This window comes from Miscanthus floridulus, chromosome 6 (assembly GCF_019320115.1).
Source record: "Miscanthus floridulus cultivar M001 chromosome 6, ASM1932011v1, whole genome shotgun sequence".
Classification (NCBI taxonomy): domain Eukaryota; kingdom Viridiplantae; phylum Streptophyta; class Magnoliopsida; order Poales; family Poaceae; genus Miscanthus; species Miscanthus floridulus.
In genome coordinates, this window is record NC_089585.1 from 12,900,913 (window position 1) to 12,969,342 (window position 68,430).

Sequence of the window (68,430 nt, forward strand, 5' to 3'; positions counted from 1 at the left end):
CAAGCTTTATGCTAAATTCAGCAAGTGTGAATTTTGGTTAGATCAAGTGCAGTTTTTGGGGTATGTGTTGACACCTGACGGTGTTTTAGTAGATCCTAGCAAGGTGTAAGATGTGTTGGATTGGAAGTCTCCTAGATCTGTGCACCAAATTCGTTAGTTCCTTGGTCTAGCTGGGTACTATCGGTGTTTCATTCCAGATTTTTCCAAGATAGCTAGCCAATGATCAAGTTGCTCCAAAAAGAAGCTAAGTTTGATTGGAGCCCTACCTGCGAGGAAGCTTTCCAAACTCTAAAGACATTTATGACCACTGCTCCTATGTTGGCCCAACCAGATATTGATAGGCCCTTTGATGTATACTGTGATGCCTCAAAGATAGGGTTGGGGTGTGTGCTTATGCAAGATGGACGTGTGATAGCTTATGCTTCATGCCAACTGAAAAAAACACGAGGTGAATTACCCCACCCATGACTTAGAGCTGGCTGTTATGGTCCACGCTCTGAAGATTTGGAGGCACTATCTGTTGGGCAACAAAGTGCATATCTTTACAGATCACAAGAGCCTCAAGTATATTTTCACTCAGTCTGAGCTGAACATGAGGCAGAGGAGATGGTTAGAATTGATAAAGGATTATAACTTGGAAGTCCATTATCTCCTAGGAAAGGCCAATGTAGTGGCTGATGCTTTGAGCCGAAAGTCACATCAGGTTGAAGAAACAACTTTGTCTCTCAACCATGCAGAAGTGCTGGCTCACATTGCCTTGACCTTAGAGTTGCTTGAGCAGATTATTCTAGAGCAAAGGCAAGACCCCGAAGAAATTCCCCACATCAGAAAATTGATAACCAAAGGGCATGGCCCTCACTTTAGTGTTGATGATCATGGAGTAGTGAGATACAAGGATAGACTGGTGGTTCCATCCAATGAGGAGCTGAAAAGGAAGATTTGTAATGAAGCCCATCATTCAAAACTTTCTATCCATCCTAGAAGCAACAAGATGTATCGTGATCTACACCACTTGTACTGGTGGTCCAACATGAAGCAGGACATCACCCAGCACGTCACGGAGTGCGACACTTGTGGTAGAGTTAAGGCAGATCATATGTGTACTCTAGGATATTTGTAGTCCCTACCTATTCTTGTATGGAAGTGGGAAGATATCTCCATAGACTTTGTGGTGGGTTTGCCCCGAACATCCAAAGGCTATGATTCTATTTGGGTCATTATGGACCGTCTCACCAAGTCTGCTCACTTTATTTCGATGGACACCAAATATACAGCTAGGAAGTATGCTGAGATATACTTTGATCGGATTGTGACCCTACATAGAGTTCCCATCACTATCATCTCTGATAGGGGATCAGTTTTTGTCTCTCGCTTCTAGGAGCAACTCCTGAAGTGTCTTAGGACTAGTCTCCTTCGCAGTTCATTCTATCACCCCTAGACTGATGGCCAAACCGAGAGGGTGAACCAGGTGCTCGAGGATATGTTGAGAGCTTGTGCCATTTCTTTTTCTGAGAAGTGGGGTGTCTGCTTGAAGCTAGCAGAATTTTTGTACAATAATAGCTACCAGGAGAGCATTTGCATGGCACCGTTTGAAGCTCTATATGGCAAGAAGTGTAGAACACCACTTAACTAGGTTGAAGTGGGCGATCATGGTTACTTTGGTTCAGACTTCATCAAAGTAGCTCGAGAGCAAGTAGGCATTATTCGAAGTCACTTGAAGGCAGCTCAGGGCAGACAGAAGTCTTATGCGGACAAATGAAGGAGGCTTTTGCAGTTTGGAGTGGGAGATTATGTGTATCTCAAGGTGTCTCCTATGAGAGGGGTGCATCGGTTTGGTATCCATGGCAAGTTAGCTCCACGATATGTGGGTCCCTACAAGATTTTGGCATAGTATGGTCCAATGGCGTATCGACTCTAGCTCCCCGATATCTTGTCTGCGGTACATGATGTGTTTCACGTCTTCCAGTTGAAGAAATGTCTACGGGTGCCAGATGAAGCTGTGGAAATTGAAGGGCTTCCCCTCCAACTAGATTTGACTTACGTTGAGCACCCTATAAAAATCCTAGATGAGAAAGAAAGAGTGACGAGAAACAGTGTGGTAAAGTTCTACAAAGTGCAATGGCAAAACCACTCAGAGGATGAGGCCATGTGAGAACAAGAGAGTTACCTATTAAAGCATTACCCCCACCTCCTTTCTGGTTCTGATAGTTAGTTGCTGTGTCGAAATGTATTTCCTACCTTCTTCTCACACTAGGCACATGGAATCTCAGGTTGAGGTTTTGTTTAGGGGGTAGATTTGTAACACCGTTGGTGTTACCTTGTACAGTTTTTGCTAAAACCATGTCATAAGCATTATGTTTATGTATTATTGCATGCGGTAAAATGAAAAATTAAATTTTATTGCACTAATTCTCAATTTGAGCTCTAATTTATTTCTTGTCCAAATACTCTCCAACACAGCTCAACTCACTATTGTCATCCTGATCCAACTCTAGCTCTTATTATTCTTCTCCTCCTTAATTTCCCATGCACGCACTCGGCACTCGCAAGCCCGCGAAGCACGTTTCAGTACATTCTTTGGCAAAGACGCAACGCTTTTACTTTGTCGCGTCAAGCAAGTCAAGTTGGCAGCGCATGACTCGCACACGCTACACATTAATCTCAATCACAAGCTCTGCCCGCTGCGCACGCTGCTTGCTCGCTGCTCAGTTGCTTTGTGAACACAACTCAGACACCTTTCCTTGCGTCAGCACTATAGCAACACAGAATTATGGTAGCACGAAGTAAACACGGTTCACTGCGTCTTACACGACTTGCACTATTCATTGCAGAAAATACTATTCACTATAGAAAAACATTGTTCATTCGAGCAGCGCGTCGTGCACAAGCAGCGCTTTATTACTTTAAGCAAGCTAGTTTTGCCACGACCTGCAGTACAAGTACCAGCAGATGGAACCAGCCTGCCGTGCCGTGTGCGGTGGTGTGCCTAGACTGGCAGAGTGAGGACTAGAAGACTATAGATGCTTTAACAGCCGAGCGAGGGAGAGTGCATGCCTTGTCTAAGAATAGAATGCTAGGGGACCGCATGCATGCTCGCCAGGCACAATGCCATCACATGTGCTCTGTTTTGTGGTTGTATGCGCGTATGCAAGAGCTGATCCATTTAATTTGTTGTCGCTCCTGTAGCTTGCATGATGAGAGAGAGCGAGAGCATGCAGCTGCTTTTGACCAACAGGTAAATGCACAACGTCTGGCCGCCTCCTGTCGCTTGCATGCGTTTCTGCTGGCCATTGCTTTGCACATTAAGCGAGGGCGCTGCTGAGCTGTACTCCGCACTAGGCAACCGTCTAGGCGTGTGCGTGCCGCACCTAGTGACCACGCTAGCACAGAGAGGCATGTCCGCTGCGGGGCAAACGGTCGCCATTTTGAATTTGGGTACAGAAGTAGACTTGACCGATGACCCCGTTTGAGACTTGATGAGTGGTTGGCGAGAAACTTCATTTGTCCAGCCAGAGCTAACATGGTAAGGCAAAGCTTTAGTAGCTAGTACATACCCAGCCTAGGTCCATGGTCTATTGTACATCACATTTGTCTATCAACATTGAAGTCTCAAGTACAACGACACACTGCTACACGCTTCTCCTAGTTCATTCACAGTAGCCATGCCTAACCTTCTCGCCGTCCTCCTTATCCTCCTCTTGCTTAATTCCATCCCTGCATCTCCTGTCTTGAAAAGGACATGTCGAGCCGTCCTACTCCGCCACTCACCATCTTACTCGAGAAGGCTGCGCTCCGTCGATCTCCCTTCCTGAGCTGCAATCGACTAAGGTAGCTAGACTGCAAGAATTCCCTCATTCTCTATTATCTCCTTGACCTGTGGTCTCCTCCATTAATTCCTTGACCTGCATGAATGAACCAGCACCTTTCCCTCTCATAATCATGGAAAGTCTAGTTCACTACCCGTCCAGCACGTTATGTGATCAGCACCAACACTCCCTTCATCACATCAATTTAATTTTTGGATCAATTAACAGCCCACCTTGTAAAAGCCATATCTCCCTCATACGACCTCCGATTCACTCGATTATTCTTCCTAAAATCATCTAAAATCAAGACCTATCCATCCTTATCATCTTCTTCTTTCCTAGAGCCCATTTAAATTTATTTATTTATTATGAAATAATTTTTTTTAGATTCCTAAATTTCTGATCTATTTGTTGGTGTATTTTGTTCGTATGGTTCTTTGATATTTTATGGTTACTTATTAATTCTAGGTTGCTTGTTATTATTATGGTTATTTAGGGAATGACTTTTTGTTATGCTTTGGTCGAAATGCTAGCCCTGAAATTTTTTACAGTGGACTCATGATAACATTAGATGCTCTCTGTAATTTTTGTAGCATCTGAATAGCTAATTTATTAAGGTAGCTAACATACCCTAATTTAAAGCATATGAAATCAATTAAGAAATTAGTTGGTATGAGATCAGTAGAGCTAGCTTGTTAGCATGATAAGCGTGTTCTTATTTTAAGAGTTGTGGTTGCCTAAATATTAATTATTGCATCATCATCGCTGCATGCATATAGAGAACGAGCCACTGGAGATCGTGACCTTCGGCGAGCAGGAGTATGACGAAGTCGTCGAAGAGTACGAGGAGGAGATCCTCGTGTAGGAGGACGTCCCGAAGCCATCAGTTGCTTACTTTGCTGACACCCCGCCTACCCAAGGCAAGCCCCGGTGTATAACCCTTATTTTAAATAATAACTGGATATATATGTGTTGTGCATTTACGTTACATGCAATTTATGAAACCTACATGCATAAATATATCCACCCATGAGTCCTACTAGTATAGGTTGAGTAGCTGTTATGCTCAGGATGTCGGTAGCGTGGGTAACGTGTCGTTGCTCACAAATAGGCGATAAATATGATCACTCCTGATAAAATGGTGGAAATGAAAATGGTGACCAGGGAGGGATATGGTTGGGTTCTGGTGGGTGTAAAGGGTTGTGTCCTGTGGCCAGCAGGGCATAGCTCGGTTATACCTTTTCCCTGTCTGTGTCAACTAAGGACCGATCGTTGCCTAAGTCTCGAGGCAAGTTACAGATCTATTATCCCGAGCGCATACTTGTGTATGGGCGCAGGGAAGACTCGTTGCTCTCCTGTCGTGGATCCGGCTCTTTCTGGACCGACTGATTGGAGGCGAAGATAGTGGAGGTCCTTGCACCGCACTGAGTTCGAGACTCAGGAGTGGGGGCTTGGAGTCCAAGTTTGGACGGAGACCTGGACACCTAGGACAGGAGGGTGATGGGTTAGTCCTGCATGTGCCTAGGGTACAAGTGGGGCGTGTGTTTTCGGGGTACCTAGCTGGGGGCATTGATTCGCGAATCGCCAGGCGATCCGATACGGCTTGTTTTTTGGTCTAGCACCGTAGTAAGAACTGAAAGATGGAATGAGAAGAAATGGAATTGATTGCTCAACTCTTGCTTGAAAGTAGAACAAGTGCTTATATAGACTGGATAGATAATAACTTAGTACGGTTAATAATAATAACATAAATAAGGACTCACTATTAGTATTGCTTTCTGCTAAAATAAACCAGCAAACCATAAAGCTTCTTATAGTCGGGAAATTATTCCCACTGGTAGGATGAGTCTTGCGAGTACATTGTGTACTCAGGGTTTATTTACCCCTGTTGCAGGTGATGTATGAGAAGTACCTTTGTGTGGAGGATTCTTCTGGTGGGCTTTGAAGGATCCTCATTCTTATCGCTAGATGTTTATTTTAAATTTCGCTGTTTATCATTCCGCACTCTGATATTTGGTATTGTAATAATGTACTGTTAAGAAACTCTGATGTATGAAATGGACAAGTATTGTAACTCGTTCTCATTATTGGATCCTTGAGAAAAATATGGATCTTTCGGTTTCTCCCTTGGGGTGTGCCCGACGGATACCGCCCGATGTAGCTTGCTTTCGGGGTGCTTAGTGTCTGGTGGAAGACGAGCACCTCCGTAAGCGTGTTATTTCGGGCGGTTCTGTCACATATTAAATATAGACTAATTACGAAACTAATTACACAACTTGCGACTAATTTGCGATACGAATCTTTTAAGTCTAATTAGTCCATGACTTGTACAACGTTGTGCTACAGTAAACATGTGCTAATGATCGATTAATTAGGCTTAAAAATCGTCTCGCAAATTAGCCTCCATCTATGTAATTGGTTTTGCAGTTAATATTTATTTAATGCTCTTTATTAATATCTAAACATTCGATGTGACATGAATTTTAGGAGCGACTAAAGAACCCAATACCCCCTCAGTCCTATTTTTACCCAATTACCCATGCTGTCTTAAGAGAAACACACATTCTCTCTTCAAGCAATCAACTTTTTAAGTTTTACTAGATTTATAATGTAACCTTAATATGTTTGTTATAAAAAAATACATTTTATTATTAATCTAATAGAATTTACGTACTAAACTTATTAATATCAGTATATCATAGGAGTATATAATAAAAAATTGGACTTCGAGGGATACTAGTTCTTTTTACGGAGGGTACCCAGTTTAGTGGAGCTACTCCCTCCGTTCTAGTGACAGAAGTCAAATCTTTTTAACTTTGAATATATAAAAAAATATTAATATTTATAATGTATAATTAATATTATTAAATAAATCATGAAATATATTTTTATAATAAATTAATTTAGAGATACAAATATTGTTATTATTTTTTTATAAAACTAGTCAAATTGAAAAAACTTTGACCAACACGTATTTAATAATATTATTTTTTTGGGACGACCGGAGCACGCATTCCGTAACATTATTCTTTTTTTTTTTTTACGGAGTGAGTATAGCTGAAGAGTAGCTGCAGATCTATCGTGAACTGTCCAACTCCAACATGCGCAGGGCTCGACGAGACGACGACCACCTGAAACTGAAATGTCGCCATCTTGTTCTCGTCCGTCGTCTTGCACCGTTGGCGTCGCGACACGATCTGACCCCCGGTGCCAGAGGTTCTGGTTTTGACATGGAGAGCACGCAGTTGCATGATTGCGTCCGGTCCGGGCCTCTGAACTGACGCTGCAGTGAGCACGGCCAAACCTCAACAGTCACCACGGCACCACCACGGTATTCAGCATACGTCTGAATCTCAGCTTCACAGGCAACACTTCACCGTCGGTGCCTCCGGTGTCCCGTCCTGTCCAGTTTGGGTTTGGAGTTCAGCGAAATGTAACAAAAGGGTAAAGTACATTTTTCAATCTCAAACTCACGTTGAAGTTCGATTTTCAACCTTCAACTATGAAACCGGGTAACAGACACTCTCCAACTGTCAAAACCGGACAAATTTGGTCATCGGCCAGTTTCAATAACAGTTTTCTATTTTCTAATAATAATAAAAATCAGGTTCGATCTCTAGAAGTTCGTAATTTTTTTTTTTTTGAAATTATAGAAATATAAAACTAGTTCATGTTTTCTTCTAAAAATGTTATATATATGTTGATGCTATATTTAAAATTGTTTAGACCTTACTTGTTTTAAATAAATAACAAGCGTGACAACGAGCAATAAAGCAATAGGAACATAAATAAACCAATTCCAAATACCTATATATAGACCATAAACAAGTAGAGAACATTTTTAGAAAAAAAGTACTAGTTTCATATTTTTCTGATCTAAAATAAATGCCAGCGGGAGATAGCAATGCTACTGTATACATTAATACAGGGATTGGCGCTCGCAGCAGGCTTCTCGAGTTGTTTTTGGCCAAAAGCAAGGTGGTGCACGCGGAGACGAAGGCAGCGAACTGTCATGTAAAAGAATAGAAAGCGAACAATTTAATTCCGTGCGAAATCAAATTCCGTGCGAAATTTAATTCCATGCGAAATTAAAAACAATTTTAAATATAGCATCAACATATATATAACATCTTTAGAAGAAAACATGAACTAATTTCATATTTTTATAATTTAAATAAATTAATTAGGAACTTCTAGAGATCAAACCGGATTTTTATTATTAGAAAATAGAAAACCACTTTTGAAACCAGACGAGGACCAAATTTGTCCGGTTTTGATAGTTGGTGGGTGTCTATTATCCGGTTTCATAGTTGAAGGTTGAAAATCGAACTTCAATGCGAGTTGGAGGTTGAAAAATGTCTTACCCAAAAAAAATACTTGTCCATGAGTTCTATTGGAATTTATGTGCTGAACAGATGCAGGCAAAGCATAGCTGGTAAATGGGATCTAGAATTCCAAATAGGACAGACTCACAGACATGCATGTGATCAAGTAATACTAAAAATCCTTTTTTATTCTCAACATTATCTCTTTCACTTAACATGCAAGTAAATGAAGGTTATTTTTAGCTATCCCATAACAAATTGCTGCCTTGAACAATATTTGGTGACCTGACAGATGAGATCTAATCTGTACATACACCACATACAGTGGCCTGCATTTAGGTCCCAGACGCTCATGATAGTGCAATTGTAGTGAAGATGGTGCTCCAGCCTTCCAGGTAGCAGATCTGTGTCTTGGGAACTTTAAAATCTGTGGAAGACAACTGTTAGATGGTGTTAAAAATAATTTATAGTGTCAATATTGATTTGAACCCTATAGAGCACAATGCACAAACTTAGAAAACAAACAAAATTTGTTTCACCTTAATTTGAGGTGAAATGCATTTTTTTCTGAATATCACTTTTTTATCATTTTCCAAAGTTATATATGGCGAAAGTTTCCTATGCCACTCCCAATCCAAACCCATGGACCAATGCGCAATCTCTGCACACAAAAGGCAGCTGCCTAAAGCTGTAACTTTACAGGCAAAATGCAATTGTCAACTATATATATACATTGTCTAAACCATCCAAACAATGCTATAATAAGGGCATTTGCTGCCTGAACTTTAGCTCGAGAGTCATTCCATATCAGAAGAGAAAACATACATTGTCTAAACCATCCAAACAATGCTATAATAAGGGCATTTGCTGCCTGAACTTTAGCTCCAGAGTCATTCCATATCAGAAGAGAAAACTTATTGAACAATAACCGTCTTCTTCTATTAATTTTAACCTTTAAGCCCGTCAGTTCCCCTCCAGCATCTAATTATATGGTCAGCTATCAGGGGAACACACATTCTTTACTTTGATGACTCTCCTCACCAGCATCATAAAAGTTTCAGCAGAGGGGACAAGCTTCTCATTCTCGGTCACCATCATATCATACAACCAAAGTGCCCTCTTAGCATTGCGCTTCTCACAGTAACCGCTGATAAGCATATCATACAAGTCACTAGTCGGAGCCACTGTTTTCTTCTTCATCACAGCAAATAACTTCTCAGCTTCCTTCAAATTTCCACACTGGCAAAGGCCCTTGATCAAGGCGGTAAAAACCTCAACACCAGGATCAAGCCTTCTGTGCTCCATCTCATGGTAGATGTTGACAATACCTTGAGCATCGCCAGCCTTGCCATATCCATTAATAAGGTTCAAGTATGTATCCGGATCAGGAAGAAGTCCTTTGTCCATCATTGCCGTCAGCAGGTCATTCGCCCTGCGAGCCTCTCCTGCATTGCAGAGTCCCTCTAACATCTCATTGCAGCTGCCAATGTCCAGCACAAAACCTTCCTCGTGCATGTTGTCAAAATAGGCCAAGCCTTCCTTTATCATCCCTTGTCTGAAACAACCAGCAATGAGATGGTTGTACGTAGCATCATACGGCTTTGCTCCCATGGATAACATTTCTTGAAGCAACTGGGCAGCCATGTCCATACTGCCTTCGCAGCAATGCGCTCTGATGAGGCAAGTGTACATGAATCCATTCAGGCGACGACCACGACGAACCATGTCATCACATTGCTCGAGTGCCGACTTGAGATCACCAATGTGGCAGTAGGCATGCACGATCAGTGAGTAAGCAATATCATCGAGGAGAATGTTCCTCTGCAGCATCCTCTTCAGCAACAATATCACCTGCTCCACCCTCTCTTCCTCGATCATCCTCAACGTGAGTGCAACGTGGGCCACAATGCCAGGCGCACACTTCTTACCGTGGATCCTCTCCACTAACGCCACGGTCCGCGCGAGCTTGCCTTCCCGGCTCAGGACGCCGATGACAAGCTCGACGGTGCTCTGGTTGGCATACAGCCGCTTCAGCGTCATAAGCTCGAACACCTCCCATGAGACACCGAACGACCCAGCGCGCTGCGCCGCGTGCAGCGCGGCGTTGAAGGCGGAGAGTGAGGGCAGCACGCCGCGCCGCGCGAGGTAGCGGCAGGCCTCGAGGGCCTCCCCCGGGAAGGCGCAGCCGCGCGTAGGCGTGCACCAGGAGGTGTAGGCCCCGGGTCGTGGCGGCCGTGCCGCTGTCCTCGTAGGCGGCGAAGAAGGCGTCGAGGAAGCACGAGGCGGGGGACGAAGACGACAAGTACCTGGAGATGGCTGACTCGAGGAGGACGGAGGCGTCGCGGAAGAGCGCGGCGCGGGAGAGGAGGTGGACGAGGAGGCAGTAGGACCGGAGCGAGTGAGAGGACGACGGCGGCGGGGAAGAGGAGGAAGCGGCTGCTGCTGCGGCGGCGGACCAGTGGAAGAAGGTGAGGGCGTTCTTGGCAACGGGCTCGGGGGAGGCGTGGGGGTGCCTGGCAAGGGAGAGGAGAACGGCATCGACGTGGCCGTGGGACACCGCGTCGGCAGGGAAGGCAGCGGAGAGCGCCTCCCATGTCGCCCGCGGCTGGTGCGCCAGGTAGTGGGAGATGTGTTGAGGCGTCGTAGGTGCGGTGGCCGTGGACAGCGCTGAAGCGGGCGTGCGACCGAGGAGACCGCCGCCGCGCCGCGCGACCACGCGGCCGCCGGCGTTCACGGCCATGTAAATGAGAAGCGTTGCAAGCTGCGCGACCCGCGCTGATCAGCCGCCGGGCTGACCCACGCCGCGAGCCCACGTTGTGGCAACCTCACCCTGTCCCCCAGCATCGTTGCGGCAGTTCAGACCTCTGAAGTCTTTTTTTTTTCCGTGCAACTAAAACATTCATAACTATTTTATCCACAGGCGTGACACCAAAGCCGCTCGCTCCTATGTATCTCTAGAGCGATCCCGCAGCTTCCTCGCTCCTCCCCTCCCCCGCACCCGACGCACACCGTCAATTACGGACCCGTGCGATCCCTGTCCACCGTCGCGCGACTCCGTCTCTCCCCCGCACGCGCGACTCCTCTCCCACGACGTGCGCCAGGACGTGAGGCCGCCAGGGCTCCGACCGCCGGCCATCCGCAGCAGCAGGAGGCGCATCCGGTGCCGCAGTCGTCCAAGGCCTCGGTCTCCGAGGAGATCGCATCCGGCCGGGCCTCGGTCTAGCAACGGCCGCGTGCACAAGACGATGTCGAGGGCGCGCTGACGCGAGCGCGGGAGGGGAGCCTCCTGGTAGCGGCAGCACAGCATCATTGATGCCAGAGCAGGTACTAATCACGAATATATGCCTCTGTTCGGGATTTAGGGTTCCCAATTTGAGGAAAAAAGTTTTGATGAGCAAATTAGGGTTTCAGGGGTCCTGCTCACCGCCCCGGCCTAGGCTTTGCGGCGGGGACCCTCATCAGGTCGCGCGGAGCCACGCTAGCTGGCCCGTCCCATGCCGCGCATTGGCGCCCTCGCCGGATCTCTGTACTCCTCGTCGCCACCTGCAGGTTCTTCCTTCTCCTTTCCCTGAGCCAGTCGATGATAATCTATACCTTGCGACCTTCTGGGAAGTGTTGAATCTTGTATTCCTGCAGGTGCTTAAAGCTATGGTTAAAATGGGCGTCCTTTTTCCTACTGGCGAAGTTTGAAAAGAAAAATCAGAAACTTGCTGCAATCGGTAACGTTGTGTGACCTACCAATTTGAAAAGAAGAAGTTCATGGTTTATTCTATCAATTTTATTATGTTAACTCGAATTAATTTTGCAGGAGAGGATCTTTTGGCGATTGCCGCTGACCAACCATTTGTGGTCAGAGCATTCTCAAGTTTCATCGTCTAATAGTTTACATGTTTATTATAAGAAAAATTGTTATTATGCTGTCAGTTTACTCATGCTTTTTTCCTTTTATACAGCTCGAGATTGTATTGTTCAAGGCCTTGATCCTAGTTTTGAATTTTGTACAGAGATTGCTAAGCCGTGAGTACGTCCAACATTACTAGCATCTCAATACTTATTAGCCCTCTAATTATTTTGGCACTGATTTGGAAAATGGTTGGTTTTTATCCATCATTTAATTGTTGGAGGTGTTTTGCTGCCTCTCTGCTTGCAAATATATGCTTTTGTGCTCAAAAATCATTTCTGAATGTTCTATTGCTAAGTTGATTTTTTACTATTAGGATGTGAGCATTAACTGGACCTGATTAATACAATTATGTTGTTACCAAGCGCAGTTGGCGTCACTTCCAACAAGCATTTTATAGGACGAAGGAAGCTGTTAGTTTCATGTGATACAACTGATGCTGAAAATTTAGAACCTCAGGTGGCCCCTAGCATCCCCTGATCTGTAGGTAGAGTTCTTGGCTAAATTTGGACTGAATAAGTAATGTGAGCACTCCTTTCCCCCTCTGTCCTGTGACATTGTGCTGCAGTTTGTGCTGGTGCTAACAGAAACCGAAAATTTTGCATCTTTAGGTTACTGCAGCTGCAGCTGAGGCGGCTGGAGTGGCGACGCGATGGGCATCTCGGCGAAGTGGCTCAGGTCATTAGTTGGGTTGAGGAAGGTGGAGCGGCAGCAGCGGTATCGTAAGGAGGATGCAGATGTTGGAGTTGGACCTAGACGAATGGTATGCACATGGTTTCTTCTAATCATTATGAAATTCTTGCATATCTTGTTCTTAAATTCATGGTTGGTGCATTCATTTTGCTTATTGCCTAGACCTATGTGGATTATGCAAGAATCATTTTTCTTATGATCGTTCTATCGGGAATTAGTAGAGTTTCTTTTTAGGGGCTTGGGCTTTCCTTTATCAGGTTGATGAGCAGTAGTATTGTTCTTTTGTTGCTGGTTCAACATTTGGTAAGATGCCTGCAGCATAATGGCCAGAGCTTTTTCTTTTTCTCCGTGCCGCGAGTGTTTGTTTTCAGATATCACTATTGATCTATGCAAAAGGAACAAAAAAAAGTTTAGCATGTACTTTTTGGCCGAGTTCTAGACCATCTATGTAAATACTGAGTTGCTGAAAAAAAGATTAAAAACTTAAATACTGAGTTTCTGAACAATATACAATAGTTCTAGACCATCTATGTAAATGGTTGGTGTTAACTAACAACCATGCTTTACCTTTCTATGTGTCGGTGTTTTGGACCGGTGGGCCCTCAACCAACTAGTGAAAATATACTGCGTGCCCCTAATCTCGGATGGTGATGCAAAGAGACATAAGGCTTATACTGGTTCAGGCAATAGGTGCCCTACGTCCAGTCTGAGAGATCGATCTTGCATTCCTTGCACCGAAGTGCTTGTGGTAGGGGGTTACAAGCAGGGCGAGAGAGGGAGCTAGTCCCAAGTCTCTACGTGGAGCGGTGTGGGTTGCTTGAGATGTTGATCTCATGCAGCGGGGAAGCGTGCGTGTTACAGAGTGTCGAGCGTGTGTTCGTCCGAGCATTTTTTTTGTCTACCTTCCGTCTGTGCCTGTCCCTAGAAATGGCCCCGGTCTCTCCCTTTTATAGTTGAAGGGGGACAGGGGTGATACATGCGTTCGCTATGCGGCGTCCTATGAGCGGAGGTGGCGTTTTCGAGCCCTATAGCTTGTCATTGTGGCGGCATGGTCGATGGAGCGGTCCTTGTCCTTGATGCACTAGGGCGACGCGCCGGTCACACCTGATCCTGTGCGACATGGGAGCTTCAGTGACAGCTTGACGCAGGGCATGGCGGGCGATGTGTCGATCGCTGTGTGTTGACTGCGTAAAAAGCCGAGGCTCAGTTGGTGCCGAGGCCGAGCCATCGTGCGGGCTCGGCGGGCGTGAATCCCGAGGCTGCCGAGACCCTAAAGTGGATTGCTGAGGCTTGGAGGGAGCAGTTGGTCCTGTACACTGATTTCAAGGATATAGTGGCCCGAACTTGACTCCCCACGCCACGTTGTTCCTAGAGCAGGGGTTAGGTAGCACAGTGCAGTGCGAGGCATTGGTCATGGGCACAGTACCGAGCACAGTGGTCGGTAACCCCTGCCCTATCCTGTCCTAGATGGCATGATGTTGATGCGACTTCCCATCTCGTCGATCGCTCTGCTGCGTCTAGCCGTCGTCCGGCTGATGTCGTGGGAGTGGTTGGTCGCATTAATTGGGCGTGACGTTCTGTTAGGGAGATCGGTCGAGGTGGAGGCGACGAGGTTGTTGCCGAGCCAGCCTCGAGCGAGGCGGAGAATCGGCACCTCATCCGAGGCTTTACGCGTGGGGTCTTGAGCGAGACGGAGAATCGGTTCTCCATCCGAGGCCTTACGTGCGAGGCCTCGAGCGATACGGAGGATCGGTAGCCTATTCGAGGCCTTTCGTGCGAGGCCTCGAGCGAGACGGAGAATCGGTAGGTCGTTTGAGGCCTTTTGTGCGAGGCGTCGGGCGAGGCAGAGAGCCGGTAGCCTCGGACAAGGCCGGGGGTAGCCAATAGTTGTCTCTTGGCTTTGATTTTGACAGGGCCTAAGCGATTTTTTTAGTTTTTGCTTAGGGGACCCCTTTTTCTGGTACCCGACAGTAGCCCTCGAGCCTCAGGGAGAGTGTGAGTGCTCTCCCTGAGGTTTTGACTAGACTCGGCTCGCGGTAGCTCCTAGTGGGATGGTGTTTTGTACTCGAGGCCTCGGTGGGTGCGCGTGAGCGCACCCACTGAGTGTAGCTCCCGAGGCCCTGGAGGAGTGGATTTATTCCTCTAGGGGTTTTATTGCATTTGCTGAGCCTATGAGTGCGAGTTCGGGTCACTGGGTCTTCGGCTTGGTTGCAGGAAGGGGCCCCGAGCCTCTGCGCGGAGCAAGAGGGTGATTAGGAGCTTCCCTGTCTTTTTTGTGCGACCCTCACGCATTCTTTTTGTTCGAAAGGAGAGGTGGAGGATGCCAGGCTACCCTCGATGGGCGCGAGCAGTGACACCTCTGATGAGCTATTATTGGGTAAGTCCGAGTGGAGGCCCGTGCCCCATTCAATAGGGGTCGGCTAGCGGTCCAAAGATGCACTCCAAAAGTACCAGAGGGCTTCTCTAGTGGGTCCTAGGGCCGTTCGATTGGCCCCGGGGGCTCGATGCCTCCCTATGGTGGGATCCCATTCAGAGACCTCCCTGCCGGTCTCGGACACGACTTAGGGCGTCTCGAGCGATCGCTTGCTCGGGCCTCAGCCATGTATGGGCTCGCCCATAGTTGTCCCTGACTCTATTGCCCTAGGGCAGCTGTTGAAACCCTCGGGGGCCTAGCCTTCGAACCCCTGGACCGTAATAGGCTCAGTGCCTTTTATCATGTTTTTCCCTATGAGTTTGGGTTGCTTGTCTTCGACCTGGGTGCAGGAAGAGCCCCTGAGCCTCCGCACGGAGCGAGGGGGCGGTCAGGAGTTCTCCTGGCTTTTTGTGCGACCCTCGCGCATCCTTTTCATTCAGAAGGAGGGGTTGTTTGCCGAGCCCTCGGATGTGAGGCTGGGTCGCTGGGTCTCGGCAAGGTTGCAGGAAGAGCCCCCAAGCCTCTACATAGAGCGAGAGGGTGATCAAGAGTTCCCCTGGCTTTTTGTGCGACCCTCGCGCATCCTTTTTGTTCGGAAGGAGGGGGTTATTTGCTGAGCCCTTGGGTGCGAGCCTGGGTCGCTGGGTCTCGGCAAAATTTGTAGGAAGAGCCCCTGAGTCTCTGCACGGAGCGAGAGGGCGATCAAGAGTTCCCCTAGCTTTTTGTGTGACCCTTGTGCATCCTTTTCGTTCGAAAGGAGAGGTTGTTTGCCGAGCCCTCGGGTGCGAGCCTAGGTCGCTAGGTCTCGGCAAGATTACAGGAAGAGCCCCCGAGCCTCTACATGGAGTGAGAGGGTGGTCAGGAGTTCCCCTAGCTTTTTGTGCAACCCTCGTGCATCCTTTTCGTTCAGAAGGAGGGGTGGAATATGCCAGGCTACCCTCGATGGGCGCGAGCGGTGACACTTCCGGTGAGCTGTTATCGGGTAAGTCCGAGTGGAGGCCCATGCCCCATTCGATAAAGGTCGACTAGTGGTCCAGAGATGCACTCTAAAAGTACTAGAGGGCTTCTCTATGGGTCCTAGGGCCGTTCAATGGGCCCTGGGGGCTCGGCGCCTCCCTGCGGTGGGATCCCATTCGAAGACCTCCCTGCTGGTCTCAGACACGACTTCGGGCATCCCGAGCATTCGCTTGCTTAGGCCTCAGCCTTGTACGGGCTCACCCATAGTTGTCCCTAACTCTGTTGTCCTAGGGTGGCCGTCGAGACCCTCGGGGGCCTAGCCTTCAAACCCCTAGACCGTAACGGGCTTGGTGCCCGGTTCCTTCATCTGAAAGGAATCGGGTGGGGGATATTCCCCTCCCATTGGCTGACAATGGCAGGTGCGCCTTTTGAGGCGGTTTTCTCGGATGCAACGCGGTGTCAGCGGATGGGACATAACTGTGCGAGCGATTAATAAGGAAAAGGTGGGCGCGTGGGCGGTAAAATCGGATCTGGATTAACTATATCAGATTTGAGGGAAACTTCCCCGATTTCGTCGCCCGTCCATTTCGTCCCCTTCCTGCATAAATACACAATGAGACTCGCCCCTCCCCTCCTTACCTTACCTGCATTTGCCTTTGCTGCCCTCGGGCCATTGCTAGGAATAGAGAGCGCCGGGGAGAAGAAGGGAGAAGGGCGAGGGAGAGAGGGAGAGAGGGAGAGGCAGAGCGAGGTTTACCGCCATAGCCGCATTCTCCACTACGTAATGGCCAGCGGCCCTGTTATCCTCCCGGTGGATCCTTGGGGTCCGTCTGACGTGTCCGTGGAGACGCTACAGTCGCTCGTCGATGATAGCCTTCTCCGCCCAGTTACCGACCCCAACAGGCCAGAGTGGATTGCTCCGTTGGGCGAGCCGAAGTCGAGGCCACGCGATGGGTACATCATGAGCTTCGTGTCTTTCCACAAGCGTGGTCTCGGCCTACCGGCAGACCAATTTATGCGGGTGCTCCCACATTACTACGGTGTGGAGCTTCACAACTTCAACCCCAACTCCATCGCGCAGGCGACCATCTTTGTCGCCGTCTACGAAGGGTACTTGGGCATTGCCCCCCATTGGGAGCTGTGGCTCCATCTCTTCCGGGCGGGGCATACCATCGAGCTGATAGGCACGACGGGCACGAGGAAGGCGATGAGGGCTGGTGGTTGCACTCTCCAAGTGCGCCAAGCCTGGCAGCACCTTTACATCCTAGCCTAGCTCGCGTCATCCAATCGCCGCTGGTACACCAGCTGGTTCTACCTCTGCAACAAGGACGGTGGACTTCCCCCCTACACCGGGCAGATCATGGAGAGCCAGCTGGAGAAGTGGAGGTACGCTGTCCCGCTGGTCGACCAGCCCAAGCTGTAGCCGCTCCTAGAGGGGCTGGAGAGGCTATGTAGCCGTGGCCTTACGACAGCTGTGGTCGTGGCAGCCTTCCACCACCGGACGGTGCTGCCGCTAATGGCTTGGCGGCGGCTCCTGTTCGACATGAGACCAGATGAGCCAATTGAGGGCATCCGGATGTCCGCCACCGCCCTCTTCGATGAGGAGATTCTTCGTCGGGTGAGAGAGACGGTGGAGGGGCGGCTAAGGATCAGTGGTCTGACCCCATTCGTGATACGCCCATCATGGGGGTACCTCTCTCTAGTAAGGCACGCTCTGCTACGGCCCCCGAGGCCTCCTTGTTCCTCATCGTTCCCTATTCCCTTATTTGTGTTCGCCGTTCCTGCAGGGGATGAGGGACGTGCGAGCCTCCCCACTGCCCGTTCCCAAGGATGTAGAGCGGCGGGCGGTGAACCGGGCGCACGTCGAGGCGCAGAAGAAGTGGAAGGACGCCAAGGAGGCAAAGCGTAAGAGGAAGATCCTTGAGCGCGAGGAGCTGGAGAAGCGCCACTGGTAGCAGAGGCAGGATGGTCTCCCGGTGGAGGCGTCTCTGTCGCTGTCACTATCGAAAAACTCTTCGGGCGAAGGTGACGAGAGCGAGGTGGAGTGAGGTCCCCTGGACCATCTCCCTGACGTTGGGGGGATAGCGCTCGGGGCATCGGCGAGCAGCCCAACGCTTCTAGGAGGAGGAGGAGAGGATGCCTCAGGGAGCCCCTCTTCTTGGCATCGTCGTCAAGGAGCCCAAGCCTAGCATAGTAACGTCAGAGCATGGTGCACTCCTCGAGGGTGTGCTTCACCGGGCCCTGGTGGTAAGGGTAGGGTTTCTTAAGCATATTGTCAAAGAGCCCAGGGCCTCTGGGGCCTTGGGGATTCTTGCACTCTAGGGCCATGACTAGGCTAGCCTCGAGGACTTCTTGCTTCCCCTAGTGACCTTTCTTCTTTTTCTTGGGGAGGCGGGGAGCCGAGGCCTCGGGGGCCTCGTCCCTCCACTTCCCCTTGGCGTCGTTGTCAGGGAAGATGGCCCCGATGGCCTCTTCGCCCGAGGCAAAGTTGGTGGCAATGTCAAGGAGCGCGGCCGCTGAGGTCAGCACGTTTTGGCCTAACTCTTGAACCAGGTCTCGGCAGGTGGTGCCAGAGAGGAAAGCCTGGACAATTTCCGAGTCGCCGACGCTTGGCAACTTGGTGCATTTTTGGAGAAGCGCCGGATGAAGTCTCAGAGAGACTCGTCTAGCCCCTAGCGACAACTCTTGAGGTCCCAGGAGTTCCCGAGGCGCACGTATGTGCCTTGAAAATTCCCAACGAAGACCCTTACCAAGTCACGCTAGTGGTGGATTTGGAAGGGAGGGAGGTGTTTGAGCTAGGCTCGCACCGAGTCTGACAGGAACAACGGGAGATTGCGTATGATGAGTAGGTCATCGTCCATGCCACCTAGCTCACAAGCCAGGCGGTAATCGACCAGCCAAAGTTTAGGATTGTTCTCACCACTATACTTCGTGAGGTTGGCCGGTTACCGAAACTGAGCTGAGAAATGAGCAGCGCGGATAGCTCTGCTAAAAACTCAAGGGCCAAGCGGCTCAGGAGAAGGACTGTAGTCCTCCCCACTGTCGTAGCGGCCACCGAAACTAAGCCTGCTCGTTGTGGTGGTGCCATCGCCTGCTGACCACATCGTGGTCGCCTTACGCCTCGCGTCGGTCGCCGAGGCAGTCGTGCACCGAGGGGACCCTATTGGCCGTTGGTGCCCGAGCAGGCTTGGGATGAACCGAGGCCTCCCTAGCCTACCGAGGCAATGCCGTGGGAAGTTCCGAGGCGCCTCCACGCCGTCGAGAGGCAGAACTTTCGGCCTGCTGCACCACGACAGTCTCAAGGAGGTCTCGGAGCTCAACGTGAGCCCGTCGCCCCTTCGTGGTAGAGGGCTCAGGCATTGTTCAGAGCAGCATCGTTGCCGCCACGACGTTCTGGCTAGCACGATGGAAGATAGGGGGTTGATCATCCCCTTCGTCGTTGTTGATGCAGCGATGGACGTCGTGGGCCCTCTGCCGAGCTGCTCCACCATCACCGCGACCCCGCTGCTCCTGCTCGAGAGTGTCTCGGAGCTACTGCAGTAGGAGTCGGTCCTATTCGACCTTGGCCTGAAGCTCATGGAGCTGCTCTAGGTCTAGGCGTTGAAGTTGCTCGGGGGCAAGGTTCTCGTTCTGCGCTGCTCGAGGCTCGATGCGTGGACGTGCGGCGCTGCCTACCCCCTCGGGGGGCAGGCAGTGAGAACCTGCCCCTTCGTCCTCATCGCCCATGCTCGGCATCCCAAGCTCGACGTGGAAGCACTCACGAGTGGGGTCATAAGTGCCTTCGTCATCAGAGTCGGAGTAGCCGAAGCAGTAGTCGCTCGTGGCCAGGAAGCGGCACATGGCTTCAGGGTCACGGAGCCCAGAGAAGTCTGCTTCGGCCCATGCCTTGTCCTCCTCCGAGGAGTCAGCATGGGTGTAGGTCGAGGTCATGGCGTTAAGGTCGAGAGCGAAGCATTGGTGGCACCCTGAGGGTTCTGAGTGAGCGGAAGCATAGGCGGAAGCATAGGTGGTGGCAACATTCCTTAGCCCAAAGGGGTACGGGGATGGTGCCATCGTCGGGCTTTGCTCCGCCAGAGTCAACCCCTCAGGATGTGGCGGGGCAGAGCTTAATGACAGGGCGTCGCTGCACGCCACCAGCGCCTTTCCCGTGTCCAGGCTTAGGCTAGACAGATCCTCAACCAGGGACCTTGTGCCAACAGCTGGGCATGGGATACCGATAGAGCGTGGTGCGTCGCCCTGAGCTTGCATGGGGTCGGAGTGGTCCCACCCGTGCCATGCCTGGCGAGCGCAATGAGAGCGGTGGCCTGGGCGCCGCCTGCGCCTAGGCTGCTGGGGCGTGACGTCGTCGATGGTCGGTGGGGCTCTGGATGAGAGGAGTACCATATCGTACTCATGTCCCAGGGACATGAACCCTAGGCTCCCGAACCAGATTATCGTGCTGAGACACAGTGGTCGCACGAGGTCTGCCATCCGGAACTTGTCGGGATGATGAAGATGGCACGCAGTAGTTCCCCTACCTGGCGCGCCAACTGTTGGTGTTTTAGACTAGCGGGCCCTCAACCAACTAGTGAAAATATACTACGTGCCCCTAATCCCAGATGATGATGCAAAGAGGCACAAGGTTTATACTGGTTCAGGCAATAGGTGCCCTACGTCCAGTCTAAGAGATCAATCTTGCATTCCTTGCACCGAAGTGCTTGTAGTAGGGGGTTACAAGCAGGGCAAGAGAGGGAGCTAGTCCCAAGTCTCTACATGGAGCGGTGTGGGTTGCTTGAGATGTTGATCTCAGGCAGCGGGGAAGCATGCGTGTTACAGAGTGTCGAGCGTGTGTTCGTCCGAGCGTTTTTTGTCTACTTTCCGTCTGTGTCTGTCCCTAGAAATGGCCCTCGTCCCTCCCTTTTATAGTTGAAGGGGGGACAGGGGTGATACATGCGTTCGCTACGTGGCGTCCTATGAGCGGAGGTGGCAGTTTCCGAGCCCTGTAGCTTATCACTGTGGCGGCATGGTCGACGGACCGATCCTTGTCCTTGATGCACTAGGGCGACATGCCAGTCACACCCGATCCTGTGCGACATGGGAGCTCCAGTGATAGCTTGACGTAGGGCATGGCGGGCGACGTGTCGGTCGCTGTGTGTTGACCACGTAAAAAGCCGAGGCTCAGTTGGTGCCGAGGCCGAGCCGTCGTGGGGGCTCGGCGGGCACGAATCCCGAGGCTTGCCGAGACCCTAAGTGGATTGTCGAGGCTTAGAGGGAGCAGTTGGTCCTTGTACACTGATTCCGAGGCTATAGTGGCCCGGACTTGACTCCCCACGCCGCGTTATTCCTAGAGCAGGAGTTAGGTAGCATAGTGCACTGCGGGCGTTGGTCGTGGGCAGAGTACCGAGTACAGCGGCCGATAACCCCTGCCCTGTCCTGTCCCGAACGGCATGATGTTGATGCGACTTCCCGTCTTGTCGGCCGCTCTGCTGTGTTGAGCCGTCGTCTGGCTGATGTCGCAGGAGTGGTTGATCGCATTAATTGGACGTGACGTTCTATCAGAGAGATCGATCGAAGCGGAGGCGACGGGGTTGTTGCCGAGCCGGCCTCGAGCGAGGCGAAGAATCGGCACCTCGTCCGAGGCTTTACGTGTGGGGCCTCGAGCGAGACGGAGAATCGGTTCCCCGTCCAAGGCCATACGTGCGAGGCATCGAGCGAGATGGAGGATCGATAGCCTGTCCGAGGCCTTTCGTGCGAGGCCTCGAGCGAGGAGGAGAATCGGTAGGCCGTCCGAGGCCTTTCGTGCGAGGCATCGGGCGAGGCGGAGAGCCGGTAGCCTCGGACAAGGCCAGGGGTAGCCAATAGTTGTCTCTTGGCTTTGATTTTGACAGGGCCTAAGCGATTTTTTCGGTTTTTGCTTAGGGGGGCCCTTTTTCTGGTACCCGACACTATGCAACAAATTTCTTGAAAAAATGATACATAGAACTATATAAATCACGATGTAATAAGTTGTCTCATCTGCACTGTGCATTATATCATAATATTTCCCACTTCTTTTGGTATTCAGGAAGCACATCCAAAATCTAACAAAAGAGTTCTTGCGATAGTTGATGCTCTTAAGAAATTGGAGCTTAGTCCCAAGGTATACCGACAATACTACTTTGAATATTCACAACTATTTTTTAGAACTTGATCTTAAAAAACACCTTTATTTTTTTATTTTACCTTTATTTGAAACCATGCTAAAATTGAATTATATAAAAAGAAATAGGATGTGCAATCAACTTGGAGGACATTATCTTATCTCAGTATGTTTCAATAGTTCCTTCTGCCTTTAGTCAAACCTTCTAGGGCTTTGGCATGTTTCTTCCTTATACCAGTGTACAATTGCATTTCACTAGAAAAGGACGAGTACTCATAAGTTAAATATCATCTCATTTGTTTAGTTTTCAGCATCGTGGTTCACAGGTTCTTGAAATTCAAAATTTCAACCCTACTTCTCTAGATGATGTTGCGCGTATTCATTCAAGATCTTACATCACTGGACTCGAAAAGGTACCTGTCATCACGTTGTCCTTATTTATTCTTACTTTTCTAATAAGAAGTTGCTTTTCTCTGCTGGTGAAAACCTATTAGATAGGTTTGAAATAATCCTGCATTTTTCTTAATATGTGGCAGCATGTGGCTACAGGCTATGGGTTGAGCTTCAGATGAAGGTCTGATATTTATTGAAGGGACTGGATCAACATACGCTACAGAGACTATAATACTTTATGTATGTGCCCTTTTTCATTTTAACATGCTTCTGATGTTAATTGTGCATGCCCTCTCCTATGTCGTGCCAGTATTAATTTGGTTGGAACTTGCAAATAGACAGAGTATTACTCGACATGCTTACAACTGATAGCATTATATATGAGTTATTTCTTATTCGGCGATTATCTCGAGAAGTATGAACTGGTGATTCATTCAGACGCCTTATGATTTTAATGTTACTATAACTGCAAAAATTTCGATCCATAAATTTAACACCGAAGAACACTTTAATGAAATCTGAACGGGCACCAAGGCACCACCCAAATTCTTTCACCAACTTTGTCTTTTTAATTAAATGTCACTTTAACGTTGATATTTAATTTTACAGTATCGTTGTCTTATCGTGCGATCCGTGTTTTTAATACAAAAGTTTAGCTGTTCCGAGGCAATACACGAGCACAAACCTAGTTAAAAAGGAAATATATTAATACTCAGCTTCTGTATCGACCAATGCATATAACTGTTCCTTATTACAAACACTGTGGTCCACGTAATCTCAAACACAAAGTTTTGATCCAAAGTAAATAAAAGACAAGTTTTCAAACTCGACATCTATAGAGCAATTCTATTACTAAATCTCCAACCGTGTCTTGCAAACACCTCCATCGCAGTTGTCTCAATATTCCTGCATCCCATCTTCATCATTTGGCGATCCTCCTCCTTCTGAAATAGAGACAAAGACCTGATCCAATAGGTCCCCCCGAAAATAACCTGCAAATAAAATGATGTCGTGGCCTTGTCAAAAATTATATTGTTCCGGGTTACCAAATCGCCCAACAAATTACACTTACACCCATAAGAATCTTAGATTTCAGTTTCCTATTTATCCCGTCTAACCAGCATGTAAACAAATTGTGAATGCTAGTTGAAGGTATCAAATTAAAGGAAACATGAACAAATTAAAGGAAACATGAACAGTTCGTCACACAAATTTAGCAAAATAACAATCGGAAAGAATAGATGTGGTATAGACTCGTCAGAAGAATAGAAACAACTCTTTCTATCTCCTTGCCACTACCGCCTTACAAAATTGTCCTTTATTAAGATTACTCCCTTATACAAGTACCACAAAAATACTTTGATTTTGAGAGGTAATTTCAATTTCCAAATAAAAGTTTTATAAGGTGCAACTTCTGCTGTCAATAAGGCCCTGTACATGGATTTAACCGAAAATAATCCATTCTGAAGTAGCCCCCACACAAAATGATCCCTTTGGTTTGTTAATTGTACATTGACCACCATTGCAACCACGTTGTGCCATGCTTGTAAATTAACTCCTACCAGAGATCTCCTAAAGGCTACATTTAATGGTGTCGTGGAATAACACCGTTCTTACAGAAGCACTTTTTTCCTAACAATGTTATATAGTGCAGGAAAGAAAGATTTTAGTGGACGTGATCTTATCCATGAGTCCTCCCAAAATCGCACCTGACACCCGTCACCTAGATCAAACTTGCCTAGCGAGAGAAACTCCCCCTTGATCCTCATGAGGCTAGCCCAAAACTGAGAATTTTCAGGCATATATTGAACCTGTGTCAAAGTTTTGTCCCTTAGATATTTATTCTTAAGTATTTGTTGCCATACCACATATCCATTAATTAGCTTAAAAAGACATTTGCTTTGGAGACACTTGTTGTGGACATCTAAATTTAAAACTCCCAACCCTCCTTAGTCTTTCGGAGTACAAACTACCTCCCACTTAGTCAACCTATACTTTTTCTTATGGTCATCACTCTGCCAGAAAAACCGTGACCTGAAGTAATTAGCTTCTTCAGAACCCCTCTAGGTACTTCAAAAAAAGGAAAGCATAAATATGGGGAGACTACTCAAAACAGAATTAATCAAAACTAGCCTCCCTCCCACCGACAACATCTTACTTCTCCAAAAGTTCAGCTTTTTTTGAAATCTTTCTTCGACATGTTTCCAATCCTTATCCATGAGTTTTCTATGGTGCATAGGAATTCCTAGATAACAAAAGGGATACGACCCCATATCACACCCAAAAATGTGTGTGTATTCAGTTTGTCTAGCTCTGGCTGCTACGTAGCAAAACATCTCACTTTTATGAAAATTGATCTTGAATCCTAATAATTGTTCAAAAGCACAAAGTAAAAGCTTCATGTTTTTGGCCCCCTCTATATCATTATCCATAAAGATGACACCCTCTATATCATTATCCATAAAGATGACAGTGTCATCTGCATACTGAAGTATCGAGAGTCCCTCGTCTACCAAATGCGGAACAACCCCTTGGATTTGTCCCATCTCTTTGACTCGTGAAATAAGGACAGCCAGCATATCAACCACTATATTAAACAAAATCGGAGATAACGGATCCCCTGCCGTACTCCTTTCCTAGTTTGAAAGAAATGTCCTATATTATCATTGACCTTTACTGCAACACTCCCTCTAGTCATGAGTTTTGAAATCCATTCACACCAACTTGGTGAGAATCCTTTCATCCTGAGAACCTGTTGCACAAAAGGCCACTTTAATTTGTCGTATGCCTTTTCAAAGTCTAGTTTTAATATCACTCCATCCTGTTTTTTCCTATGCAATTCATGGATTTTTTTCATGCAAGATAACAACTCCTTCCATGATATAACGAACCGGAATAAAGGCTGTCTGCGAAGGTGCTATCAGCTAGTCTGAACTCAAGCGCTCGTTTGTCTCGTTCAGACCTGCATTGATCTGATCTCATGATCTCCCTGTTTAACCAACCCTGTCTCGTCAGTTTCTTCCATATACATGCACATACTTTGTATGCATTAATTCCCAACAAAGCAACATGTCAATCAAAGATTATATATTCCATGTCCCAAAATCCACAACTGACATATTCCAAGATCCTTTTTGCGGTATACGAGGGCCTCTTTGGAAAGTATGAATTTTGCGAAAGATCATTCTATAATTTTATAGAAATTATTTCATTTTACATGAAAAAATTCCGCATTTTAAAGGGGCCTACATCGTTGTCTTTGAGTAGACCACAAGCATCTTCGTTTGTTCCCATCTTTTTTTTTTTGCTGATTATATTGCTACTATGCACACTAAAAATATTTGAAAGATGCAGTTTGTGAGTTCTTTGCACTGGCAATATGGAAGTTCAGTATTGCTCTATACATGACTGAGTGATAGGCTCCAACAACAATACTTTGTTTGAAAAAAAGTGTTCGTTCAGTTTTATGCCATTAGTCAGCAGGTCATTCTGTCAAACTACACTCTGAACTGTTGTGCTGTATATTTCTATGGTCCTAAAACACTCTGAAATTTTGTGCTATACTAGGTGGAGCCCCACGCTTCGGTGTGGGCAGGTGAATAATGATTTTCTGTTGTACTGAATAGAGCGTGTATAATTTTGCCTCTGCATTGAATGAAGGCTGTGTAGAGAGCTAACCTGGCGGTGAAGGCAAATGGTGGTGCCAAGGGAAAAAGAAATTTGAAAGCATAATATAGATAGTGCAGAACAGGTCGTGTTGACATGTTAGTATATGGATGACGAAATGAAGACGCAAATATCAGAGGCACGTAGTAGCGTCAAATAAGCTGAGTAGAGCATTACAGTAGGTATGTCCTGCCATGGTTAGTATGCAGACGGCAGATGCAGGTCTGCAGCACCTATCTGCATTCTACAGCAGGGATGCTAAAAACAGACTGCAGATGATAACAACTAAGGCACAATATGGAGGTTTTTTTTTATCCTCTGGGTACATCATCTCAGTGTAGGAAGCAAGGTCTGTAGTTAGGAGATTTTTTTTTTGTTCCAAAGGCATGAGTAAATCTCTTGAAGCACAAATAAATCTAAAAACTATAACAACAAAGTAATATACCTGGAGGCTGAGCAGACAGGCGATGGCGCACCGAGCGTTGCGACGGCATGTGGAAAGTCACAGGGAAGTCATCAGGGACATCTTGCACGGCAGTTCTATTAGGTGTGAACTTAATAAGATGGGGAAAAGTCACGGTTGTAAAGGAAGGAAAAGCAGGTGCATGGAACGCACATATAGGATACTACTTTACTAACCAGGAACTGAGGAAGCAGCTGGATGACCGCGCCTGCGATTAGGTGCCGCGGGTGGCATCACGCACGAGTGATGGTGGGAACTGCGGACAGGAAACAGAGAGAGCTGAGGAAGACCCATAAATGGATGACCATAGAATGGAGATAGGCTTACACACTGGGGAGCGGAGTCATATCAAAGTTGGGAAACTAAATTTGTGAACAGGGAAGTACCTGACTGACTAAAGCATCCGCTCCCCTGAGACGGGGGCAGCCGCAGGACTGCCGGGCCGTGCCAGCCGCCGCCGGAGCGTGTGACTGATTAAAGCATCCGCTCCACTGAGACGTGGGTAGCCGCAGTATTGCCGGGCCGTGGCTGCTGCCGCCGGAGCGTGAAAGCAGGACCCGCGCACTTGGGGAGGAGTAAATCGTCGACCTGAACGACGGCCCGCGCGGCGGAGCGATGAAGCGCGACGGCACGGAGGGCCGACGCCGCCGGCGAAGCTGTCGAGGAGAGGGAGGATCGCCGGAGCGCTGAAGCGCGACGGCAGGGAGGACGGACGCCGCGAGCGGAGCTGTCGAGGAGAGGGAGGATACGGAAGCGGCGCGCGCGACGAGATGGGGGCAGCGGGTGCGGCGGCCAGGTGGGGTCGGAGTCGACGCGGACAGGAGACGAAGGAGCTGGAAGGCTGGATGGGGATTGCGCTGCGAATCGGAGGGCCTGGAGAGGCCGTGGCGCTGTAGTACTGTAGGAACGCAGAGCCGTTGGCACATGGATCGGATGGGCAGGAACCTATGAGCGGGCTGTAGACAGTGGTGCTGTCCCAGAAACTAAAGATTTGTATGATATTTCTCTGGCCCTGAAAAAACAGCCTCTGCTGTAGCGATCCAAGTTTTGTGCAAACATTCACCGAGTTCCGTACTTTTTCAGTTAACGTACAGTATTTTTCTATCATATGAAATCAGTCAACCCTACTTTCAGTCATGACTTATTGACCAAACAAGTCCAAACGAATAGGGCGATTAAGTTTTGTCCAAGATGGAGAGGACGACACCGTGAGCTAAAAAAAAAGTCTTCTATTTGAGCCACAAAGGTCGTATCAACCGTTCGATCAGATAACGGACGGTTGAGGAACTGCACACGAATTCAGCATCTCAGCAAGTAGACATTTATAACTTGGAGCCATATTTTTTTTTAACTGATTTTACAAGCAAAATTATTCGGCGATTACAACTGGCCTAGGACATATCTTCAGATGACAGTGCCAAGACATGTTCTGTCCAGTCCTAGTTAAGTGAATTTCAAGCACAATTCCGTATCTTCAGATTTTATTATTTTCTAAGTAGCAAGATCCACCTGATCAGTGCATGTCAAGCACACTTATTAAATCTGGCTACCACACATATACGTATTGTTCTTGTAGTGAGTGAAGCTTGTAAACAGCAGTGTTCATCGGGCTGATTGCGCCTACATGTTCTCCTTCACAACCGTCACAGGGCACGCCGCGTGGTTCACAATATAGGTGCTCACGCTCCCCATCAGAGCCCTGCGTTCAGGCAACAACAGCAGCTATTGGTAAGGAGACTGGTACCGAGCTAGGGCAAGGTCAACCTTGAACACAATCTTGAGTGCAGGAAGGTTTGAGATCATAAAATTCAGAAAATACAAGCTTTGCATGTTTACCTCTTGAGCGTGCTTAGTCCTCTGCTCCCGATAACCATGCAGCTAAGGGAAACCAGGTCAACTGCTTCATAGAGCTTCTTTGCAGGGTCACCATAGAATATCTTTGCAAAGACTTCAATCTGCGGTTATGTGGTTTCAACAGCTAAGCAATCGGCTCACCCAATAGCAACTTCCAGAAAGAATTGAGTACTGAAAAATTGTGAACGGAACGAGCCATGACCCATACCCCTCTTTGATTTGTCACTTGAGTGAGGATCTCAATTGTCTCCTTGTCCGGTGATACACCATATGTCCTGGTGACATCTGAGAACTCGGCCAGAGGGATGAGTGCTGCAACACAAAAGAATGTACAACTAGGATAAATTCACACTGCCAACAGAAACGGGTAATATTCAAGTCCTGCCTTTGTGGGACACATCAAATCTACTTGAAACGAAGCAAGAACAGAGAAGAAGAGGCGTCAGTACTCACGGGAACCACTCTGCTCCCAGAGATGAACAGAGCCCTGCTCATTCTGATAGGAATTGTTCACATGGATGAGTATGAGTTTATCACCGTTCCTGGCAAGGTTCGTTGATGCCCATCGCAGAGCTGCTTTGCTGCATGATGAGAAGTCCACTGCGACTCCAATGTTCCTCCCAGCCATCTCCCTCCCACCTAATTAGGAACAGCCAACAGGCTACAAATTTCCAAACTAGTATGCCTGACAAAAAGGCAATGAAAGTTGGCAATGCAGTTTCAGATATGGTATTCACTGCTGCTGGCCAGGTCCTTATATAAACAGATAAATGCAACTTGGAAATACCAGACAAAAGGAGACAGAAGGAGAAATACCAACGTTACCTTTCTTTACTTTTCCCAAAATTCCTTTCCCATTTCAAATGAATGATCTTTATGCCTTGGTTTCCTTTACGCGATTCCTTATCATCACTTTAGCTGCCTAGAAAACATGTTAGAATGCTGGCTTCCGTGAATGAATGAAGCTGATTATAACAGTTAGCAAAGTCAAGATTCACGATGCAAAGCAACAAAGTGGCAACGAGAATGTTATTCCAGTTTTTCCATACAACTATCGGTGCAATTACAGATTCTACCAAATCGATTCACTGAAGAAACATCACCTACAACGGGGGAGTAGTCATCAAGAGCGTAACTCTGATGTAATACTGATCATGACCAAAAGAGGAAGCATCTCAAAAGCCATTTAAAAAGGAATAAACTATAACGAGATGCTGCCAATTCTGATGAAATGAGAGCTAAGGACTACAATTGATTATTATTTCAATAATTCTGTTTCAAGTGACTGACTAATAGCAACACGCTAGTAGCAGGAAGAAAACTAACGGATGGCACCATGGCTTGTTCATTATAACCACGTCCTTGTTTACAGAACCTAAACTTAGAGAAGCCATCCTTCGGCAATAGTAAGGCAAACACACCCAGGACAAAATGTGCTAGATGACAAGAAATAGGTCTTCCAAGTAGAATTGCATTGCACGGTCACCAGGTTCCACACTTCCATTATATTCTTGCAAAATACTTTCATAAAATCATTGGACATCACCGTTTTTTTTATAAAAAAAAAAGCAATACAGGTCCCCTACTGAAAAGTCGATTCTCTAAGTACCTACTGGTCAGTTAGAAATGATTGAAAATATATGCTATTCAGCACCAGATGGTTAACTTGCTCTTCAGAACTAAAATATATTCTACACCGGCTCTTTCCACTTGAATGACACACGGTAGAACCACCAGCTCCCCAGAATTCCAATGAGATGTAGCACCCTCCCGTCTGCTAATTCAACGGTTCCAATTGAAAAAAACTTGTAATCTTCAGTATTAACATTTCTTGTACGCATGTACTGCAGAAAAATACACAATGTTTAGTTCAAATAACTAAGCACATAAAGGAGCATACTAAGAGAGGAAAGAAAATAGAAATTTGAATATTGATGTGGATGTGTGTCACTCTATTGGTATAATAGATAATTGCTTCAATAAAATCCATATTTGCAATTATTAAGTCATAATTCAAACAAATATCCAAAAAATGGACTCGCTAAAATGTAAGAAGCAGAACTCAACCAAATACTACGTCTAACTAATAAAAGATTTAACTTTGAATTCTCCTTTTTTAAGTGTGCTGCAGTGGAACGCATGGAAAGAACTGCAAGCATACAGTTCAACGGGGAAAAAAGGCACATGAGCCTTAGTCTAATGGTTTAAGTACTGGGTCTGTAGTTGATATTTGCCACGGTGTAGTTGCACTAAAACATTATGTCAGCTTATCAAATCATCACTATATCGCTATACAGGAAAATGATCTCAAATCTCGGGGGAAATCATTTAACATCTCTAATCCTAAAGCAGCCGAGACAGTTCATGTTCAAGTAAAAAAAAGAAAAGAAAAGGTACACAGAGGTGGCATAAAGAATCTCCCAGACACTATAACTTTGTGATTCTTCATGAGGGACAGAGTTCTTGGAGCTTTTACACTTATGCCTAAAATACAGTAAGGAACTACCTTAAATACTTACAGAGGTGTGCCAAAAGGACCCAAAACTTTGTCCGAGGGAAATAAAGAGCACCCAAAACACAAAATTGACGAGAGTAAAACACTGAATGACTGAATCCCCAAAGGCCCAAACTTTGTTTATACAAGGTTAGCATACCATTGATTGGGATACTAAGAAATAATCTAAAACATTTGCCGTAAAAAAAAAAGATAATCTAAATCTAAAACAGACCCAAAGCTTTCAGGAATGTGATCATTTTTTAATCCTTTTTTTTTTTTGCATAGGTCAGAAGCTTAGCGGTAGGATTGCCCCTCAAAACCATTTCTCTAAAGGTCATAGGATAGGAGCACATCCATACGGATAGTGACCTTGACAAACTTGATATGGTGATTTTATTAATTGGTTTGAAACAAAAATTAAAAAAAATGTCAGCCTTCTTTGATCCTTGGGGCTGATGGGACGTTTCAGGATTATGTAAACTGTAAAAAAGGGTTATGCGAGTGAAAGTTACTACCATATTGAAAGCATTTCAGAATCTGAATGAGATGAGACCGACGCAGAACTACTGTAGATCCAATTTAGATTGCAAGCATCCACTAGACCGCTAAGACCTAAAGGAGAAATAAACAAATATGCACAAAACTCACCTCCTCCTTCGACACAGCATGGTTTTGACCCATCTCCCTATGACGAAGCTGAAATAATTAGTGGTATATTAGTTAGAAAGAAAAAAAGACAGACTGCCCTCCTTTGAGTCAACTCTTGCATGGCATGATGAAATATGAAACATCATACCATGTTGAGAAACACAAAACAGTACTTGCATACATATTTACTCATAAAATAACATACACATTTTACTAACCTCCTGAAGAAACAAATATATTGAATAATGGCTAGGTCTCGAGCAGTAGATGAGAAGCAAAATATTTAGGGCGAGACCTAACGGGCTGTGCAACCCAGACATAATCAGAAAAATCAATCCAACTGGCAGCTGAAGTTTCCTGACCAAAGGCCAAAATGAAGGCCCAAGCTCGGTTTTCAAAGATCCCGGGGGTGGTCCAGCTATGGCTTTTGATGGTTGCTCTGTGAAACCAAATTAGAAAAAGAAACACCATTCATTAGGGAAAACCAGAAAAAAAAAACTAAAATCAAGAACATTAACATCCAGTTTTTCTATCAATGTTCAACAGAAAAAGGTTCTACAGGTCTGAATGAAAACTAGTTATCAGCAGCTAAGCTAGGGATAAGTCTGTACAATAGAAATAAACCAGATTAAAGGACCAGTCAACATGAATAAACTGATTTTAAGAGTGTAGAGACACACCTCACGCCCAATCAAGTATACATAGCAAGTGCTAATTATAGACCTGCCTAATACCCACCCGCAGTCTAAGTGGGAGGATCCCGGACGCATAGACTAGACCTGAATTCAGTACAGGAAGACCCTTGGTCATGATGTCTGCCAACTGGTGAGAGGACAGCACATGAAGAACCCGAACTTGTCCCAAGGCGACCTTCTCACGGACGAAGTGGATGTCAATCTCAATGTGCTTCGTGCGACGATGATGAACGGGGTTGGTTGTCATGTAGACAACGCTGACATTGTCGCAGTAGACAACCGTCGCCGAAGCAATGGAGACGTGGAGCTCCTGCAGGAGCTGGCGCAACCAGCAACACTCGGCCACCACATGAGCAACAGCACGGTACTCTGCTTCTGCACTGGAGCGGGAGACCGTGGTCTGACGCTTGGAGGACCAAGAAATCAGATTGTCGCCGAGGTAGACACAATTGCCGGAGGTGGAGCGCCGAGAATCTGGGCAGCCAGCCCAGTCGGCATCGGAGTAGGCGACCAGTGACTGAACAAGGCCGACACCGATGTGACGGCATATGCCAAGTCAGGACGAGTCAGCGTGAGGTACTGGAGCGCGCCAGCAAGGCTCCTGTACGCGGACGGATCAGCAACAGGAGCACCGGCGGTTGCGGAGAGCTTGGCATGAGTGTCAACAGGTGTCAATGTAGAGTGACACTCAACCATGCCGGCGCGTTGAAGAAGCTCAACGGCGTACTGTCGCTGGGATAAGAACAAGCCGTCGGCGGAGTGAGTGACGGAGATGCCGAGGAAGTGATGGAGTGCGTCCAGGTCAGTCATGGCAAACTCAGAGTGGAGGCGCCCAACGATCTGCTGAAGAAATGTCGTCGAGGACGCAGTAAGGACGATGTCGTCGACATACAGAAGCAGGTAGGCGATACTGGTCCCGTCTTTGTAGACAAAGAGGGAGGTGTCGGAAGTCGAGGCGACGAAGCCGAGCTGGCGAATGTATGTCGCAAAACGCTGGTACCAGGCTCGGGGAGCCTGCTTCAGGCCGTAGAGGGAGCGCTGCAATAGACACACATGATCAGGAAAAAACAGGGTCGACGAAGCTTGGGGGCTGCTGGCAGTAGACGGTCTCCTCCAGATCTCCATGGAGAAAAGCGTTCTTGACGTCTAGCTGATGAATAGGCCAGGCACGTGAGGCAGCGATGCTGAGGACAGCCCGGATGGTTGCTGGTTTGACCACCGGGCTGAATGTCTCGTCGTAGTCGATGCTGTGGCACTGCGAGAAGCCACGAACCACCCAGCGAGTTTTGTGGCGGGCGAGGGTACCGTCGGAGTGGTACTTGTGCTTGAATATCCACTTGCCTGTGACCACGTTGGCGCCGGGTGGCCGGGGCACGAGGCACCATGTCCCGTTGTCGATGAGCGCCTTGTACTCCTCAGCCATGGCCGCACGCCAATTTGGATCAGCCAAACCGCTATGGTAGTTGGCGGGAAGCGGAGGCAGAGTGGTTGTCATAGACAGCCCCACATACCGCACAACCGGTATGGCCTTGGACTGGGCCCGCGTGATGCATTGTTCCTGCTGTACGGGAGGTGCTGGTGGAGCTGCGGGCACCTGTGGCTGCTGGATAGGAACAGTAGCCTGCTGTACAAGGGCAGGAGGCTGCTGAACAGGCATAGGAGCCTGCTGGACAGGTGCAGGAGCCGGTCCTGGTGCTGTAGAGGACCCGTCATGTGCCCGGGGAGGCCGGCTGTAGACAAGCCGGATGTCTGTCATGTGGGGCCGCACGTATACTCGTCGCAGGAGGGCTCGTGACATCAGGCGTGCGGCTGAGAGAGCGGAGCGCGCGGCCAAGGAGGCAAGCGACGCGGCGATCTCTGTTAGTGGCTAGGAAGGAAAGCTGTGAGAGTTTACTTATTCAGTTCCCTTTTCTTAGGAGCAGATGGCTCTAGTTTGTTGGGCCTGAGGCCATATATCTTGTAATTCCCGAACCGATTGAATCATCAAGAAAGTTATACCCTAATCCCTCTCTCTCTCTCTAAACAACCAAGCCGACGGCTGTGGGGCAAAACCACGCCGGCGAGGACGGAGCGAGGCTACGAGCTCCGGAGTCGAGGGCCTGCTACCCGTGATCACCACGCCCTTGACAACCTGGTATCACGTTCCCAGCGATCCTCTTCCTCCGCCGCCAGCGCTACCGATCTACACCACGCCGCCACTGCACCACCATCACCGAACCCTAGCCCACCACCATCCCCCAGCACCGCATCCTCGCGACCCATTCCCATGGGTGACACCGGCGACCTCAAGCTCACCCTGGAGGCGCTGACCAAGACCCTGGCCTCCCTGCAAGCAGCGTCCGAGGCCACCACGAAAGCGATCCCACCGAAGCACTGGCGACCAGAGTTCCCGCGGTATGATGGCAAATCGGATCCTCTCACGTTCATCAATCGCTGCGAATCATTCTTCATCCAGCAGCACGTCGTTCCGGCCGAGCGCACTTGGATGGCTTCATATAATCTGCAGGATGGGGCGCAGCTGTGGTATATCCACCTCCAGGAGACAGAAGGGGTCCCGACCTGGGATCGGTTCAAGGAGCTCTTGAATCTCCGCTACGGTCCTCCCACTCCAGGCTTCCGGCCAGCTCCAGCACAGGCCGCCGCACCAAGAACGGGCCCTGCGACCAAGACGGTGGAGGGGCGCCCGGTGCGTCGGCTCTCCCAGGCCCAGCAGGAGGAACGCCGCCGACTCGGTCTCTGCTACAACTGCGATGAGAAGTACGGCCGCGGGCACAACAAGGTTTGCAAACGTCTTTTTCTCTTGGACAGCCTTGAGGAGGAGGATGACGCCACCAACGACGCCGAGGACGAGGTCACCACTGAGGTGAACGCTCCGGCTTTCTCGCTGCACGCGGTCGCCGGGGTAGCGCTGGGCAACACCATCCAAGTCCAGGCCACCCTGGGCGACTGCAACCTCGTCGCGTTGCTGGACACGGGGTCGACGCACTGCTTCATCTCGGAGTCCGCCGCGGCGCGCACCGGCCTCCTGATCCAGCCACGCCCAGGCCTCACCGCCACCGTGGCCAACGGCGAAAGGGTGGCCTGCCCGGGGGTCATCCGCAACGCCCCGCTGCGCATCCACGACTCCACCTTCGCCATCGACCTCTTTGTGATGCCCCTTGCAGGCTATGACGTGGTGCTCGGGACGCGCTGGATGGCCACCCTCGGCCAGCTGGTCTGGGACTTCGTCGCGGGCTCCGTCGCGCTCCAGCACCAGGGCCGCCAGCTGCACTGGACCGGGGTGCCCTCCCCGTTCCACAAGAAGACCTGCGCCGCGACGTCCAGTGCGCCACTCCTCGACGAACTGCTCGACGGGTTCGCTGAGGTGTTCGCCGAACCCAGCGGGCTGCCCCCACCACGCTCCTACGACCATGGCATCGTCCTCAAGCCCGGTGCGCAGCCCGTCGCCGTGCGTCCGTACCGCTACCCGGCCGCCCACAAGGATGAACTCGAGCGTCAATGTGCAGCCATGCTCGAGCAAGGGATCGTTCGCCGCAGCGACTCCGCCTTCTCATCGCCGGTCCTCCTCGTCAAGAAAGCCGACGGCACCTGGCGCTTCTGCGTCGACTACAGGGCGTTGAATGCGCTCACGGTGAAGGACGCGTTTCCGATCCCCGTCGTCGACGAGCTGCTGGATGAGCTCCATGGCGCCCGCTACTTCACCAAGCTCGACTTGCGCTCGGGGTATCACCAAGTTCGCATGCGGCCCGCCGACATCCACAAGACGGCGTTCCGTACCCACGACGGCCTGTACGAGTTCTTGGTGATGCCGTTCGGCTTGTGCAACGCCCCGGCTACGTTCCAAGCGCTCATGAACGACGTTCTTCGCCCGTACCTCCGGCGGTTCGTCCTGGTATTTTTTGATGACATTCTTATCTATAGCAGCTCATGGACAAATCACCTCCGCCACCTCCGTGTCGTGCTCGCGGAACTTCAACGCCACCGCCTCTTCGTCAAGCGTAGCAAGTGTGCCTTTGGTGAGACGTCGGTCTCTTACCTAGGGCATGTCATCTCTGGCTCGGGGGTCGCCATGGATCCAGCAAAGGTCCGGGCTATCCTCGACTGGCCGGCGCCGCGTTCTGCCCGGGCCGTGCGGGGCTTCCTCGGCTTGGCGGGTTACTACCGCAAGTTCGTCCACAACTACGGCTCTGTCGCCACCCCGCTCACGGCGCTGCTCAAGAAGGATGGGTTCGCATGGACCGAGGACGCAGCCTCCGCCTTTACCGCGCTCAAGGCTGCGGTCACATCCGCCCCCGTCCTCGCCATGCCCGACTTCGCCAAGCTGTTCACCGTCGAATGCGACGCGTCCTCCCACGGGTTTGGCGCGGTGCTCATCCAGGAAGGCCACCCCCTCGCGTTCTTCAGCAGACCGATCGCTCCTCGTCACCGTTCCCTCGCCGCCTACGAACGGGAGCTGATCGGTCTCGTACACGCCGTGCGTCACTGGCGGCCATACCTGTGGGGCAGACGGTTCGTCGTGAAGACCGATCACTACAGCCTCAAATATCTCTTGGACCAACGCCTCGCAACGATTCCCCAGCACCATTGGGTGGGGAAATTACTCGGCTTTGATTTTGCAGTGGAATACAAGCCCGGGGCGGCCAACACCGTGGCGGACGCGCTGTCCCGCCGCGACACGGAGGATGGGGCTGTCCTAGCCTTGTCCGCTCCGCGCTTCGACTTCATCGCCAAACTCCGGAACGCGCACGCCGAGGACCCCGGCTTGGTGGCGTTGCACGATGAGATCGCGGCGGGTGGCCGGACTGCCCCGTGGTCCCTGGCCGACGGTCTGGTGCAGTACAACGGCCGCCTCTTCATCCCATCGGCGTCGCCCCTCGTCCACGACATTCTGCAGGCCGTACATGCGGAGGGCCATGAGGGCGTTCAACGCACCATGCACCGGCTACGTCGCGATTTCCACTTCCCGGACATGAAGCGCGTGGTGCAAGACTTTGTTCGTGACTGCCCGGTGTGTCAAAGGTACAAATCAGAACACCTACAGCCGGCGGGCTTGTTGCTGCCCCTCCCTGTGCCACAAGGTGTGTGGTCTGACATCGCGATGGACTTTGTTGAGGCGCTGCCCCGCGTCCGTGGCAAGTCCGTCATCTTGACGGTGGTGGATCGTTTCAGCAAGTACGCCCATTTCATTCCCCTGGCGCACCCGTACTCGGCTGAATCCGTGGCTCAGGCGTTCTACTCCGACATCGTCCGCCTCCACGGCATTCCGCAGTCGATTGTGTCGGATCGCGACACGGTCTTCACTTCGACGTTCTGGAAGGAGCTCATGACCCTCCTGGGCACCAAGCTGCACATGTCCACGGCATTCCACCCTCAGACAGACGGTCAGTCGGAAGCGGCGAACAGGGTCATCATTATGTATTTGCGCTGCCTTACAGGTGATCGGCCCCGGCAATGGGTACGTTGGCTGCCCTGGGCGGAGTTCGTCTTCAACACCGCCTACCAGTCTTCACTGCGCGACACGCCGTTCCGCGTCGTCTACGGTCGCGAGCCACCCACCATCCGGTCGTATGAACCGGGCGACTCGCGTGTACCGGCCGTCGCGCGCAGCATGGAAGAACGCGAGGCATTCCTGGAGGACGTCCGCTACAGGCTGGCCCAGGCGCAGCAGGTCCAGAAGCGGGCTTACGACGCCAACCACAGGCCGGTGTCCTATCAGGTGGGCGATTGGGCGCTTATCCGACTTCGACATCGCCCGGCGGCATCCCTGCCCCAAGCTACAACGGGCAAGCTACGTCCCAGGTTCTACGGTCCTTACCGCGTCGTCGAAATGATCAATGAGGTCGCTGTACGCCTCGCCTTGCCCCCGGGTGCCCGGCTGCACGACGTGTTTCACGTCGGTGTCCTCAAGAAGTTCCAAGGCACGCCACCGGAGACGCCACCAGCTCTGCCACCGATCCTGCATGGCGCCGTCGCACCTGAGCCGGAACGTGCTGTGCGCTACCGCCTGGCGCGTGGGGTGCGCCAAGTTCTGGTCCAGTGGAAGGGCACGACCGCGGCTTCCTCGACATGGGAGGACGTCGAGGCCTTCAAGTTCAAGCACCCGACCTTCCAGCTCGAGGACGAGCTGAGTCTCGGTGGGGAGGGAGATGTCATGTGGGGCCGCACGTATACTCGTCGCAGGAGGGCTCGTGACATCAGGCGTGCGGCTGAGAGAGCGGAGCGCGCGGCCAAGGAGGCGAGCGACGCGGCAATCTCTGTTAGTGGCTAGGAAGGAAAGCTGTGAGAGTTTACTTATTCAGTTCCCTTTTCTTAGGAGCAGATGGCTCTAGTTTGTTGGGCCTGAGGCCATATATCTTGTAATTCCCGAACCGATTGAATCATCAAGAAAGTTATACCCTAATCCCTCTCTCTCTCTCTCTCTCTCTAAACAACCAAGCCGACGGCTGTGGGGCAAAACCACGCCGGCGAGGACGGAGCGAGGCTACGAGCTCCGGAGTCGAGGGCCTGCTACCCGTGATCACCACGCCCTTGACAATGTCCCGAGCTGGTGGAGCGGCTTGAACAACAGCTGGAGCCAGGGCAGCCGCTAGAGGAGCAGCAGGTGGTGGATCGGCTGCTGGTGGAGCAACAGGCAGTAAGGGACCGTTAAACAAGATCGCGGGGTCGTCGGTCAGCTCCTCAATGAATCCTTGGTGTGGCTGCCCAACAGCAGTGGGCAAGGATGTAGGACGCACCGGCACTGTAGTACCTGCAAGCAAAAAAATCTAGGTCGCTTGGCGAGGACCTGTAGGGGTAAAGCCCAAAGGGAAAACAAGTCTCATCGAAGACCACATGGCGAGAGATGATGACGCGCTGAGTGGCCATGTCGAGACAACGGTACCCCTTGTGGGAAGATGCATAGCCAAGAAAAACACAAGCTGTGGAGCAAGGTGAGAGTTTGTGGCGAGCCATGACGGTCAAGTTTGGATAATAGAGACACCCAAAGACACGTAAGTGGGAGTACTAGGGAGGTTTGTTGTAGAGGAGAGTATATGGAATGGCGTGGCGAACAGCAGAGCATGGACGCCTGTTCAGAAGGTATGTGGTTGTGGCGAGCGCCTCAGCCCAGTACTGAGCAGGCATGTGTACATGGAGGAGCATCGTGCGGCTGATGTTGTTCAATGTGCGAAGAAGGCGTTCAGCCTTGCCATTTTGTGGGGAGGTATATGGACACGAGAGGCATAAATGAATACCACGGGAAGCAAAGAGAGTATGGAGGGTATTGTTTACGAACTCAGTGCCATTGTCGGCTTGGACAGCTTTGATGGCAAGACTGAATTGAGTGTGGACATAATTGCAAAAAATTGTAATATGTGTGTAGACTTCAGATTTGCGAGTGAGGGGAAAGGTCCAACAGAAATGAGTGAAATCATCAAGTAAACGAGATAATATTGATACCCGGATACACTGGCAACCGGAGATGTCCATACATCACAGTGAACAAGTTCAAAAGGCATGGAAGTATATGAAATGAATCTGAAAAAGGAAGGCGCACATGTTTGCCAAGCTGACAAGAATGACATAGCAGGTGCTCTACTTTATTACAGGTGATGGATGCATTACGGCGAAGAATGTAAATGGTGGCGGAGCTAGGATGACCAAGACGGTGATGCCAAAGGTCGGTGGAGATGGCAATGCTGGCATGTGGAGCGGAAGACGCAACAGGGAAGGTGTAAAGGTCGCCAGCACTATTGCAGCGAAGCATCATGCGTCGGGTCAGGATATCCTTGACAGAAAAACCAAGAGCGTCAAATTCTATAGAGTAGTTGTTGTCCCTAGTAAATTGACGGACAGATAGCAGATTGCAGACTAGGGATGGGACAACTAAGACATTATTAAGATGAACATTTGACTCTGGTGTATGAAGAACAGACTCGCCACGACATGAAATAGGAAGAGTTTGACCATTGCCAACCGTAATGGAAGAGTAAGGAGGAGGATGGCGAGAAAGGAGTATACCATCCGAGGAGCTCATGTGGGAGGAGGCGCCGGAGTCTAGGACCCAGGGATGCTGGACCTGGAGATACATCTGATTGAGTGCAGCAACAAGACCATCCTGGTTCCACATGGGAGCCTGTTGGGAGACGTGGAGCGGCGCAAATGTCGTCGGGGGCTGCGTAGGCGCGAAAGCCGTGAGCCTGAGGAGAAGGGGCGCCAAGCACGCCTGGGCGCCAGGCCCATGGGTCGGTATTGGCCATTGTGGCCAATGCCGCCGTGCTGCTGCGCAGGGCCGCTGTTCCAGCCACGCCGGCCCTTGCCCTTGCCCTTGCTGCCGTAGCCGATCACGTGTGGGTTGTGTGTACCTCCAGAGTTGGTTGTGGTAGCGAGAGCACAGCACCCGCCCGGGCTGGTGCAGCCAGACCCGGCGGTGGCGAGGAGGGCGGTGCTGGCGACCGTCATCGTTGGCGAGACGGAGCTCCTTGAGTGCCAGCATGTCATGGGCTCTGGCGAATGTGGGAAGTACAGCGGAGTTGGCGATGTCGTCGGCGGTGTTGGAGAAGCGAGGATTGAGGCCACGCAGAAGGGCGAGGACGAGCTGCGAGTCCTGGACAGGATGGCCGACGTCGCGAAGAGCGGCGGCCTTGATCTTCAGCCGCTGGCAGTACGCCGAGATGGTGCTGTCACCTTGCACCATGGAGTGAAATTCGTTGAGGAGGAAGATGGCGCGCGGCTCCCGGTTGGCGCGGAAGATCCCTTCAATGGCCACCCACAGATCACGGGTGGTTGGATCGGCACCGTCCATGGCGAGGTCGAGGACGGAGTCGTTGACGGAGCTGGAGATCCAGCCCCGGACGCAGCACTCCACGACATCCCACTGAGGATCATCAGGTCGAGGGGGAGCAAAGCCGTCGATGTGCGAGCGAAGGCCGAACTTGCCGCACCGTGACTTGAAGAATAACGCCCACTTGGACTAGTTTGATTGAAGGTCCAGCGTAATTGGGATGTGGGACTTGACATTGACTGTGGCGTAGTTGTGAGCCACGATCGGTGCAGCAGCGTCGGCGCTCATGGCAGGCATGGTGGGAGTGCCTGTCGTGGGCAGGGTGCCGGCACTGGTGGCCGAGGAGGAGGAGGCCGAGGTGTCCATGGGAGAGGAGAGAGGGGGCAGCCGGTGAGGGTGGACGGGCGCGAGGGAGTCGCGGGCGTGGGGGCTGCAGCGCGAACAGAAGGGGTCGCGCGGGGGGTGTGTGGAAGGTTGGGAAATTAGGATCTGATAGGCTGATACCATGTAGAGACACACCTCACGCCCAATATGGAGGGTGACCTTCATATATATAGCCAATATGGCTGGGTATATAAGGAATACAATCAAGTATACATAGCAAGTGCTAATTATAGCTAATCACACATAGACCTGCCTAATAAAGAGTTAGGGCTTGAAGTCCTTGACTAATTAAACTGGACCAGTCCATAAGCTCAGCTATTTTCCCAAACATTGTAAAGTTTAAGCAACAAGTAGTCCTTGACTATGTTTAAGAAACTAGTTATTTTTCCCAAATGTTGTGGATTTTGAATTTTGCACAACATTTAGGTGCTAGCACTACAATCATGTGTTAGAAAAATGTTGTTGCTATGCGTCCATGAGCCTTTGTATGCTATTAACCACTCATTGAGATCATTTTATGTGTTTTCTGTGGGGCAGTGAAAAGAAAACCTGTACTTCAAATTATTTTCAATGTATGTAGAGGGAGAATTTCACCTTTTGTGGCAGCAGTAACCTGTCCCTGATGAAGCGTCATCGTTAGCATGGTGCTTGTTCCAAATCCTTTGATCAGATTGAGGCCTACAGAAAAATAATACACCAAATCATTAAGAGTTAGCCCATGGAACTGTCAGTCTAGAAGTCTAGGGACAAAATAATACTACTGCTCCCTCCGTCCGTAATAAATCAATTCTTAGAGTTGTCGGTAAATCGGTAAAGTAAGCATATACTACTACAAAGCAAGCATATACTAAATCAGTAAAGTATTTTGCTGAATGCACAAATAATCCACATAATTTCCAACCAGATTCATGATCGATAATAAACGGCATACTGTTAGATTGATCTCCACCCGGCTCGGTCCAACAACCGAGTCGGACCCTGACTCGCGCCCTGATCGGGGGCGCACAGCCGTTCTCCTGGCTGGTGGACCCCCGTCGCGCAGCGCTATGAATAGAAGGTAGAGGCTGGGGCTCGAAACACGAGGTTCACAACGGCCGCCAGTTCCCACCGACATCCTAACCCTAGTCCGATCGAGAGGGCGCGCTGTGAGTGACGGGAAGCTCCACCGCTTTCGCCGCCGCCACTGGACCGCGCCTCCACTGCGCCTTCGACACCGCCGGCGGACTCCACTGCTACCCTACACCAACACCCGCGTCATCAACACCTACGTCATGGCGTCCTCCTCCGATCAAGCCCACCGATGGTCTGCCTCTCTACATCCCTCTCTCTCCCTCTAGTTCTCTCTAGGACGAACTACTTGTTTATCACGAATAGAAGAGAAAAAACCCACTGATCTACGCCTAAACATACTACTAATGTCGAGTGAGACAAACATGGCGCACGATCGTAGGTGTCACCTACTCACCTGAAAACTGCGGCCGGAGACCAAGGGCCACTCTCGCGGCGAGCGAAGGCCCGAACTCGGCAGCGCGAGGCTGGTAAGTGGGGTTCGAATAGCGCGCGAGGAACTGGCGAATAGGGCTGGCGGCGACTGGTGCGCGGGAGGAGCAGGAGGCAGCGGCGGCGGAGGAAGAGGAGAAGGCTTGCGTGGAGGCGGTGGGCGCGGTGGCGGCGCCCCGCCGGAGCGAGGCCGCGACGGCCTCCCTCGCCAGCCGCCGACACGCCATCATCATGCGTGGTCTCTCTCGCGTAGCTTGTTGCCGTGTCTCGTCCTCCCGTGCGCGGAGCGGAAGGGAAAGTAGAGCGAGCGGCTTCGCTTCGGGGAGTCGGAACGGAGGCGGAGGCGAAGGCCAAGAGGTTGTTGGGCCGCGTTGGGCTTGCCGACTCCGTCTCGTTCTCGTTCGTCGAGAGAGATTAGGGCCCGGTTGACCGAACCGTTTAGCTAGTTTTCGGACTTTCTGGGCCCTTGTGTAGAACTGCCTTGGCCGCCGCCGCCGGCCGTGTCGACTCATCCGCTGGCCGCTGCGAGTCTCTCGTATCTCACCGCCGACGCCGTCCTCTCCCCTATCGCCTCGCGCGCTCCCCGCCGCCCCTTCGACCTCCATCTGCTGCCTCGCGGCGTTGTCTCCCGATGTCGTTCCGAGGCCGTGGAAGAGGGGGCCGCGGGAGAGGTGGGGGCTTCGGGTACGACCACCCGGCCAAGCACGCGCCGCACGAGGACTTCCCGGTCAGTCTCCGCTCCATCCCCCACCCTCCGCCCCGACCTTGCATTGCGTGGTGCGGTAGAACTGATGTGCTGCGTGCTTGCAAAATCTAACATTTGAACAGGACATCACCCTGCCAGAGATGAAGTGCGCCAAGGCGAGCAACGAGGAGAAGGCGCTGATTGTGTCCACCTTGAAACTCGAGGAGTTCTGGAGGAGTTCCTGCTACTACCTGGAGGAGGATGCTCCCAAGAAAAGTACTAGGGCTGAACCTATCACGGTTTTTCTTTTTGTTCATTTTATTTACTGATTCTTCGTAATGGTAGTGCTCCTTATCTTCGGTTCTGCTGCTTGCTTGCTCGGAAGTCAAGATTTCCTTTAAACCTGTTGGGTAGCCAATCGATCCTGTAAATTATTTTGGAGGCAGAAACTTAGTTTCTTTCAAGTAATTGGTCCAGAAATTAGGAGGAAGCCTCAAATAAATTGTCGTGAAGCTGTCAAACTTGGTTTACCTATGTAGTAGGCAACAACTCTCGAAAATTCTTCATAGATCAGTCAATTCAGTCTTTGGTGAAAGCACGTTATGCTTTGTTCGGCTAAGTAAATGATCAAATAATTGACTATAAACAGTGTTGTTTGGAAAGTACTTTTGCACTGCTACCTTTTGAAAGAGCCCCTATATTATTGTGTCCTTTTATTTTGGTTTTTTATATCCATTTTTCCAAAAAAAATCATCTGTATTGCCAGTTTTGTGACCTTACTGTACTAGCTGTTACTCTTTGGATTATGTTACTATAGAATGAGAAACTTGTAGAAACGATTTTGCAAACTCATAAAAGCATCTTTGTTTCATTACTAGCATCTTTTACTTTGTTCTGTTAATTAATTTTTAAGCATTCTTCTTTTGTCATACTTTTTTTTGCATTGGTATTTTCCAGCTTTATTTTGATAATTTGTGTTTTTACCTTAATTATCTTATGATTTCATATGTTGCCAGAGAATGAAGACAAAGAGATTGAAAGATTTTCTGATAGGAAACGTAAGACACAAAGCAAACGTGAAGCTCTTTCGTTATATCTCAAACTGACTCCTTCAAATTTCCCTGCTGAACTGGTGCAAGGTAGTCTTGACTCTTGAACTCATTTGTATGCAGTGTAATTTATTGTCAGCATAATTACCATGATATTTTGTTCCTTTCAGGATCTAGAAGAGGGCAGGCAAGCAACAAGAAGCTCCGGTGGGATAAGGATTCAGGTTTTTACTTCATGAAATTATCTGCTTTTCTCAACTCTATTCCCTGTTGGGTAGCACGAAGAACTGAAGGGAACACTTGCTACTGCTAGATGTACTTAGCTATACTTCAACTTTTTTTACTTGGATCGTGCTTTTGTGTTTGACAGATGAAAAGGCATTTGAAGTATTTGAGAAGCTTGAACAAAAGCACAAGGCAAGAGCCTCACCTTGTCTTTTTATTTTTCAAATTCTAGTTTAGGCTCATATAAGGTTCGCTTGGTGAGCATGTTTGAATTTTGCTTGTATTATTGCTGGTTCGGAGTTTGAGCTATGTTTCTCATCATCATACTATCGAGCGTGCCGGAATGTTAACATGAAAAGTATGCGGCTTTATTTTTCTACTATTTTTGTAGGCTATCATCTTCTACCATATTAACTTCTCCTTGGTTGTAGGATGGAAGCAAGGTGGAGAAGGAAGGTGATGATGAGGATGAGCAGGAAGAGGAAGAAGTACAAGAGGAGGAAAATTCAGACGATGACTATAATCAAGTACTTACCACTGAACTGAATTTGTTTGCTCGGGTTTCTGTGATGTAGGATAAGGCATCTGTTTTGTAGCTTACGAGTAGGTGATTATTATATGTATCTCACTCTGGTGCCTCCAACTTTGCCGTGTAGAATATCGAGTTTGATGACGATGATGATGACTGGAACCAAGAGGAAGAAGCACGTAAGTTTCCATTTGAACTTCTATTCGTATGACTTTTTTAACCTTTTCTTTCTCAAAATCGAACTCTTGCTCATTTATATACTTTATTAAAAATAACTGTTTTCTTTGGCAGAGGAAGACTTCTACGATTAAGTGTGGATGGGAAGATTTTACTCCCTTGTTCCTCTCCTTTTCACTTGTAACTTCACCAAGCAAAATTATTAGAGAGCAATCTTTGTTCTGGTCTTTCTTGTCACGATGGTCACGTGCTTCGTTAGAAACTCAGGAATATAAGAACAGTGAAATACGCCGTTGCTAACTTTTTCTGTTGCATTACGTATGTCTGCAAACAGCCACTAATATGCGATGGAGTGTGCTCCCTCGGTCAAAATAGAGTGAGTGCACATCTTGCCTTTTTAAGTATGGCAAAATTGACTAAAGGATATTGAAAGGGACTTTCTTTTGCTAATGGACATAAAAATGAAGCAGTTTGCTGGTGGGTACTCTTTGTCAAATTGCTGGTGGACATCGCGTCTAATAAAATATTTATTTCTAGTTTGAGATGAGAGAGAAGAGCGGTGAAATAATATTTTTGCCCTGCCTCTTTCTTCTTTCTCGCTTTCATTTTTTTCCCCATCAGCCCGGGCTCCTCCATCACCGACGAGCAGAGGCCAGCCACGCAGGCGTGCCAGTCGCGGGCGCAGGGCCACGACGAGCAGAGGATGTTGCCGGCCGCAGGCTCAAGAGCATTGCGGGGCCATGGCGCGGAGGCCATGCAGGCCATGGAGCGGAGACCATGCGGGTTCGCTGGCTGCAGGGACTTTCGGCCGCGCGAGTCTCCCTTTCTTCTCACCCCAGCTCACTGTCTCTGTCTGCGGCGGCGCCCAGTGCCTAGTGCCCTGCCGGCCGTCTCGATTGGATGAGCGCCCGCAAATGCCGCGTTCGGCCGCCTGGATCTCGCCGGGGCGCTCCTCCGCCGCACGCCCAACCCGACCGCGGCGCTGGCGCTCCTCTCCGTGATGCTGCGGCCTCCTCCGCACCGCACACTCCCTCTCCACCCCCACCGCGCTGCTGGACATGTACGCCCGCGCCGGGGACACGACGGCGACGTGCGCGCTGTTCAAGAGAATGCAGCCGAACACGCCACGCCTCCGGCGCCCACGCTCGCGAGTCCACAACGGAGACCGCGCGCGCCAGCGAGGCCGCGGTGGAGCCTGTGCCAACGCCTGCGTGCCCGCGAGGCCGCAGCGGAGCCTGCGCCCGCCCTGCTTGGCCGCGGCGGAGCCCACGCGTGCCCGCGAGGCCGCAGCGGAGCCTGCGCCGCCCTGCGTGGCCGCGACGGAGACCACGCGTGCCGGCAAGGCAGCACGGAGCTCGCGCACGCCCGCGAGGCGGCGACGTAGCCCGCGTCGGCGAAGCGGAGCTCGCGCTCTCCCCTGCTCGCCGTGTTCGCTTTTCGCCGCCCCGGCCTGTGTCCTGCTCGACGCGCCGCCGTCGTTTCGTTAATCACACCGGGTGCCGCGCCGGCCCACGCCCTGCTCGCAACGCCCGCCAACGGCGTTTCGCGACCCCGGTCCTTCGCTGCCTGCTTACTGCGTCCGCCGTCGTTCGCTACTCCCGCCGGGTGTCGTGCCCTACTCGCCGCGTGCGCCAACGATGTCTCGCTGCTCGCTGCGGGCGCCGACCGAGGCGTTTCGGTTGTTTCGGGTGATGCTGAGGTTGCGGGTGGAGCCCAACGAGGTGTTGGTGGTGCTAGCCTGTCCGCGGTGGCGCTGTCTCCCAGCCATGGGCGCCGCCTGGCCAGTGGCCACGGAAGTGGAATAAGAAAAAGAAAAACAGAAAAAAAAAAGAGAGAGAAAGCGATGAAGGAAGAAGAGAGAGACAAAGGCAAAAATGTCATTTTACCGTTCTTCTCTTTCCTCCCAAACCAGAAACAAATATTTTATTAAACGCGGTGTCCACCATTAAATTTGATAAGAAGTAGAGTGTCCATCAGCAAACTGCTTCATTTTTTATGTCCGCTAGTGAAGAAAGGTCACTCTTAGTGTCCTGTAGCCAATTTTGCCTTTAACTAGTTATTAACCAATTTCAAGTTTGACAAAAAATACAAAATAAAAACAGTAAAGTCCTGAATCCCTCTAAATTAATCACTGAATTTGGAAAAACCCTTAAACTTAAATACCAGATATCAAACACACTTTGACTTTTAAAATCGGATAAAATACTCACCTTGACCATTTTTAAGTGGTTTACTGGGTGGTTTTGCTGCCCACGGCCCACCTATCACATGGTCTGTCTCTGTCTTATAACAAAATCCATAACTATTTCATATGAAATCACATAAATACAAACTTTCAAAATTATAGAGCTCAACATGACCTACAACTCGTAGTTGATAATTTTTATTTAAAATATTTTGGAGAATCAAATGTTTGTTTTAAGTTACTAGATTTTAAAAAAATCAAAAAATTATTTTTTTCAAACGACCTCGGATGACCAAAGTTGTAGTTCCTAATAAGATATACAACTTTGTAACTGACAACTTTTTCACATAAGATTATTTAGAGGACTAAATATTCATTTTAATTTCTCTAGTTTTGGAATTCATTTTTTTTAATTTTCAAATGACCTCAGATGTTGACATGGTCTATTGGGTTCAAAAAAATGTTAACATGGTGTACACCAAAGGCAGTTGTCCTCAATATGTCCTCTAAAGTTATAGTTGAAAAACTTTTATCTAACGTTGTTTAGAGACCTAAATATTCGTTTTAAGCCCTCTAGTTTTTGGCCCAAAAATTGGATTTTAAAATCTAAATAATGGCTCTTGAAGATGTTCTTTCCTAAGAATCTATGGTTCTCTAAATGAGAATTTAGAGACAAAGTTTAAGGAAGACTCTTAGAGACAGAGGCGGAGCTTACTTAAGATAAAAATGGCCATGGTCTCACTGTCAAAGATATTTTGCACTAAGCAAACAATATATGTATGGTACTGTTCATTATTGTTTACAGCATAGTTACCCATATTGTCGAGCACTCAAGCTCTATGTCTGCTTGAAGCTACTATGGTCTGTTTGGTTGGGTGGCTTAGCCCCAATCAGGCTTCCTAGATGCACCCTGTACATGTTTGGTTGCCTGTTTCACGCACCTAGCCAGGCTCAAGTAACGCAACTAGGGGGCTGTTTGGATACTAGCCTAGACACAGACTACCTAGCCTAGATGCTTCCTGGATGCTATCTGTACGACGTTTGCTTGCAACCATGTATCCTTGCCTGGTCTAGGCATCCTAGGCACACAAAAACGATCGCCTGGCCATAGGCAACGTTGCCTGCTTAGATTCTTTTACAATTAATGAAGATCAAATTACCTAGTAGATATTTCAAAACAAACAACATAATATAGCCTGAGCAGGCAAAACACGGTCATTTAACCGGCAACATCCTGGCAGTCATTTTTCACCGGCAACAACAGCAGGGTTGCATCCAAACTAGCCCCTAGAGCAGCCTTCCTGGAAACGCGGCGGGTGGCCGTTCCCCAGAAGCCAGGCTTGGTTAAGCAGTCCGTAGCGTCGGGGAAGAATCGCGTCACCTCCCTACGAGCGGCGCTCCTCTCCCCGGCGTTCGTTGACACCGTCGGCCGTCCTCTGCACGAGCGCGAGCTGTGGCGGCGTCGATGGATGCGGCCCCGGAGCCGGACGCGGTTGCGGTGCTCCTGTCCCCGGCGTTCCTCGATGCCGTCGGCTGTCCTCCACGCGAGCGCGAGTTGTGGCGACGCTGGCGGATGCGGCCCCGGAGCCCGACGCGGTTGCAGCGGATGCGACCCTGGAGCCCGACGCGGATGCGACCCCGGAGCCTGACGCGGATGCGGCCCTCGATGCGGATGTGGCACTCGTCGAAGGCAGGATCCTCGTCACCGCATCCTCGCTTCGAGCAGGTCCATGGCTTCCTCGTCGAAGGCACGATTCGCTGCGGAGGTCCGATTCCACTTCAGGATCCTCATCACCTCATTGCTGTGGAGGTCCAGGTCCTGATGCGGATGCTGTCTCCTTCAGGCAGCGAATCCATGGCTTCCTCACTGGTCCGATGCAGATGTAGGGCACCATGATTGGTGGCGAGCGTAGGATGTAGGGCTGGCGAGCGCTACCTGCTCGGTGAAATGCCAACATGGATAGATGGGCGGTGATAAAGCTAAAAATCACCACACAGAAAAGAAGGTGATTCTACTAGAACCATACCGCCAACCAAACAAAAATTTAGATAGCCTGGCTTAGATAGCACAGGTAAACCAAACAAATGGCTATTGTGTTGCTTTATACAGGCTTGGACTAGCCAGGCTTAATTTGCTAGCCAGGCTCCAGCAAGAAACACAACCAAACACAACCTATGATTCCTATCCCTACTGGTTCCATTTGAACCTTGCACGGTTAAAGGCTTATGTGCAGTGTCGCGGGTGCATTGCTATGGTCAGGGAACAAGGAGGTTTTGCCACCTTTGAGAGAAAAGGAAAGAAAAGAAAATGTTGAGAGAGAAAAAAATGATTAGTGCTGTGGCTCTGGCCCACGTTGCTGCGAAAATAAAATTCAGATTTGGCGATTTGCAGACTTGACCGTCGGTCACTTTTACAGGAACTACACGCTCTGAAGGTGTGGGTGGGAGGGGCGGCGACGAATGATGATGCAGCCCAAGGAATGTTACCGCTGACGGCAATGATGATGTCCCCTCCTGGATCCACTGCAGCTGCACCCCCTGCTCTCAGTCTCAGTACTGACGTGTACGGTGTACACGGCCCGGCTCCATCATACCGTGTACAGTACGTACGTACGTATACCCCTTTATTTTCCTAGGAAAACAATTACTCCATCCGTCAACAACAAAAGAATGCAATTCTTACCTATCGAGGAGTCAGTCAATTTAAACTTTGACTGAAGTTATATATAAAAAAGACTAATATTTTTTATGAATTTATTTAAAGTCATAAATGCTAATATTATGTACTAAACTTGATCAAAATTGAGCTAAGTTGACCGGCACGGATCCCATAATTGCATTCTTTTGTGGACGGAGAGAGTATATGCATGCAAATGCAGCCATAAAACAAGTGAGGCCTTGTTTAGTTCCTCCCCTAAAGTTTACTTCATATCCAATCGAATGCTTGGACACATGCATGGAGTATTTAATATAGACTAAAAAATAACTAATTGCACAATTTGCGACTAATTTGCGAGACAAATCTTTTAAACCTAATTAGTCCATGATTTGACAACATGGTGCTACAGTACACATGTGTTAATACCGGATTAATTAGGCTTAATAAATTTGTCTCGCGGATTACTGACGGATTCTGTAATTTATTTTTTTAATTAGTATCCGAACATTACATGCAATATCTCTATGTGACACCCGATATGACATCCAAAACTTTACACCTTGGATTTAAACAAGGCCCGGCTTTCAGTGGCAACAGAAACAAAAGATTGCAGAGTACCAGGTACGTACCCTGTACTGTACTAGGTACAGACGTACAGCGAGCACAGCAGCAGTCAGTAGCCATGGCCAGGCAGTACATGGCGCCGTCGATACCGGCCATTGTCATCACTCATCAGACACCGGCGCTGACATGTGGCCGCGAGCTGGCCTCCGTGTGGACTGCCACCGAAGCATCTCGATCTGCTGACTTGGGACTGCCATGCATGGCACGGTGCATGCCACCTCAACTCCTTCCACGTAGAAGAACCGTGGCAGCTGGGTTTGTCTGCCTGAAAGCGAAATGCTCCCCTTCTTGTGCAATGTGCAGTGCTCGACTGCCGCATGCCATGGCGCTGTCTGTGTCTGGTCCTCCCCGGAGGCCGGAGCAGCTTCACCTGACCACCTGCCTGCTCTACCTCGCCTGGTTCGCCATGGCTGCCTCCACGGCTCACGGTCGGGTAGCTCCAACCAGCGTCAGGACAACGGACACGGACTGTGACGCTGATAGTTTCCTGTCCTCTCCGATCGGGTGCGACGTCGTTGTTCACCACTGTGAGCCGCCAGAACGGAACGGAGTTGGTTGCCCACCGACAGTCACATTCAAGTGCCTAGCTATACTTGGATGCATCATATGCATGGGTGTATGATACAGAGATAGAGACTGGTCAGTACTAGGATCCCTCCCGACGTACACGATCGAGGAGGATGCGCGCGCGCGCGCACGCACGCAAGACTGTTTGAGCCTCTGTCCGTCCACTGTAGCGGTCTTCACTCTGCTTCTTTCTCGCTTCTGTTTTCTCCTGCCGCCTCTGGCTCTGGGCAGCCATGAATGGACAGTGGAGAGCTGCACTGCACCGCAGAGCCTGGAGCAGGAAGACTGCTTGCTCTCACGCATTCACCTTTCGTGCGCCTTGTTTAGTTCCACCCAAAATCCAAAAAGTTGCTACAGTACCTGTCACATCGAATGTTTACGGTCCGTGCATGGAGTATTAAATGTAGACGAAAAGAAAAACTAATTGCACAGTTTAGTGGGAAATTGCGAGACGAACGTTTTAAGCCTAATTAGTCAATGTTTGGACACTATTTATCAAATAAAAACGAAGGTGCTACAGTAGCCCAAAATCTAAATTTCGCGAACTAAACGAGGGCGTGGTAAAAATTTATGTAAGCAGCGTCAGACTGAACACAAACACAGGTAGCTGTACTGGACTGCGATAAGATACTCCAGTTTAACTCCAGGATCTCGCACAGGCCTTGGAACAACAAATGCATTCGCTGTGGCTGTGCTACGCCCGAATCACCGCGCCAAGTCAAATCGCCTGTCAACAACTGGATCATTCCTTTAAACTTTGAACTTTTCCTGGTTGAATTTGAACTTTACCGCGATGGAAGTGACCCCGGCAGAATTCAGCTGCAGCGGCGTCCCAGAGCTCCGTTAACCATCAGTTTGCCTTGTCAAAAAAAAACATCAGTTTGCTGTTTGCAGAGGATTCCACAGTTCGTGTTTAGTGGGGTGAATTTGGGAATTTGGGCTACTGTAGCCCTTTCGTTTTTATTTGGCAATTAGTGTTCAATCATGGACTAATTAGGCTCAAAACGTTTGTCTCGTAATTTTCAACCAAACTGTGCAATTAGTTTTTTTCGTCTATATTTAATGCTCCATGCACGTATCGCAAGATTCGATGTGATGAGTACTGTAGCACTTTTTGGAATTTAAGGTCCCAACTAAACACGCGCTCACCCCGTTCAGATCAAGAGTTTAGCAGTGTATTATATTCCTGCTCCCATCTTTGCTGCAGAGGGAGAATGTGCCTGCATGTGCCGCCTAGCTGCCTCTCCACACTGACTACACCTAGCCGCGCTATGCGCCTATGTATCCACCACAACCACCTTCATCTCATCTGATCTGGCAGCCTCTTCACTGACAAACCTCAATTAGGCAATGTTTGCACCTGCAGTCAAACATACTCTGATAATGTACTCCACAAAGGGAGTGTAAATAAATAAATAAAAAGTGAAGCTAAAAGATGAAGAAAAGGATCAGTTCGCAGTCGTCCTACCTAGTCACCAACGATTACTACTAGTAGTAATCAGTCAGGTTAGATTTAAACCTGGGTCGATGATGGCAAGCAGGCGAGGGGACACGCATGCCATCCCTACATCAGAAAAGGCGAGAGCAAGCATGCCGATACGCCATCAAAGTGCCCTCCTAGCTGGTACATCCATCCATTTGAGGCCATGAAAAGCAGTGTAGTCACTCTTAAAAGAACATGGAATGGAGGACAGTAGGATGGCACTGGAGCCCAAACAATTGATCGATTCCCCAAGATCTCATTTCATCTCATCTTGTGCAGCTAGCACTGCAATCCGCCGCGGGCGCGCTGCAATGCAAGCAACCTCACACAGTCGGTTTATCAGCTAGAATCTATAGTATTTTTTTTTCACAACAAAACAGCTTCAGCCGGCTTATGTATCAGCCGAACATAGCCTAGCCCCACAGCTGGCAGCAGCGACCACCATTGCTCCTCCCACTGATGACTGAGATATCCTACTCTTTCGCCCACACCCTGTGGCCCGGCCGTCTGCAGTGCAAAAGGCACCACATCGGTGGCCCTCATCACCAGTCTTGCGGCTGTGGCCTCACTGTGTGGCCCTCAACCAGACCACCTTTATGAACGAACGCAACGCAGTGCACTGCAGTGGCTTGTGTGAGTGTGTTTGGTAGGTGCAAGAGAGATGCCAAAAGATTAGGATGCTTGCTGCTTGTGCTTGGTGTCGGTAGCAATAGCAAGTTAGCAAGCAGCAAGCAGCATCATGAATGGGGGAGAGTACTACTGAAGAATTCAAGGCAAGCTTGACGACTGCCTATGGCGCTTTGCTCTACACACACTAGCTAGTTGCAGTGGACCTGACCCTGCTGCCTGCTTCACTCATAACACCTGCCTCTCTTGTTGCATTGCAGTTTTCATCAGATGAGATCCATTCATTCAAGGAGGATCATCATAAAATGTAGGCCATGGTACTGCAGTGATCGATCGATATCTTGGTTGTGAGACTGAGACATGGGAGTTATGATCCTTGTGGAAGCACAGTGCAGGAACTTTGAGCAGGCCAGCCAGCCCAGCCAGCCAGGGAGTGAAGCAACAGGACAGGACCATGAGGGGTACTGACTGTGAAGTGGAGTAATGTCTGTGGAGGTTGCTGCTAGCTATGATGCCATTACGTGCCATATAATGGCTTTTGCTGCCTTTGTTTTTGCCTTTGTTGAGAAAAAGAAGAGGAAAAGTGAGATCAAAGAATGCCGAAAGAGAATGAACTTGCATTGGGTAGCATGTGCAGATTGTACTAGTAGATGTGGCTTATACAGGGGTATGTGTGAACTGTGATGTCTAAAGCTGCTTCATTCTTGAGACAAGTAGTGTGTACCAGCTCAACAGATTGCGATATAGGTACACTACTGTAAGTTAAGTTGATTGCCAACCAACACCAACTAATGGTGAACTGAACACGCTCAACAAGCTTCATATATGGACGTGTAAAATGTAAATATGTAACATCAATGGGAGATATGAGAAATTTATATGCAAATTTAGGAGATCTTTTTAGCTTATTTTAATGCTGACAAATGCGGCCAACATGCGAACGTATACCTAGTCAATTTAGATGTACTCCCTCTATTGCTAGATAAGCGTCGGCTCTGCTCGCTTGAGCTTATAAGTCAAAATCATTCATACTTTTTTAATCATGGAACAGTGTTTTTCTCTCACAATAAATCAGCTTTACAAATCAGCCGCAGTAGCAATAAGTCCTGCCGAACAGAGCTGTCGTTCTCTCTTTCTAAAAAGTCAACAAACTCTTTCAACTTTGACCAAATATATGCAAGAAAATATTAATATTTATAGTGCATAATGAGTATCATTCCATAGATGGTTGAATCTACTTTCATAATAAACTTATTTGGCAATACAAATGTTGCTAATTGTCGGTGTTTCGGACCGGGGGGTCCTCAACCAACTAGTAAATTTATCCTGCGTGTTCCCGATTCCAGATGGTGATGCAAAGAGACACAAGGTTTATACTGGTTCGGGCAATTCGGGCCCTACGTCCAGTCTGGGAGATCGATCTTGTATTCCTTGCACCGAAATGCTTGTAGTAGGGGTTTACAAGCTAGGTGAGAGAGGGAGTTCGTCCCAGGTCTCGGCGAAGTGAGGTATGGGCTGCTTGAGACGTTGCTCTCAGGCGGCTGGGAAGTGTGTGTTATAGGGCCTTGTTTTTTCTAAATGGCCCAAGTCCTCTCCTTTTATAGTTGAAGGGAGGACAAGGACAGTACATGTGCTAACTATACGGCGTCGTGCCAACAGGGGCGGCATGTCCGAGCCCTATGGCCTATTCCTGTGGCGGCGTGGTCGTCGGAGTGGTCCGTCCTTGGAGCACTGGGGCGGCGTGGTGGTCACATCCGATCCTGTGCGTCATGGGAGCTCCAGGACTGCCTCGGAGTGGGTGCGGCGGTGAACGTGCGAGCCGCTGTGGACTGACTGTGCACGAGGCCGAGGCTCGGTTGGTGCCGAGGCTGCACCGCCGTGGGGGGTCTCGACGGACACGAATCCCGAGATAGCCGAGACTCTGGTGCATAGTGCTGAGGCCCGGAGAGAGCGATTGATCTGGTGTGCTGGCTTGGAGATGGTGATGACCCGGGCCAGGCCGTCCATGTCGTGTTGTTTTCGAGGCGGGGATCGCGGGGCACAGTGTAGTGCGGGCGCTGATCGTGGGCACAGTGTCAGGATACAGTGACCGGTAATCCCCGCCGTGCCCTGTCTTAGTTGGTATGGTGCTGATGCGACCTCATGTCCCGTCGGCCATTCTGCGGTGTCGAGCCATTGTCTGGCTGAGATTGCAGGAGTGGTTGACGTATTAATGGGACATGACGTGCTGTCGGGAGGATCGGTCGAGGCGGGGGCGATGGGCTATGGACAAACCGGCCTCGAGCGATACGGATAATGAGGTCTCGCGCGAGGCGGAGATTGCACTCCTTGCCGAGGCCTTCCGTGTAAAGCCTCGCACGAGGCGGAGATTGCGTCAGGACGCCGAGACCTCCTGCGCGAGGCTTGAGGCGAGGCGGAGAGCCTGGTAGGCTCGGACGTGGCCGGTGAGGAGCCCACGGCTTACCTTCTAGCTTTGCTTTTTGATGTGATTTAAGTGACCCTTTTGATGTTCGCTCGGGGTACCCCGTTCTACGGTACCCGACAGTAGCCCCTGAGCCTCCGGGGGAGTGCATGCACTCTCCCTGAGGGTTTGCCGAGGCTTAGTTTATAGCCGCCCCCGTAGGAATTGGGTTTTGTTTCTTGAGGTTTCGGGGGTGCACGAGAGCACACCTGCCGGGTGTAGCCCCCAAAGCCCTAGAGGAGTGGGGTTACTCCTCCAGGGGCTTTTTTTGTTTTCGCGTTTGAGTGAGGAGTTTTTATCGTATTTGCCGAGCCCATAAGTGCAAGTTCGGGTCGTGGGGGTCTCGGCGAGGTTGTAGAAAAAGCCCTCTAGCCTCCGCACAGAGCGAGAGGTCCGTCAGGGGTTCCCCTGGCTTTTGGTACGACCCTCACGCTTCCTTTTCGCTCAAAAGGAGGGGTGGAATGGGCTAGGCTACCCTCGATGGGCACGAGTGTGGGCACTTCCGGTGAGCTATTATCGGGTGAGTCCGAGTGGAGGCCCATGCCCCGTTCGCTAGGGGACGGCTAGCTGTCCAGAGACACACTCCAAGAGTACCGGAGAGTTTCTCTAGTGGGTGTCAAGGCCGTTCGCTGGGCCCCGGTGGCTCGGTGCCTCCCTACAGTGGGATCCCATTCGGAGACTTCCCCGCCGGTCTCGGACACAACTTAGGACGCCCCGAGCAATTGTTCGCTCAGGCCTCGGCCATTCGTAGGCTCGCCCCGAAGTCGTCCCTGACTCTGTTGCCCTGGGGCGGCTGTCGAAACCTCTGGGGGCCCAGCCTTCGAACCCCTAGACCGTAACGGGCTCGGTGCCCTTGATCGTATTTGTAACGAAACTTCTAGCGTGGACTTAGACCGTTTGTCTTTGTCTTGGGTGCAGGAGGAGCCCCCGAGCCTCTGCCCAGAGCAAGAGGGCGATCAGGGGTCCCCTGGCTCTTTTATACGACCCTCACATATCCTTTTCGTTCGGACGGAGGGTTTGTTTGCTAAGCCCATTCGGGTGCGAGCCAGAGCCGCTGGGTTTCGTCATGGTTGCAGGAAGAGCCCCTAGCCTCTGCACGGAGTGAGAGGGCCGTCGGGAGCTTCCCTGGCTTTTTATACGCCCCTCGCGCGTGAGGGTTTATTTGCCGAGGCCCCTGTGGGTGCGAGCCTGGGTCGCGAGGTCTCGGCAAGGTTGCAGGAAGAGCCCCCTAGCCTCTGCATAGAGCGAGAAGGCCGTCAGAGGTTCCTCTAACTTTTTGTACGACCCTCATGCTTCCTTTTTGCTCAGAAGGAGGGTTTGTTTTGCCGAGCCCCTTCGAGTGTGAGTCAGGGTCGCTGGGTCTCGGCAAGGTTGTAGGAAGAGCCCCCTAGCCTCTGCATAGAGTGAGAAGGCCGTCAGAGGTTCCCCTGACTTTTTGTACGACCCTCATGCTTCCTTTTCGCTCGGAAGGAGGGGTGGAATGTGCCTCACTACCCTCGGTGGGTACGAGCGGTGGCACTTCCAGTGAGCTGTTATCGGATAGTCCGAGTGGAGGCCCAAGCCCTGTTCGCTAAGGGTCGGCTAGCGGTCTGGAGACGCACTCCAAGAGTACTGGTGGGTTTCTCCAGTGGGTGTCGAGGTCGTTCGCTGGGCCTCGGTGGCTCGGAGCCTTCCTATGGTGGGATCCCATTCAGAGACTTCCCTACCGGTCTCGAACACGACTTAGGGCATCCCAAGCGTTTCGCTTGCTTGGGCCTCAGCCCCGTATAGGCTTGCCTGCGGTCGTCCCTGACTCTGTTGTCCTAGGGCAGCTGTCGAAACCCCTTGGGGCCCAGCCTTCGACCCCCTGGACCGTAATAGGCTCAGAGCCTGGTTCCTTCATCTGAAAGGAATAGGCCGGGGGGATACCTTCCCCATTGGCTCAGCAACGGGTGGCGCGCCTTTTGAGGCGGTTTCCTGGGGAGGCAAAACAACGTCTACTGCCATAGTGGCCGAGCGTGACGTGGTGGATGGGACGTAACTGTTCCCGCAATTAATGAGAAAGAAGTGGGCGCGTGGGCGGCAAAATCAGCTCGTGGTTAACCGCGCCAAATCGGGGGGAAACTTCCTTGATTTCATCGCCCGTTCGTTTCGCCTTCCCCCTGCATAAATACTCGAAGAGTCTCGCCCCTCCTCACCTTACCTTGCCTGCATTAGTTCTGCCTCCGTCGAGCCATCGCTAGAGCAGCGGGTGCCGGGAAGAAGAAGGGAGAAGAGCGAGCCTAGGGAGAAAGCGAGAAAAAGCGAGAGCATAGGAGAGAGAGAGAGAAACTCACCGCCGCATCCAATCCCTCCATCGCACTCATGGCCGGCGACATCGTTGTTGTCGAGGCGGACCCCTAGGATCCTTCCGATGTTACCGTGGAGATGCTCCAGTCGCTCATCGACGGTGGACTCCTTCACCCGGTGACGAACCCCACCAGGCTAGAGTGGATTGCTCCATACGGTGAGCCAGAGCCGAGGCCTCGCGATGGCTACGTCGTGAGCTTCATCTCCTTTCACGAGCGCAGCCTCGGTGTCCTAGCGGATCGGTTCATGCAGGCGCTCCCGCACTACTATGGCGTGGAGCTCCACAACTTCAATCCTAACTCCATTGCTCAGGCGGCTATCTTTGTTGCCATCTGTGAGGGGTACTTGGGGATTGCTCCCCAGTAGGAGTTGTGGCTCCATCTATTCCGAGCGGGGCACACCACCAAGCCGATGGGTACATCAGGTACGAGGAAGGCGACGAGGGCCGGTGGCTGCACTCTCCAAGTGCGCCAGGATTGCCAGCACCTCTACATCTCGGCCCAGCTCGCGTCCTCCAACCGCCGGTGGTACACGAGCTGGTTCTACCTTCGTAACGTTGACGGAGGACTTCCTCCCCACACTAGGCGGATTGTGGGGAGCTGCCTAGAGAGATGGAAGTACGGCGTCCCAAAGGATGACCAGCCCAAGCTGCAGCCGCTTCCGGAGGGGCTGGAGTGGCTACGGGGCCGTGGCCTTACCGTGGCGGTGGTCGTGGCTGCCTTTCACCGCCGGAGGGTGCTGCCGCTGATGGCTCGGCGGCGGCGGCTGTTCAAGATGAAGCCGGGTGAGCCCATTGAGGGCATCCGGATGTCCTCCTCTGCCCTTTCCGATGAGGAAATTGTTCATCGGGTTGGGGAGATGGTAGAGGCGAAGCTGAGGGGCGGCAACCTGACCCCCATCGTGATGCGACCGTCGTGGTGGTTCCTCTCGCTGGTAAGTCGTGTGCCGCCGTCGCCCCCGAGCCTCCTCCGTTTCTCCTACCTTCTCATGCGCATTCGCCATTCCTATAGGGGATAAGGGACGTGCGCGCCTCTCCGCCGCCCGTCCCCGAGGATGCGAGGCGGCGGGCGATCAATCGGGTGCACGCCGATGCACAGAAAAAGAGGAAGGACGCCGAAGCGACGAAGCGCACGAAGAAGATCCTCACGTGCGAGGAGCTGGACAAGCGTCGCCGTCAACAAAGGAAGGACGGTCTTCCATTAGAGGGCGAGGTGGGGCAAGGTCCCCTGGACCATCTCCCTGACATAGTGGAGGTGGTGCCCGGGGCGTTGGCAAGCAGCCCGGCACTCCCGGGAAGAGGAGGAGAAGCGGACCCAGGGTCGGCGATTGCCCGCTCTAGGGCCGAGGCCGAAACGCCTAGGGCACGGGCGTTGGGCAAACGCGCCGTCAGCTCGGTGGGCTTGACGGCAATGGCAGAACAAGTGGCGGCGGAGGCGATGCAACTGCCCCCGCAGAGGACCGACGGGGCGCCGGGGTCCTTTGAGGACCAGCCGGCGCCGATGGACACGGAGGCGGTGCCTCTGCCACCGCCACCGCCTTTGCGGACGAGGGTCATCGTGGCGAAGTGGTTGCCACCCCGTTCGAGGTAGGTGTATCTTTGGTGGGGTCGCAGCGCCTTCCGTTCGCTCTTTGGTCCCGTGCTGACCCTGTAGGTGATTTTTCCTTAGTCGGAAGCGGCCTGCGGACGAGCTTCCCTTGGCGCCCCTTAAGGCGCTCAAGGCAAGCCCCCGCTCCTCTGCCCACTAGGTGGCAGAGGCACAAGCCGCTATACAACACGGTGCAGTGTCGGCGAGGGCTGACCCGAAGGAGCCGGCCGCCCAAGGAGGGGTTGCCGAGGCGACCCCGACACAGATGGGGGAGGGAGTGTTTCCGCCCCGTGAGGGCGAGGCTCATGAGTCGGATGGGGCCAGTGTGCCCTTGGTTGCTGAGGCCCCCGGGGTCTCTGAGGCTGAGGCGACGGAGGCCGGGGCGCCCAAGACCACTGAGACCGCAGCAGCAGGGGTCGGTGTTTTTGCGACCACCAAGGAAACGATGGTGGAGGTCGGAGCCCCCGAGACCATCGAGGCCATGACTGCAGAGGCTGGAGCCCCTGAGATCGCTGAGGCTGACGTGATGGCGGCGAGGCCGTCTGCCCAGGAGGCGGAGATGAAGGTGGCGGAGGCCTTGGCGGCGCCTTTGGTTCAGGGCCCGCCGTTGTTACGTGAGAGCGCCCGGGAGGCGGAGGTCTATCCGATCTCCTCCGATGATACTTCCTGGGCGCGGGGGGTGGTTGACGCCGAGGAGACCGGCGCCGTGGAGCAGCCGGCTCTGACCTTGGGCGAGGGAAGCTCGGCCCTCGTGTGGGTGTGACTTGAGCCCCGTGGGTGGGAGCACCCGCGCGTACTATGGCGGAGCCGGGACAACCCTGAGGGGGAGCCCCTATTCGCTCTCGAGGACGCAGCCAAGGGTGGGTGCTGGGACACCTTTGAGCAATACCGCCAGCTGGCGGAGCGGTCGCTTCGGACAGCGCTGTCCGTGGTGGCCGATGAACTGCCCGGAGTCGCCCAGGTTTGTGTTTTCTTTTCTCGCACGACGTTGCCTTTTTCTTTGTTTTGTTGCAATCAATGACCCATGTTCTGCTTCCCTAGGAGCTTGAGACCCAGTCCCTTGGGAAGTCAGTCTTTCTCCGGTGGGAGAGGGACGTCTGGGACCAGCTCCAGCGGCAAAAGGGCCTACTTGCGGGTGCCAACGAGCTTCTGGCGGCGTGGAGTGCGGAGGTGGAGGACCTCCACCTTTGTTGTGCCGACGTGAAGGTCGAGGCGGCCATGGCCCAGGAGCAGCTTGCCCCTCTGGCGGCGTGGGTCAAGGAGTTGGAGGAGGAGCTCGCCCGCGCGGCCAGTGATCGGGATGCCTTCAGGGCTCGAGCCGTTGAAGCCACGGCCTCGACCACGGCTCTCGCGGGGCAGCTAGGGGTAGAACAGAATGCGCATTGGCTGATGAAGGGCGCTTTGGATGAGGCCCTTGCAGCGGCCGAGGCCTCACAAACCGAGGCTGTAGTTTGGAGGGGGACGGCCGAGGGTAAGTCCTAGTCCCCTCGTTTTATTTTCTTCTCTTTATGTTCGTTCCCTAACTTCCTCATGTGACGCAGAGCTAGGGAGTGAAGCTTCCAGGGCGGCCGAGGCTTCTCGGGTTGAGGCCCAGCACTTGAAGGAGAAGGCCGAGGCTTCCCAGGCCGAGGCCCTACGCTGGAAGGAGAAAGCCGAGGCCTGTCAGGTCGAGACCCGACGCTAGGAGCTAAAGGCCAAGGGTGAGTTCTGTGGGCTTCCGCTCCAAATTTAGGTTGTTTTTTCCCTTGCTCAACCTTATTTTGTTTTCCATGGTGCAGAGTCAGAGGCGGAGGTTATTTGGGCAGCCAAGGCTTCCAGCACGGCACAGACGGTGCTCGAGACCGAGATCAGGGAGCACGAGGCACTGAAGCATGCCACCCTTTCTGCCTGTGAGGCCTTGGAGGTTGAAGGGGGTCAGTCAAGCAGCTCCCTTGGGAGCCGTTTGGTTGCACTGAGCAGCCAGATGCGCGAGCGGCTCTAAGGAGCGCTGCACACGGGTGTCAAGCGGGCGTTGGCCATCATCTCCTCCCATTATGTTGGCGTCGACCTCCCGGCCATCAGTGATGGCTGTCTTGCCTGATGATGATGAGGAGGCCGACGCGGTGGTCACGAAGCTGATGGAGGCAGCGGAAGGCCCTAGCACGGCGCTGGCAATGCTCTTCGAAGAGGAGGTGATCCCTCCCCTACCACCTGTCGACGCTGGAGGCCCTGAGGCTTGACCTAGGCCCAAGGGGCCGTGTAAAAATAGAGTAGAGTAGGAATTATTTTTGTATCGTAACGCTTGTGGCCATTGAGGCCTTCTTTTTGAAGTATTTGTGTTTCTTAGTTGTTTTTCTCGTGTTTTCGAGCCTCTGCCCTCTGTTGCATCTGATCAGATTTCTTTTGCAAAACGCCTCCTTGGATCTTAAGCCATCCCTTGGGCGAGAGGTAGTGAGGGAGTGCCATAGCCCGGAGGCGTAGGCTGTCTTGCGACTCTACCGGCCTCTTGCTTAGGAAATAGACTTTTGTCCGAGGGGTTTTTACAACCGATTCGTCAGAGCGTGTTAGAGACTTGGCGTAGGAATTTTTTTGAAAAACGATTGAAGAATGGTGCGTGGGACTTAGGGGGAGTCCCCCATCTAGCCCCCGAGGGAGGCTTGGTTCTACTGAGGTAGAGCCGAGTCTCCCTTACCGTGTTATTGTATTGCCGAGACCCACGATGGGCTCAGGGGATTTCTCAAAAAATTATACCAACTAAAGAACGCTTTTTAATTGTATTTCGAGAAACAACATATATAATGCTTAAAAATTTAAGGATAAAAGCGACGTAGTTGTTCTATGTTCCAAGCGTTGGTGAAGATTTTGCCCTTCTCGTTGGCCAGCTTGTAGGTCCCGGGCTTCAGTACTTGGGCGATGATATACGGTCCTTCCCATGGTGGGGTCAGCTTGTGGTGGCCTTTGTTGCTCTGTGCTAGCCTCAACACCAGGTCGCCTACCTTCAAGTCTCGGCCTCAGACGCGCCGGGCCTGATAGCGCCGTAGGGTCTGCTGGTATTTAGCTGAGTGTAGTAGCGCGATGTCTCGGGCTTCCTCTAGTTGATCGAGGGCGTCCTCTCGGGTGGTGCGGTTACTTTGTTCGTTACAGGTTTGTAGCCTTGGGGAACCATATTCCAAATTGGTGGGGAGGATGGCCTCGGCCCCATAGACCAGGAAGAAAGGCGTGAACCCCATGGCTTAGCTTGTAGTGTTCCTCAGGCTCCAGATGACCGATGGGAGTTCGGCGAGCCATTTCTTGCCAAACTTTTTCAACCAGTTGTGAATTCTTGGCTTGAGGCCTTGTAGGGTCATGCCGTTGGCATGCTCTACTTGGTCGTTGGTCCTTAGGTGTCCTACGGCTGACCAGGCCACACGGATGTGGTGGTCTTCGCAAAACATCAGGAACATTTTACCAGTGAACTGTGTCCCATTGTCGGTGATGATGGTGTTGGAAACCCCAAACCTGTGGATAATGTCAGTGAAGAACAGCACTGCCTGCTCGGATTTGATTCGATTGATCGGACGAGCCTCGATCCATTTAGAGAACTTGTCGATTGATACCAGTAGATAGGTGTAGCCTCCGGGGGCCTTTTGCAGAGGCTCGACCATGTCGAGCCCCCATACGGCGAACGACCACATGATGGGGATGGTTTGGAGGGCCAGGGCCAGGAGATGTGTTTGTCGAGCATAGTACTGACATCCTTCGTAGGAGCGTACTAGCTTGGTGGCGTCGGCGACCGCCATCGGCCAGTAAAACCCTTGGCGGAAAGCATTTCCTACGAGCATCCGAGGCGCCACATGGTGCCCGCAGGCGCCTACGTGCAAGTCCCAAAGCAGGGCTCGGCCCACCTCGGCAGTGATACATCGTTGGAGGACACCTGAGGGACTTCACCTGTACAATTCGTCATTGTAGAGGACGTAAGTCTTGGCTCGGTGCGCCAATCCGTGTCCTAGTCGATCTGTGGAGGCTTGGTGTTGACTTCCATGACCTCGGGCTCAGTCAAGGGGGTCACGGTAGTAGAGGGGGCGTTGAGCTTCGCCGTGGTTTCCACAGGTGGGCCCTCCTCTATTACCAAGGTGTATTCAATGGAAGGTTTGTGGAGGTCTCTGGTAAAGACGTTCGGGAGGGCCGGGGCCCGTGCTGAGGCCATCTTTGCCAGCTCGTCGGTGGCCTCGTTGTACTTCCGCGTGATGTGGTTTAGTTCGAGACCGTCGAACTTGTCTTCTAGGTGACGTACCAACTTGTAGTAAGCCTCCATTTTGGGGTCGAGGCAGTTTGACTCCTTCATGACTTGATCGACGACGAGCTGTGAGTCGCCCCGGACGTCGAGACGTCGTACCCCAAGTTCAATGGTGACTTACAAGCCGTTGATGAGGGCCTCATACTCAGCCACGTTGTTGGAGGCGGCGAAGTGGAGCCGCACCATGTAACGCATGTGTACTCCGAGGGGCAAGACGAAGGGGAGTCCCGCGCCTGCCTCGGTCTTCATCAGAGACCCATCGAAGTACATGGTCTAGCACTCTGTCTGAATTTGAGCAGGTGGTAGTTGGGTGTCTGTCCACTCAGCCATGAAATCGGCCAAGACCTGAGACTTGATCGCTTTTCGAGGCGTAAAAGTCAAGGTTTCCCCCATAAGCTCGATGGCCCACTTGGCTATCCTGCCTGAGACCTCCCAGTTATGAACTATCTCCCCTAGGAGGAAAGATGATACCATAGTCACTGGGTGAGACTTGAAATAGTGACAGAGTTTGCACCGAGCTAGGACTACGGTGTAGACCAGCTTCTGGATGTGGGGGTAGCGTGCTTTGGTCTCGGAGAGCACCTCGCTGATGAAATAAACAGGTCGTTGGGTGGGCAGAGCATGCCCCTCTTCCTGCCTCTCTACTACTATGGCAGCGCTGACCACTTGGGTCATTGTGGCGACATAGAGTAAGAGGACCTCGTCCCTGGTCGGGGGTACCAGGACGGGAGGATTCATGAGCAGCGCTTTGAGTCTGTCGAGGGCTTCTTCGGCCTCAGGGGTCCAAGAAAAAACGCTCGGATTTTCTTAAGAGTCGCTACAGAGGCAGACCTTTTTCGCTGAGGCATGAGATGAAGCGGCTCAGGGCCGCAAGGCATCCCATCACCCTCTGTACTCCCTTGAGGTCTCTAATTGGTCCCATGCTGGTTATGGCCAAGACCTTCTCTAGGTTGGCTTCGATGCCGTGTTCCGAGACTATGAATCCCAAGAGCATGCCTTGAGGGACCCCAAATACACATTTCTTAGGATTGAGCTTGATGCCCTTCTCTCTAAGGCATCTGAAGGCTATCCTCAAGTCATCGATGAGGTTCCCGGCCTTTCTGGTCTTGACCACGATATCGTCCACATAGGCTTCGACGGTCCGCCCAATGTGGTCGCTAAAGACCTAGGTCATGCACCGCTGGTACATGGCCCCTACGTTTCTGAGGCCGAAAGGCATAGTCACGTAGCAGTACATGCCGAATGGTGTGATGAAAGAAGTTGCAAGCTGGTCGGACTCCTTCATCTTGATTTGATGGTAACCGGAATACGCATGAAGGAAAGACAGGGTCTCGCACCCTGCAGTGGAATCAACGATTTGATCGATTCGGGGTAATGGGAAGGGGACTTTTGGACAGGCTTTGTTCAAGCTGGTGTAGTCTACACACATCCTCCATTTGCCATTTTTCTTCTTGACTAACATGGGGTTAGCCAACCACTCTAGGTGGGATACTTCCTTGATGAACTCGGCTGCCAAGAGTTTCTGCACCTCCTCGCCGATGGCCCTATGCTTTTCCTCGTCGAAGCAGCGTAGGCATTGCCTCGCCGGTTTAGAGCCGGCCCAGATGTCTAAGGTGTGCTTGGCGACCTCCCTCGGTATGCCCGGCATGTCCAAGAGACTCCATGCGAATATGTCGGCATTCGCACGGAGGAAGTCGACGAGCACGGCTTCCTATTTGATGTCAAGGGCAGCGCTGATCCTCAGTGCTCGGTCATCGGGGCAGGCAGGGTTGATCAAGATGAGCTTGATGGCCTCCGTGGGCTCGAACGTCCCTACGCGATGCTTGGAGTCAGGCGCCTCGCCACTGAATTGGTCGAAGTTGGCAATGAGGGTCTCGGCCTCGGCGAGGGCCTCAGCGTACTCGATGCACTCGACGTCACAGTCGTATGCATGTTCATACGTAGACTCAATCGTGATGATACCGCTGGGGCCTGGCATCTTGAGCTTGAGGTAGGTGTAATTGGGAACTGCCATGAACTTGGTGTAGCACGGTCGCCCCAAGATGCCGTGGTAGGCTCCTTCGAATCCGACCACCTCGAAGGTAAGGACTTCCTTGCGGTAGTTAGAGGGAGTGCCGAAGCAGACAGGAAGGTTGATGCGCCCGAGGGGTCACGTGCGTTTCCCTGGCATGATGCTGTGGAAGGGTGCGATGTTGCCTCGGAGCATCGATCGGTCGATCTCCAAGAGCTCTAGGGTGTTGGCATATAGGATATTGAGGCCGTTGCCTCTGTCCATCAACACCTTGGAGAGCCGGGTGTTGCCAATGATGGGGTCGACAACAAGTGGGTACTGCTCGGGATTCGAAACATGGTCAGAGTGGTCATCTTGATCAAAGGTGATCGCCTCTCGAGACCAGTCGAGGTACCAGGGAGTGGCCACCTTGACCGAGAAGACCTCTCGGTGTTCCCTCTTTCGCTGTCGCGCCGTAAGGCACGCCGAGGGTCCGCCGAAGATCATGAAGGCGTTGTGTATCTCAGGGAACCCATCGTCCTTGTCATCGTCCCGATCGCCGGCGCCCTTCTGCTTGGCATCGTCGTTGGGGGGCCTGAGCCTAGCGTAGTAACGCCGTAGCATGGAGCAATCCTCGAGGGCGTGCTTGACCAGGCCTTGGTGGTAAGGGCAGGGTTTCTTAAGCATGTCGTTGAAAGGTCTGGGACCCCTGGGGCCATGGGGATTCTTGCGTTCTGCGATCGCGACCATATCAGCCTCGAGAGTGGCCCGCTTCCCCTAGCCATCCTTCTTCTTTCTTTTAGGGAGGTGGGGAGCCGAGGCCTCAGGGGCCTCATCCCTCTGTTTCCCCTTGGCGTCGTCCGTGGGGAAGATGGCCCCTACAGCCTCCTCGCTTGAGGTAAAGTTGGTGGCGATGTCGAGGAGTGCGGCGGCCGAGCGTGGCATGTTCCGGCCTAGTTCTCAGACCAAGTCTCGGCAGGTGGTGCCAGAGAGAAAAGCCTGGACAATCTCTAAGTCACTGACGCTGGGCAACTCGATGCATTGTTTCGAAAAGCACCGGATGAAGTCTCAGAGAGACTTGTCTGGTTTCTGGCGACAACTCTTAAGGTCCCAGGAGTTTCTAGGGCGCATGTATGTGCCTTGGAAATTCCTGACGAAGATCTGAACCAAGTCACGCCAGTCGGGGATCTGAGAGGGAGAAAGGTGCTCAAGCCAGGCTCATGCCGAGTCTGACAAGAGCAGGGGGAGGTTGCGAAGGATGAGCCGATCATTGTCCGCGCCGCCTAGCTGACAAGCTAGGCGGTAATTGGCGAGCCAGAGCTCGGGGTTGGTCTCGCCGCTATATTTTGTGAGGTTGGTCGGCTGGCGAAACCGGGCTGGGAACTGAGCGTTGCGGATGGCTCTACTGAAGACCCGAGGGCTAGGTGGTTCAGAAGAGGGACTGCAGTCTTCCTCGCTATCATAACGGCTGCCCCGATGCGGATGGTAGCCTTAGGCAGGCCCCTCACTGTCGTGGCGCCGTCGTCGGCCGACCACCTCGTGGTCACCCTACGCCTCGTGTCAGTTATCAAGGCGGTCGTGGACCGGGGGGACCCTATTGGTTGCCAGCACCTGAGCGGGCTCAGGACGAATCGCGACCTCCCTATTCTGCCATCGTGGCGCTGAGGGGAGGTCTGAGGCGGCTCCGTGCCACCGAGAGGCGGAACTCTGCCTGCTGTACCGTGGCGGTCTCGAGGAGATCTTGGAGCTCACCGTGAACCCATCGTCCTTCCGTGGTGGAGGGCTCGGGCATCGCGCGCACCAGCATGGCCACAACCATGACATTCTGGCTAGCGTGATTGAAGATTGGGGGACGATCGTCCCCTTCATCGTCGTTGATGCGATGGTGCACGTCGTGAGCCTGTCGCCGGGCTCCTCCGCCGTCAC

The 68,430-nt window shown here is 51.1% G+C and overlaps 6 protein-coding genes and 1 long non-coding RNA gene across 7 annotated transcripts; 3 read left to right on the plus strand and 4 right to left on the minus strand.

Moving 5' to 3' along the window:
- Nucleotides 1–8,125: 8,125 nt before the first annotated feature.
- LOC136457662 (pentatricopeptide repeat-containing protein At1g66345, mitochondrial) lies at nt 8,126–10,971 on the minus strand. Its single transcript, XM_066457685.1, is given in 3 exon segments — nt 8,126–8,558; nt 8,957–10,306; nt 10,308–10,971. Coding segments are annotated over 2 exon segments (1,746 nt in total). The 5' UTR covers nt 10,872–10,971; the 3' UTR covers nt 8,126–8,558; nt 8,957–9,124.
- A 1,476-nt stretch (nt 10,972–12,447) lies between these two features.
- LOC136461454 (histone deacetylase 10, chloroplastic-like) lies at nt 12,448–22,885 on the plus strand. The gene is made up of 5 exons (XM_066460736.1): nt 12,448–12,556; nt 12,644–12,795; nt 22,139–22,213; nt 22,525–22,626; nt 22,750–22,885. Exons 2-5 carry the CDS (start codon nt 12,685–12,687, stop codon nt 22,783–22,785), a joined length of 324 nt encoding a protein of 107 aa, XP_066316833.1. The 5' UTR covers nt 12,448–12,556; nt 12,644–12,684; the 3' UTR covers nt 22,786–22,885.
- Nucleotides 22,886–23,304: 419 nt separating this feature from the next.
- On the minus strand, nt 23,305–27,649 carry LOC136457664 (uncharacterized). The gene is made up of 4 exons (XR_010759783.1): nt 27,122–27,649; nt 26,912–26,991; nt 26,718–26,812; nt 23,305–23,598 (listed from the first exon to the last, which is right to left on the minus strand). It is a non-coding gene; the product is annotated as an uncharacterized lncRNA (long non-coding RNA).
- Nucleotides 27,650–28,040: 391 nt separating this feature from the next.
- LOC136461674 (universal stress protein PHOS32-like) lies at nt 28,041–29,551 on the minus strand. The gene is made up of 5 exons (XM_066460966.1): nt 29,415–29,551; nt 29,043–29,274; nt 28,798–28,901; nt 28,572–28,690; nt 28,041–28,434 (listed from the first exon to the last, which is right to left on the minus strand). The coding sequence occupies exons 2-5, from the start codon at nt 29,215–29,217 to the stop codon at nt 28,356–28,358; spliced, it is 477 nt and encodes a 158-aa protein (XP_066317063.1). The 5' UTR covers nt 29,218–29,274; nt 29,415–29,551; the 3' UTR covers nt 28,041–28,355.
- Nucleotides 29,552–30,277: 726 nt separating this feature from the next.
- On the minus strand, nt 30,278–43,451 carry LOC136461672 (uncharacterized). Its single transcript, XM_066460963.1, has 5 exons — nt 43,040–43,451; nt 42,169–42,252; nt 31,953–32,173; nt 31,735–31,782; nt 30,278–30,433 (listed from the first exon to the last, which is right to left on the minus strand). The coding sequence occupies exons 1-5, from the start codon at nt 43,305–43,307 to the stop codon at nt 30,281–30,283; spliced, it is 774 nt and encodes a 257-aa protein (XP_066317060.1). The 5' UTR covers nt 43,308–43,451; the 3' UTR covers nt 30,278–30,280.
- A 116-nt stretch (nt 43,452–43,567) lies between these two features.
- On the plus strand, nt 43,568–46,041 carry LOC136461673 (U3 small nucleolar RNA-associated protein 25-like). The gene is made up of 8 exons (XM_066460965.1): nt 43,568–43,801; nt 43,903–44,035; nt 44,776–44,898; nt 44,979–45,032; nt 45,179–45,225; nt 45,465–45,560; nt 45,690–45,741; nt 45,854–46,041. Exons 1-8 carry the CDS (start codon nt 43,706–43,708, stop codon nt 45,871–45,873), a joined length of 621 nt encoding a protein of 206 aa, XP_066317062.1. The 5' UTR covers nt 43,568–43,705; the 3' UTR covers nt 45,874–46,041.
- Nucleotides 46,042–60,524: 14,483 nt separating this feature from the next.
- LOC136460225 (uncharacterized) lies at nt 60,525–62,240 on the plus strand. Its single transcript, XM_066460012.1, has 3 exons — nt 60,525–60,851; nt 61,349–61,730; nt 62,038–62,240. Exons 1-3 carry the CDS (start codon nt 60,525–60,527, stop codon nt 62,238–62,240), a joined length of 912 nt encoding a protein of 303 aa, XP_066316109.1.
- Nucleotides 62,241–68,430: the final 6,190 nt, after the last annotated feature.

Excerpts from the sequence above, each read along its gene's own strand:
- LOC136461454 (XM_066460736.1), top strand. The coding sequence starts at position 12,685 with ATGGGCATCTCGGCGAAGTGGCTCAGGTCATTAGTTGGGTTGAGGAAG. Across the intron at positions 22,214-22,524 it reads AATTGGAGCTTAGTCCCAAG|CATCGTGGTTCACAGGTTCT; the intron begins GTATACCGACAA and ends TTTAGTTTTCAG. Across the intron at positions 22,627-22,749 it reads ACATCACTGGACTCGAAAAG|CATGTGGCTACAGGCTATGG; the intron begins GTACCTGTCATC and ends AATATGTGGCAG.
- LOC136461674 (XM_066460966.1), bottom strand. The coding sequence starts at position 29,217 with ATGGCTGGGAGGAACATTGGAGTCGCAGTGGACTTCTCATCATGCAGC. Across the intron at positions 28,902-29,042 it reads CTGGGAGCAGAGTGGTTCCC|CACTCATCCCTCTGGCCGAG; the intron begins GTGAGTACTGAC and ends TTTGTGTTGCAG. Across the intron at positions 28,435-28,571 it reads GGACTAAGCACGCTCAAGAG|GGCTCTGATGGGGAGCGTGA; the intron begins GTAAACATGCAA and ends GCCTGAACGCAG.
- LOC136461672 (XM_066460963.1), bottom strand. The coding sequence starts at position 43,307 with ATGATGATGGCGTGTCGGCGGCTGGCGAGGGAGGCCGTCGCGGCCTCG. Across the intron at positions 32,174-42,168 it reads GGTTACTGCTGCCACAAAAG|AGCAACCATCAAAAGCCATA; the intron begins GTGAAATTCTCC and ends TTGGTTTCACAG. Across the intron at positions 31,783-31,952 it reads TATATTTGTTTCTTCAGGAG|CTTCGTCATAGGGAGATGGG; the intron begins GTTAGTAAAATG and ends TAATTATTTCAG.
- LOC136461673 (XM_066460965.1), top strand. The coding sequence starts at position 43,706 with ATGTCGTTCCGAGGCCGTGGAAGAGGGGGCCGCGGGAGAGGTGGGGGC. Across the intron at positions 43,802-43,902 it reads CGCCGCACGAGGACTTCCCG|GACATCACCCTGCCAGAGAT; the intron begins GTCAGTCTCCGC and ends ACATTTGAACAG. Across the intron at positions 45,033-45,178 it reads CCGGTGGGATAAGGATTCAG|ATGAAAAGGCATTTGAAGTA; the intron begins GTTTTTACTTCA and ends TGTGTTTGACAG.
- LOC136460225 (XM_066460012.1), top strand. The coding sequence starts at position 60,525 with ATGGGGGAGGGAGTGTTTCCGCCCCGTGAGGGCGAGGCTCATGAGTCG. Across the intron at positions 60,852-61,348 it reads AGGCCTTGGCGGCGCCTTTG|AGGGACGTCTGGGACCAGCT; the intron begins GTTCAGGGCCCG and ends CTCCGGTGGGAG. Across the intron at positions 61,731-62,037 it reads TTGGAGGGGGACGGCCGAGG|AGTCAGAGGCGGAGGTTATT; the intron begins GTAAGTCCTAGT and ends TCCATGGTGCAG.